The sequence below is a fragment of the Carlito syrichta genome, unplaced genomic scaffold, assembly GCF_000164805.1.
Source record: "Carlito syrichta isolate Samal-C Ts95f unplaced genomic scaffold, Tarsius_syrichta-2.0.1 Scaffold82277, whole genome shotgun sequence".
In the NCBI taxonomy this organism is placed as follows: Eukaryota; Metazoa; Chordata; class Mammalia; order Primates; family Tarsiidae; genus Carlito; species Carlito syrichta.
The window spans coordinates 604,982-677,070 of NW_007026373.1; the positions used below are offsets into that span (position 1 = coordinate 604,982).

A 72,089-nucleotide genomic window follows, 5' to 3' on the forward strand; every position below is an offset into this window, starting at 1 on the left:
AGTGCAGTGGCCCACTCACAGCACCCCAGCGTTGACCTGCTGGGCTCTGGCAATCCCTCCACCTCAGCCTTCCAAGTAGCCAGAACTACAGGCACACGCTACCATGCCTGGCTAATATTTTATTTATTGTAGAAACGAGGCCTTGCCAAGTTGCCTGGGCTGATCTTGAGCCCACGGGCTCATGCAATCCACTCACCTTGGCTTTCCAAAGGGCTGAGATTATAGGCTGAGCCACTGAGCCCAGCCCTTTTTGATATTTCAACGCACAAAGGTTACAGCAGGTGTCAGAGCTACAGCCTCGCACTACTTCTCTTACCCCCTTCTCTCGAGGAGAGACCCAGGATACAACAGCTATCTGTGGACCTAAACTGTCCATGGTCTCCATGGAATGGAGTTTATCTTGTAATAGAGAGAGGCTGGGGCTCAGCAGGCCACTGTCCTCACTGTATACCAGAAGCCCACAAAGCAGGTACAGGAGCATCAGACACAGCGTGAGCAGCCTGGGTTGTAACGTAACTCAACATACCACCCTCTCTGGGCCTCTGTGCAGCTGTTTCCTTTAGTAATCTGTACAATGAGGACTGTCTTAGAGTAGTGGTCTACCAACCTTTGAAGAAAGCAAAGCCCTGTGAGTGACTATGATTGGAATCAAACCACACAATGAAACTCAACTGGCCTGCTTCACAGGAGGCCAATTATCGCAATCTACCACAGTCCACATGTCCAGCCCTGTAGCCCATCACTCCTGAGCCTGTTTCTCATCTGTCTGCATGTGGTGAGTTGGGCCAAAAGGGTTTAGAGTCTCACAGACACAGGTTCAAATTCTACGTCTACTCTTACTAGCTATGTGGCTATGGGCAAGTCACTTAATTTCTCTAAAAGCCCCTCCAAAACAGGAGCTAAAAACAGGACCTACATAACTGGACTGCAAAGGATGAAATAAGGCAAGGTATCGAAAGCACTTATCCAGTACACTAATTGGCACTGTATGCACTCACTAAATATTAGCTACTCTTTATTAATATCCCATACATATCGTTATGCCCTTCCCCAATCCCCCCTTCTCTATACCTCTGCATGTTCTTACCCAACTTGGAAGTTCTCCAAACACTTATTGATCAATTGAAAGCCTCTCTATCCCTCAAGGCCCAACTCAGGCATTGACCTTTTCCAAAGAAACTTTCCTGACCACTCGAGCGCATAGGAATCTCTCCCTTCCCTTCAGTTTCTTTACCTGGCCCTTGTCATAGAAGTTCTCTTCACCTTCCAGACTGAAGAATCATGAGGACTTGGCCTCACTGCCCCACTTGTCAAATGGGGGTTATAACTCTCTACCTCCTTTCTGCTGAATAAAGTAACTGAAAGTTCCCATGAGAGAACATGTTTAGTAAATCATTGTGTGTATGTTCACGTGTTGCTTCAAATGTTTAAGCAAACTTGGGTAACTTTATCCACTGCCTGAGGATAATGAATTATGGTGACTTACGTGTTTTTGTGAGCAAACGTAGAGAATTCTAAGAATAAGACGTGTTTTAACATTTTAGTATAAAAGTTGAGACTGGCCAGGTGTGGTAGCTCATGCCTGTAATTCCAGCATTTTGGGAGGCTGAGGTAGGCAGACTGCTTGAGCCCAGGAGTTTGAGACCAGTCTGGGCAACATAGTGAAACCTCGTCTCTACAAAGAATTAGCTGCGCATGATAACGAGTGCCTGTAGTCCCAGCTACTTGGTATATTAAGGTGGAAGGATCACCTGAGTCCAAGAGGATAAGGCTGTGAGAGTCAGGATTGTCGTGATCATGCCACTGCACTCCAGCTGGGGCCACAGAGTGGGACTCTGACTCAAAAAAAAAAAAAAAAAAAAAAGCCGAGACCAATACAGCACTTCATGTGTGTACTCCACGTATTAATTCTAATACACACAACAATCCATTAGTATGATCTCCATTTTATAGATAGGGTAACTGAGGCACAGGAAGTATTACTATTTTCTATGCATTTATGGTATAACTAGCAAGATAGGAGGTCAAATCCTAGAGTCCCCTCTCTCAACCCTGAAGCTGTCCCTCACCAGTTAAACTAATTTCTCAGCAGTGCTGGTACTATCAAAAGTGCCTTATTCCCTCACCTCTGCTGAGGTGGTATCAGGGGCCTTCTCTATACTAGTTTGGGACCCAGGTAAACTGTATATTCACTGAATCCTAGTTCCCTGAGAAGTGAAAGAAATGGGCTTTATCATCCAGATAAGTGGTTTGTGTCACTGGGTCCCAAAGGAGAGCAACCTGAGTGCTTTTTAAGAATACCATACTTGATCTCCACCCTAGAAGAATTAAGTCAAAATCTGTGAGTGGGACCTAAATTGGTAGTTTGAAAATTGTGTCCAAGTAATTCTAATATGTAGCAGCCAGTGTTGAGAACCACAGGTTTAGACCAGCACTTCTCAAGCTTTAATGTGCACAGAAATTACCCAGGGATCTTGTTAAAATGTAGTTTGACTTGGTAAGTCTGGAGTGAGCATGCAATTCTACACTTCTTGCAAGCTCCCAGGTAATGCCAATTCCAAAAACCCCACTTTGACTGATAAGAGTTTAGACTAGTGGTTGTTAAAGTGAGGTCCACTGGTCCCTGGGATCTTCAGGACTCTCGGGGGGTCCACAAAGTCAAAACTATTTTCATAACAATACTAATTTGTAATTTATCTTTTTACTAATGTTGGCATTGGCACCAATGGTAAAAGACAACAATGGGTAAAGCTGTTTACACCTTAATATGAGTTGAGACACCAGAGGACAGTGACACTAACCTGTACTCACTGTCATTACATTCTTCACTGCCACACACTTGCATTTTTAAAAGTCTGTGTCACTTCCTTGAGTGATATCTTTTCAATATTCTCTGTGACAAAATACTTCAAGGAAACACACATAAAGCACTTCTACTACATACCTAAGTTCAATGTCTAGTGTCTTTGTCTGAGTCCAAACTAAACTGGCTGGTGGAAACATCATCTTTACTTTACAAATTATGGTTACTTTAGGCTTGAGCATTAGGTAGACATTTTTTCAAATATGAATAACCAAGCCCATTGCTCAAATGAAGAAATTTAGATCATTTATTGCCAATAATACAATTCATGTGTTAAAATAAAAATTAGAAATTTGGAAGACTTGAGTTTATTACCATAAGCTTAAAAGTGTTCCAATACTTAAAGATGCTTCAGAGGAGATCCAGTTATCTTATTAAGCCAGTATTTGCTAAAATGTAAAGTGATTTCATTCTTCTAATTTCTTCTTTGTTTTTAGAAAGTATGGTTACTTTTTGGCTGGGCATGTGGCTCACACCTGTAATCCTAGCGCTTTGGGAGGCCAAGGTAGGAAGACTGCTTGAACTCAGGAGTTTGAGACCAGCCTGGGCAACATAGCAAGACCTCAACTCTATAAAAAAAAAAAAAAAAAAAAATCAGCCAGGTGTGGTGGCAGGTGCCTATAGTCCCAGCTACTCAGGAGACAGGTGGAAGGATTGCCTGAGCTCAGAAGGTCAAGACTGTAGTGAGCTGTGACTCCATACCAGTCTGGGTGACAGAGCGAGACCCTATCTCAAAAAAATAAAAATAAAATATACTAACCGTATCAGAAGAGAGAAAAAAATAAAGAAAGAAAGGAAAAAGAAAAAATATATGGTTACTTTCCTTAAAAATTGATTATTTAGGCCAGGCATGGTGGCTCAGGCCTATAATCCCACCACTCTGGGAGGCGGAGACGAGAAGACTACCTGAGCCCAGGGGTTTGAAACCACCAGTCTAGGGAACTTGACGAGACCTTGTTTCTACAATTAATCAAAAAGATTAGCTAGGCATGGTGGTATGCACCTGTGGTTCCAGCTACGTGGAAAGCTGAGGCAGAAGGAATGCCTGAGCCCAGCAGGTTGAGGCTGAAGTGGTTGTGAATGTGCCACTGCACTCCAGCCTGGGCAACAAAGTGAGACTTTGACTCAAAAAAAGTATTATTTATGTTGATATATAAAAGTTTTATTATTATTAAATGAATTAAAAATATTTTTATATTCCTTAGTTTTAGCTTCTAAAACAGTACACTTTCATATAACCCACAAAGCTCTTTTGGGTCTCAATCATTTTTTAAAATGCAAAGGGGTTCTGGGGCCAAAATTTTGAGAGCCACTGGTTTAAATGATCTCATTCTAGCCCCTTATTTTACAGACAGAGAATCTGAGGCTCAGAGAGAGACAGGAACTTATGCAGAGTCACACGGGAGGCTGCTATTGGGGCACCAGGTCTGCTGCTTTTCAGGCTCATTCCCTTAGTCCCTAATACATGCCTGGCTGATCCTGTAGTAAAGCAGTGGGAAGACATTATCTGATGTAGCCGGACAGCATGAGGACCCTGGAAGTCTTTGTCTTCATTAACTGTAAAAGAAGAAGAAAAACACTGTATTCGCCCCTGAGCCCCAGCTCTGCTGCTGCACATTCACCTGGCCATTTAGGAGACAGCTTTCCTCCAGGTCACCAGTACACAAATGAACCTAGGGCACCTTATGTGGGGCATGCACCGCAATCAGTTGATCATTGCCAATTTTTTTTTTTAATCAATATTTTTTATTTTGATATTGTGGGGTACAGTTAAGGGTTAGGTATACAAATATGCTTCGTTCAGGCACCCTTGTTGATAAGACATTGCCAATTTTTAATAGGCACTTGGGAAAGAGGCCTTGGTTTCAGCCATTCCCCATCAAGACCTCCTGTGCCTACATCCTCACTCATCAACAGGATCTTAGTGGCTTCTTCCTCTCAAAAGTACCTGGAAAAGAGAACAAAACAAACCAAATTATGAAGGTCCCAAGAGGAGCTCAGTGAAATGTCAAACCCAGCCTACCCAGGCGACTTACCAACAAGGAGACTTTAAAATCTTCCCAGCCGGGCGCAGTGGCTCATGCCTGTCATCCCAGGACTTTGGGAGGCAGAGGCAAGAGGATTGCCTGAACCCAGGGGATTGAGGCTGGCCTGAGCAACTTGGTGAGACCTCGTCTCTACAATAAATAAAAAAATTAGCCAGGTGTGGTAATACATGCCTGTGAGTCCAGCTACTTGGAAGGCTGAGGCAGAAGGATCACCTGAGCCAAGCAGGTCAAGGCTGCGGTGACTGTGAGTATGCCATTGAACTCTAGCGTGGGCAACACAGCGAAAATCTGACTCAAAAATAAAATAAAAAATAAAAATAAAAGAAATCTTTCCAAGCCCATATCAAGACGTCTAGAGTTGACTGAGGTCCCACAAGTCATCTAGTCCAGCCATTCTAATGCATGCATTTAGCATATGCCTGAACATTCCTGGAGGTGGGAGGCTCACCATCTCTAGACGTCCACTTAATGCAAAGGTTTTCACAAGATGTTTTTTCTTATGGAGTGCTAATATCTGTCAGCTAGTTATCTTCCACAAGTGGCCACATGAAGAACCACCCCAGGATAGCCCTGCAGAAACTCCTATACCTTCTCTCCTCCAGTCTAGGCATCTTGAGTTCTTTTTCTTTTTTTGAGCCAGGGTCTCACTATGTTGCCCAGGTTGGAGTGCAGTGGCACAATCCTGGCTTACCACAGTGTTGACCTCTTGGGCTCAAGTGATCCTCCTGCATCAGCCTCACAAGTACTGAACTACAAACATACCACCACGCCCAGCTAATTTTTAAATTTTTTGAGGAAACAAGGTCTTGCTATGTTGCCCAGGTTGGTCTTGAACACCCGGGCTCATCGATCCTCCTGCCTTTGTCTCTCAAAGTGCTGAGATTAGAGGCATGAGCCACCACACCTGACCCATCTTGAGCTCTATCAATGCTCATCCTACATTCGTGGCTTCCAGTACCCTCCCCGTCCTTTGGACTGTGTCATTTTGATCACTGATTCTCAAAGATGAGTGCCCATCAATGGATAACCAAAAACACAGAAGGCTGCAGAGAAGTGAGCCTTATAGCTATGGCAACTTTTAGATGTTGAAAACAGTTAGTGACAATGTTCAGAAGAGAGTATGAGAACACCAGCAAAGGACAGATATTTACCCTGAAAAGATCTACATGGACCCAAGACAAATGTAAGACAAACTAGGGCCAATTCTGTGTCATGGCACTGTGGCAAAAGAATAAATTATGAGGAAGGATGAACACATGAAGAAAATGCTAGGCCAAAATTATATTCCAGTTCCCAAACACTAGTCCCCAGGCTGGATGAATGTAACTCACTTGTACAACTTTTTTTCTTATTTGAGTTGGAGTCTCATTCTGTTGCCCAGGCTGGAGTGCAGTGGCACACTCACGGCCACCCCAGCATCAACCTGCTGGGTTCCAGCAATCCTTCTACCTCAGCCTTCCAAGTAGCAGAAACTAAAGACATGCACTACCATTCCCGGCTAATTTTTTATTTATTGTGGAAACGAGGTCTCGCCAAGTTGCCCAGGCTGGTCTCAAACCCTCAGGCAATCCACTTGTCTCGGCCTCCCAAAGTGCTGGGTTACATACAGGTTGAGCCACCGAGCCCAGCCACAACTTTTTAAAAAATTCAGCAATCGGCCAGGTGTGATAGCTTATGCCTATAATCTCAGCACTTTGGGAGGCAGAGGTGAGAGGACTGCCTGAGCCCATGGGTTCAAGACCAGCCTGGGCAACATGGCGAGACCTCATCTCCACAATAAATAAAAAAATTAGCTGGGTGTGGTGGTGCGCGCCTATAGTTCCAGCTACTTGGAAGGCTGAGGCAGAAGGATTACCTGAACCCAGCTGGTTAAGGCTGCAGTGGCTGTGAGAGTGCCACTGTACTCCAGCCTGGGCAACAGGGTAAGATGCCGACTCAAAAAAAAAAAAAATTCAGAAATCTGGGGCCCACCCTTGGGAAGACTAACTGAGTAGATCTAGGCTGGAGCTCAGGGATAGAAAACAGTCAAATTTGAGAGCCATTGCTATAAACGATGTGAGCCACTGAGGAAATGACATCACTGGAAGAAAAAAGATAGCTTTCATTACAAAGTTAAATGTATATGACCTTTAGAATATATATTATTTCTCTCTCTTCTTTTGAGGGGGCAGTGGAGGAATGGAAGGAGATGAGAAACAGGATGATCAGAAAAAGTAAGACATAAGACAAATCCTGCATAGCTAGTGCTGGGATTCTAAAATATTCTGATGAGGGAAATGGTACAGAACAGGCTTCTGAAGTGAAGGTGTTAATGAAAGGCAGACGATACTCAGAAGCAGCCTGTCATGCTAAACTTTCAAGGTTTTCCAGAGAATCTAAAAGCAATGAAAATTGTTTTCTCTGATATCCCTAGTTGGCTTACTCAACAATGGAATGCCCAGTCTGACTTCTTTGCTAATAGTAAGTCAACTGATTTAACCAAAGAATGTGCAAACAAGATTTACTATTCCTAAACTGTCTTTTTTTTCCTCTCTTCTCTATAAGCAGTCTATTTTTGCTTTTCTTGAATGACATAAAACCACTGACTGATGTCCTCTGAATAAAAATCAATGCTGAACTAAACTACTAATTAAACGCCTTTGAGTTATTCTTTGATAATTCCTCATTAGTTCAGCGCTCTTTACACCAGCCAGTACCTGACCCTAGCACCACCCCCCACCTTCCCTCCACCCAGGATGTCCATATTAGCAGCCAGTTTCCTATTCAGTATGATCCTAAAGCAAAAGACAGGGTGACAAGTCACTGGGGCAAGTCTCAGAGTCTCAAGAGGGGACAGGGACAGGCTCCTGGGAATTAACGAGAGAACCTGCCTCTAACTAGATAACCATTTAGGGTGTCCCTTCACCTTCCCCGCTCAAGCCAGTACATTTTATAACCACCATGAACAGAACCTTTGAAGTCAGAGCTGTTTATAAGTCCTTCTTTGGGAGAGGCGAGAAATGGGGAGGCAGCTGTGGGAAGGCAGTTTTAAGAACAGGTCCAGTTTGCTTAGAGAATGGGAATTAGCTAACACTGGACCAAATCCAAAAAGACCTGGGTTCCATTACCAGTCCTGCAGTAGGATGCCTATGTAACCTTAGGCAAGTTCTTTCTTTCATTCAGTATTAAGTATTTGAGCACTTACTCACCTTGCCACTGTCCCCTCTCTCAACCTGAATCTTCTACTATACAATAAGAGGATTGGCTTAGTTGGTAGTTTCCAACCATTTTCACCATCAAGAACTCCTTTTATTATGCCACCTTCTGTTTTTAACTTTTTTTTTTCTTTTTGAGTTGGAGTCTCACTCTGTCACCCAGACTGGAGTGCAGTGGCATGCTCACAGCCACTGCAGCCTCAACCTGCTGGGCTCAGGCAATCCTTCCACCTCAGTCTTCCAAGTAGCTGGAACTACAGGTGTGCAATACCACACCTGGCTTATTTTTTTATTTATTGTAGAGACAAGGTCTCACCAAATTGTCCAGGTTGGTCTCAAACCCCTGAGCTCAGGTTTTAACTTTCAGAGATGCATCTGGTTGACATTCAGTGCTTTGATCTGTAGATAACCATATGACTACATAAGGTGATACAATTCTAAGCAAAAAGTAAGACAATAATCACATTCTGGGTTCATTTTGTTATTTTATAGCACAATCATCTCTTCTACACACCTCTAAGATTTTTTTTTCTTAAAGATCCCAGACTGAAAGCCCTTGTGAGATCATCTTTAACGTCAAACCAGCTTTCTATCCCACAGCCTGATTCCTGTGCAGAACATTGGGGAACACAATAAAATGGATCTCACTTAGGAAAGGTGTCATAGAAACAGGTATATTGGCCCAGGCTCGGTGGCTCAGTCTGTAATCCCAGCACTTTGGGAGGCCGAGGCGAGTGGATTGCCTGGGCCCATGGGTTCGAGACCAGCCCGAGCAACTTGGTGAGACTTTGTCTCTACGATAAAATAAAAAATAGCCGGGCGTGGTAATACACCCCTGTAGTTCCGGCTACTCGGAAGGCTGAGGCTGAAGGATCGCCGGAGCCCAGCAGGTCGACGCTGGGGTGGCCATAAGCGTGCATGCCACTGCACTCCAGCCTGGGCGAAGGAGTGAGACTCCAACAAAAAAAAAAAAACAACAACAACAACAAAAAAACAGGTATATCACCAAATTGTCAACGCAAGGAAGACATGTTCCCAACCATCCAAACTTCAAGCCCTCAGAATCTGACAGGCCCTGACAAATCTTTCTTAGATCTCTGACAGAAGGCCTCCATTCTCTGAAGTGCTTGGACGCTACCAAACAAACCTTGTCTGAGACCTGCTCCTTTATGCCTCCTCTCAGCAGTTGCCAAAAGAAGTGACCCACTTTCCCTTCCCTCAGGCTGAACAGTGTTCTATTTAAAAGCTCCTTATTAATGTGACATTACCACCATCTCCCTTCCCTTGGAGTTCCAAGAGCTAAATAAATCCCTGACTATAAGGAGGGACATGTGGCACAAATTTGTTTAAGCAACTGCTGCAAGTCTTGCTCACCAATCAATCACCCATTGAGAAATTACATTTTACTGGTTCTGAAGGTGGCATGTAAATACAGGGAGTGACTTACACTTCTAGAAAAAAATCCCATTATCTCAGAGGCCTTTTTCAATCTCTTTGGGAATGTGAATTCCTTGGGGACTGATCAGAGCAACCTGATCCTTGGTGAGCGATTACAGTAGTTTTGAGGATTGTATTATTCAAAAAGGCCCTCAAAAAAGAGAGTGTGTTGACAGAATGCAATTTTATTTATTTATAAATTAATTTAACTTTTTGAGAGACAGGGTCTCACTCTGGCATCCAGGCTAGAGCACAGGGGTGCGATTATAACTTATTACAGCCTTTATCTCCTGGGTTCAAGTGATCCTCCCACCTCAGCCTCCTGTGTAGCTGAGACTACAGCTGCGGTTCACCAGTACTGGTTAGTTTTTTAATTTGTAGTGAGACATGGGGCCTCACTACACTGCCCAAGCTGGATGACTACAATTTTAAAACACACACACACACACACACACACACACACACACACACACACACACACACACACATTCAAGACCAGCAGTGAGTCATCCATGGGGAGCTCAGGCTCTAGGAAAGCAGAAGATAGAAGTGCCGAGATATTAAAGTCTCTAGAAACTAGACCTATGGATTGGCTCTAATGACATTTTAAAAAATCTTGATTTTGTTACCATTTAACATCAGAACATGTCACTATCAGAAAATATAGATCGGCTAGGCTCGGTGGCTCAGCCTGTAATCCCGTACCTTTGGGAGGCCGAGGTGAGTGAATTGCCTGAGCCTGCGGGTTTGAGACCCGCCTGGACAACTTGGCGAAACCCCATCTCTACAATAAATAAAAAAAACAAACAGCCGGGCGTTGTAGCGCGTGCCTGTAATTCCGGCTACTCGGAAGGCTGAGGCGGAAGGATCACTGGAGCCCAACAGGTCGAGGCTGCAGTAGCCAGGAGTGGCCACTGCACTCCAGTCTGGGCAACAGAGTGAGACTTCGACTCAAAAAAAAAAAAGAAAATATAGATCATCTAACTTTTCGGGGGGGGGAAAAAGAGTCCCACAACATTGGGTCTGCAATCCTGCAGGGTCACATCTAGCTAGCTAAAGCTGAACAGCAACTACGCCTTCTACACATGAAATATGCTTCTCATATCAACACAGTTTCCGTTACTCTTTCTTCCCAACCTCTAGGAAGCACAAGAGTTGCTATCTACCATCATCCTTCATTGTTACACCCTAGCCCACTTTATTCATGTTATCTGCCTATAGGCATTTGTGTCTGTGACCCTGACCTAATCCTATTTCCTGTTTACACATAGACTGGAGAACAGAGAACAAAGACTTGTCTAAGGTCATATATGGAGTCAACAACAGAGGACAGCAAAACCCACATCTCCTGACTCAACATTCAGGATTTTGACCCCAGCCCCTACAGGAAATTTTTCTAGTTAAGAATATATCCGTCAGAATTTAAAAATTAGTCAGGCGTGACAGTGCGCCCAAGAGTTCAAGGTTACAGTGAATTATTATTTATTTTTTCTTAAATATGTGGGGTACAATTCAGGGTTAGGTATACAAATGTTCACTGTGCAGGTACTCTTGTTACAGTGAATTATGACTGCGCCACTGCACTGATTGTGACAGAAAGAGACCCTGTTTCTAAAAGAAGAAAACAAAAAACCTATTTATCAATAGAGAGATCTAAGAACATTGTGAGGACCCAGAATTGAACTGAACAAGAACTGAGAGGCAGCAGACTAAGCTATAAGGAAGACTAAAAAAGAAAGAACACTACACTGAAGCTGAAAGACCTGATCCTAGTGTTGGTTCTGCTGCTAAAGCTGCAGCTCCTGCCAGCTAACTTTTGTGGGGCTTCCTCATCTTATATGCATTTACTCTCCTTCCACAAATCCTAGAAACTAAAGCTGTTTTCTCTCTTCTACACAAATCATTAATAATAATAATAATAAAATACTAAACAGAACAGCCATATCACTGAAGACTCCACTTCAGACTTTTCAGTTCAACATGGTAGACTGAACACATGTTGCAGCCTCCCCTTTAATACCATGCCAGAACACAGTAAGAACATTCTGTAGCAACAACTATGAGGAAGGCCCAAAGAGTAAAAAGCAGCCCTGATACATTTGTGAAATATGCAGAGGCAGGGCCACCAAAGATGAGGGCAATATTCCATATCAGGAGGTAATGGAAATCATAGCAGGAAGGAACATGGAGGCAATCATGAAGGTAGAGAGTTGGGAGTACCACAGCAGGAACAGGTGGAACCCCCAAATCTCCCATGGGCCAGGTAGCAGTAATGGTATGTCTGTCTCTAGGCAGAAGCAGTGACTGTCCTAGGAAGATTCATGCCCAGAAAACCAGTAGCTGAGGTACCCCAATCAGTAGTATTGTCCCATTCCACACTCACATGGAAAACAGTGCTGCACGATGCAAATTCCCTGCACATGCTCCTGCACTTCCTCACCAGCATAACTAAAAAGATGAAGGTTATGATGAAGAACCAAAGTATTTGAGAAAAGATAAATAAGACTCAGCAAAGAATTTGCTTAAGAGGAAGAGCAGTTAAAAAAAATTCAAAACCAAGATTTTAAAATAAGCATTAATATCCACAGAAAGATTAGGCAAGATTACTACATCCAAAATAAGAGCAGACAATTATGAAATAAGAGCAGTGGGTTATTTTAAAACAATTAGAAATCTTAAAAATTAAAACTATAATTTTAAAAACTCAAATAAAACTCAATAGGTTGGGCGTGGTGGCTCATTGTAAACCCTGGTACTTTTGGAGGCTGAGGGAGGAGGACTGCTTGAGCCCAGGAGTCCCTTGGCAACATAGTGAGACCTCGCTTGTCTCTATCAAAAAACAACAAAAAAAAATTAGCCAAGCCTGGGGGCACAGCCCTATGGTCCCAGCTACTCAGGAGGCTGAAGTGGAAAGAATGTCTAAGCCCTGGAGCTATGGTGAGCTGGGATCATGCCACTATACTCCAGCCTGGGTGACACAGTGAGATCCTGACTCAAAAATAAAAATAAAAAACTCCTTAAAAAAGGTTCAATAGCAAAATAGACACAACTGCACAACTAATGAGAGGTAGAAGATAGGACTCAAAAGTTCTCCCAGAATGCAAAATAAAGGAACACAGCGAGAAAAATAAAAAGTTTGGCTGGGCTCGGTGGCTCAGCCTGTAATCCCAGCATTTTGGGTGGCTGAGGTGAGTGGATTACCTGAGCCCGCAGGTTCAAGAGCAGCCTAGGCAACTTGGCGAGACCTTGTCTCTACAATAAATCAAAAAAATTAGCCGGTGTGGTAGCACCGGTTACTGTAGTTCCGGTTACTTGGAAGGTTGAGGCGGAAGGATCGCTAGAGCCCAGCAGGTCAATGCTGGGGTGGCCATGAGTGTGCCACTGCACTCCAGCCTGGGCAACAGAGTGAGATTCCAACTCAAAAAAAAAAAAAAAAAATTCAGTCATGGAAGACAAATTTAGAAGTTCCAACAGAGAGGAAATATTTAACAAACTAATAGCTGACCATTAAGATAAAGAGAAAACCTAAAAATTACCAGAAAGAAAAAGCATTTCTTACCAAGCAATGAGACCTCTAATTAGGATTCACCATAGACGATCCCTTCCCCTTCTAGCAATGCAACACAGCCTAGCTACTCCTCTTCACAGGGTTGGGGAGTAAAGGTGTCCTGAAACCTAGAAAACCACCCCACAATCTGTAGGACATCGAGTGGTGGCTTCAAAGACCTTACCGGTCACCTCCTACCTGGCTGTCTCCAGCTCAAATCCCCAGAACTGAAAAGAAATATGAGCTGGGCTCAGTGGCTCAGCCTGTAATCCCGCACCTTTGGGAGGCTGAGGTGAGTGGATTGCCTGAGCCCGCGGGTTCAAGACCCGCTTGGGCAGTGAGACCTCATCTCTACAACAAATAAAAAAATCAGCCGGCCGTGGTAGCGCATGAATGTAATTCCGGCTACTTGGAAGGCTGGGGCGGAAGGATCGCCGGAGCCCAGCAGGTCCATTTGTGTTTGAAGAACTCGTATCTACGAAAAAATATTAAAGAAAAGACTCTGTGGTCTTAAGAAAACCTTCACATTTTAAGTCCACTAAAATCATGACCGTGATCTTTTATACCTATTACAATAACAAGAATGGACACTGTTAATGATCATTTACCTCAGATCCTGAGATGACTTTTCTGAGATGACAGCCCCAAATTTAACTCAGGACCCTGCACAGTTTAAGCTCAATGTTTGTTGAATGATTAAATAATACAGAGGTGTGAAGGATGATGGTAGTGTTGAAGGTAATGTTGGGGCAACACGGGAAGGCTGGCAAGAGATGAACTGTTATTTGGAAAAGGCAACCTCTGGAAACTTTTTGTCCTTCACCCAGGTACCTCTCTCTCCATAATCAATTCCAAGGTTATATTACAAAAGTTCAATTATGCATTCATGGCTTTGGCAGATTCTTCAGAGGATACTGAGTCTGAGTGCCACTGCTAGAGGATCCAGCCTCCTCTTCTGTAGGCTTCTTATCCACTACTCTCTTCTGGTCCTTATAGGATTTGGATTCAGACTTTCCCTCAGACTCAGGTTCTGTATCCATCTCTTTCATCATACTACTTCCTCTCCATCCTTTGTCATCTTCTTCTTTCTTCAACTTCTTTGGTTTCTTTTACATCTTTTTATATGTATACAACAATTTATTGAAATCTTTTTTAAAAGCCAAGTTTCAATCACGGTAATCCATATTAACTGCAGCCTCAGTAAGGTCTGAGGATTGGCTTAAGATAGCACTTAATTTCCTTAGATTTACCTCTATTGCTTATTGGGGGGACTCATCTTCTTCCTCAGCTATACATATACACTTTCTCAGTATTGCCAAAGATAGAAACTTGAGTAGCTCATTAATTTCACTTTTCTTCATATTGATGAATTTAAAACCATCTAGGCCGGAACCGTGGCTCTCGACTGTAATCCCAGCACTTTGGGAGGCCAATCCAAGAGAACTGACTGAGCCCAAGGGTTCGAGATTAGCCTGGGCAACACAGTGAGACCTCGTCTTTACAATATATCAAAAAATTAGCTAGGCATGGTGGTACACACCTATACTTCCAACTACATGGAAGACAGGTGGAAGGATCGCCTGAGCCCAGTAGGTCGAGGCTGCAATGGCAATGTGGGTGCCACTGCACTCCAGCCTGGGTGACAGAGTGAGACTCCGACTCAAATAAAAAAATCTTTTTTGCAGACGCTATAATTTTTTCAACTTCATCAGCTCTAGGGAAACATGCATACTCATTCACAATATCCTCCCAAAGTTTCCACCAAGCTTTATTAAGAACAGCTGGTTTCATATCATCCATCACCTCTTTTATCACTACCAAAGCATCAACAATGTTGTAATATTGCTGTCTTTCAAAGGCAAGAGTTTTTTTTTGTTTTTCAATACAATGAGCAAAATGGTTAAACATATACCTGGTGTAATACCTCCTGAAAGCTTCCATTATACCCTGATCCAAGGGCTGAAGAAAACTAGTGCCTTCCTGAGGGAGAAACATAGTATCAACATAAGAACCAGTAAAAAAAAAAATGATTATGGGTGATTGGGGCCTCTGTCCAGTTAGCAACACTCTGAATTCCAGATTTTATTGTTAAATAACTTTGGACTTGACGGATAAAACAATCATGAGCGAGCATCAACTACTGATATTTTGGGGGTGTGACTACCAGAAAACAGGAAGGCGTTTGCAAAAGACTAGCGGGTCTTTGTAAAGCTGCAGTGGTTTTATCATTTTGTCACCTGAGGCACTGGCACAAAAAAATGAGGTCCTTAGCTTCCTCTAAGCTTTTTGAATTTTTGTCTTTTTCCTTCAAAGTACAAAGGCATGCCCTTCCAAAATGGGCTCATCTCCTTGGCGTTGAAGACCTGTTGAGGCATACAGCCTCTAGCTCCGATCAGTCTCTCTCCAGGTGCCTGGACTACTTGGGTGCCCTCTCAGCACGTAACGGTCCTCCCTCCCTCATCAATCTCTTATTTCGCAGACAGCAGCGATTTGTAAAGTTCTCAAGCCACTCCTTGCTCGCATGAAGCTTATCTGGGCGCCCTCCCCAGAGGTGTCCAGCTGTTCCTCAGATGCGTTTGGCTTGAGTGCAGATGGCCTTCCGGTCAGACGCCGTCCCCTGGAGGCTGGTCCTCCCCCCAAAGTCTCCATCTTCTCCATGTTTACATCGCGGGAACGCATAGCAGCCTGAAGCACATGGGCCACACACCCCACGCCGCTTGAGCGGCCTTGTTTTCCTTCACTACATGCACGCTGACAGGCCAACTCCTCCCTGTGCACACGGCTTCGTCCAGCTTCCCGAGTACACTCATCTTGCCTTCCAGAGGCATGACCCTCCGCCTCCTACCGATGTGTATCTGGTCCGGGGCCAAGACTCCTCGCGAGGCCTCGCCGCCGCCCAACGTGGCTCAGCCGCTGCGCCGGCCGGGACGCCTCCGCGACTGCCGCCTCGAGCCTGGTTTTGGCGCCGGAAATCCGACTTAACTTCCGGCAGGTTCTCATCCTCACGGCTCCGCTCGCGGGTCAACACATAAGCCGACGGGAAAACTGGTCCGTGGCCCACGTGACGCCAGACCGAGAGACCCGCAACCACTGGCTGCTGTAGACACGGTCCCGACGGACGCTTCTCGCGAGCCTTGCTGCCTCGTACCTCTCTCAGGGATAGGGAGGCTGTGATCCGCAGATCTCGCGAGGCTCGGAGAAGAGCCTCGGAAACCGGGCTGGTGGGCCGGCCCCTGCGTGAGTATGGGGGGGGGGCAAGATGGCGGCCCAAGCCTTGTCGCTGCTGAGAGAGGTGGCGAGGCTGGAGGCGCCGCTGGAGGAGTTGCGCGCGCTTCATTCCGTGCTGCAGGCCGTGCCGCTCAGCGAGCTTCGTGAGCAAGCGACGGAGTTGCGCCTTGGCCCGCTTTTCTCTCTGCTCAACGAGAACCATCGGTGAGAGCACCTTGGGGCTTGAGCGGGAGAGAGGGGCACCCCTACGTATGGACACGAAGGTGATTAGGAGCGAGAACAGTGCTTTTCCCAGTCACGGGAAGGTGGAAAGTAGCCGAAATTGCAGAGAGAGAAGGCTCCTGGGCTGAGATGCAGGAGACGGGGTTCAGGTCCAGCCTGAGGGTGTCTTCGGTCATGTTTTCCTCTCACCTGGCCTCACTGCCTTTGCCCTAAAACTGGAGTTGGAGAAGAAAAGCAAGGTGTCCACCTGCGAGGAGGACCCCACATCCTTGTGTACAGGTTGTTGACGTTTTCCCTCGTCTTCTAAAGGGATCCTCTCTTGACAGCGTGGCCAGACCCATCAACGTTTTAAATTCACACCCCCTTTGATCCAATTATTCTTGTTAGAGGAATTTAATGCAGGTATACTCGCACAAAATGTACACTTGATGCGTCCTTTAGAACCCGCCACTGGAATTGCCCCCAAAGCAGCAGCAGGGCAATTCTCACAAGGGAGTGCCGCAAACCGTCCCAAGATGTGGCTTGTTGGGATTCCACAGAAGCAAGCACCAAAAGCCAGGGTGATCAGTCCAAGGCACTTAGGGGAACTTACAGAGAGGCTTCAGCAATCCCACGAGAGAAAAGGGATGTTCTACCTGGGTATGTCCCCAGCGAGTGGGGCAGGCTATGGAGTTTATATAAGGGTTTAAAGGAATTCGGCCAAGGCCTGAGGCCAGTTTCTTTCAGTTTTTTGGGCAACAACCTAGATATCTTTATCAGTGCCTGAGAATGTTCAAGGCCGCGATTTAGGTTCAAGCCTGCTTGGGGAAAACTTTGCAGCTGGCTTGGTCAGAGAGCCATCAAGGAACTCTGATTTTCTATGAGGACACAAAAAGAAGGGGTGCTGGGAGGAATGGGAGATCCTACAACAAACAGTATATACAGGTCTATTCATAACAGATGGTATGTGACACCAAACACTAGAAGCAATAAAAAAATCCATTAATGAAGAATTCTGATTAAAGTATGAAATATTACTATGTAACACTATGCAATTATTTAAGATATTGAGGTAGATCTATATATTTAAACATGGAAAGATCTCTAATATGTGATATTGAATGAAAAAAGAAATTTGCTGAAGTTTGTGAATCTGTTATTTTATGCTGCACTTTTTTGCTTTATTTTAAAAATTATTATTATTATTATTATTATTATTGTTTTTGAGTTGGAGTCTCACTCTGTCACCCAGACTGGAGTGCAGAGGCTGCTCCCGGCCACCGCAGCCTCAACCTGCTGGGCTCCTGCGATCCTTCCGCCTCAGCCTTACGAGTAGCCGGAATTACAGGCATGCACTACTACACCTGGCTGATTTTGTGATTTATTGTAGAGATGAGGTCTCACTGCCCAGGCAGGTCTCGAACCCGTGGGCTCAGGCAGTCCACTCACTTCAGCCTCCCAAAGGCGCGGGATTACAGGCTGAGCCACTGAACCTGGCTTTTAAAATTATTTTATTTTTAAAATGTGGGGTACTAATGTGGGGTACGTGGTCACCATACAGGTAAAGTGTGGGTACCCTTATTGATGTTATGTGCCCCCCCCCGCCCTCCCCTGGCAGTGTCCCGCTACTGCCAATCCCTTCCCTTTTTTTGAGTTAGAGTCTCTATCACCCAGGCTGGAGTGTCGTGGCACACTCACGGCCATTCCAGTGTCGACCTGCTGGGCTCCTGTGATCCTTCCGCCTCAGCCTTCCAAGTAGCAGGAACTACAGGTGTGTGCTACCATGCTGGCTAATTTTTTTTTATTGTAGAGACAAGGTCTTGCCGAGTAGCCCGGGCTGGTCTTGAACCTGTGGGCTCAGGCAGTCCACCCTCCTCGGCCTCCCAAAGTGCTGAGATTACAGGCTGAGCTACCAAGCCCAGCCTCTGCCAATCCCTTTCTTATGGTATTATGATAAACATTCAAGGTTCTCTTATGAGTGAGTACATGTGGTACTCAGATCTTTGTTTCTGTGATAAATCACTGAGTATTATAGACTCTAATTCCATTCAGTTTGCTCCAAAGTTCATAATTTTGTTTTACTTTATGACTGCATAATATTCCATCATGTAAATGTATCATGTTTTCTTTATCCAGTACATTTCCAATGGGCAGCATGGTTGGATCCATGTTTTTGCTATTGTGAATAATGCTGCAATAAACGTGTGTTTATTGTAGAGTGATTTGAGTTCCTCTGGGTATATTCCTAGAGAGAGATTGCTGGGTCGTATGGAAGGTCGATTTTCAGATAAATTGCCACACTGTTTTCCACAAAGATTGTACTAGTTTACATTCCCACCAACAGTGTATAAGTGTTTCCTTTTCCCCACATCCTCTCCAGCATCTGTTGTTTTTTGAGTTATTGATGGTGGCCATCCTGAGTGGAGTTAAGTGGTATCTCAGTGTGGTTTTAATTTGCATTTCTTTGATGATTAGTGAAACTGAGCATTTTTTCATGTATCTGTTGGCTGCTTGTATATCTTTTCTGAAAAGTGTCTATTTCTTTTGTTCATTTTTTAATAGGGTTGCTTGTCTTTTTCTTTTTGGCATGCTTGAGTTCCTTGTAGATCCTGGATGTCAGGCCTTTGTCAGATATACAGTCGGCAAATATTTTTTCCCATTCCGTGGGCTGTCATCCCACTTTCTTGATGGCTTCTTTTGCTTTGCAGAAGCTTTTCAGTTTGATGAGGTCCCATTTGTCTATTTTATCTTTTATGGCATTTGCTTTTGGAGAATTGATCAGGACTTGGTTGCCTATTCCAATTTTTGTAAGGATATTTCCTACATTTTCTTCTAGGATTCTTTTTTTTTTTTTTTGAGTTGGAGTCTTACTCAGTCGCCCAGACTGGAGTGCAGTGACCGCTCCCGGCCACTGCAGCCTCGACCTGCTGGGCTCCAGCGATCCTTCTGCCTCAGCCTTTCAAGTAGCCAGAACTACAGGTGCACGCTACCACGCCCGGCTAGTTTTTGTTTTATTGCAGAGATGAGGTCTCACCAAGTTGCCCAGGGGGTCTTGAATCCGCAGGCTCAGGCAATCCACTCATCTTGGCCTCCCAAAGCACTGGGATTACAGGCTGAGCCATCAAGCCTGGCCTAGGATTCTTATAGTTTGCAATTTTACATTTAGGTCTTTGATCCATTTAGTGTTTTTGTTTTGAGATGGGTTCTTGCCCTGGTTGCCAGGCTGGGCTCAAAACTCATGATTTCAAGCAATCCTCCCTCTTCAAGACCTCTTGAGTAGCTTGGGACTACAAGCAGGCACCATTACCTCTGGTCTAATTTTTTTTAAAGGATTACAAATCTGACCCCCCCCCCCCACAGGCTTGTATAACGGGAATATCTGCAAAGGTACACCAGAAGCTATTAATATGAAAGTGGGTTTTTAAATGATAGGACAGCAACTTTTACTTTTGATTTTTTTACACAACTGCAGTGTTTGATCAGAAACACTTAGTATTGGATCATTTAATTATTTAAAAGAGTTTTGAAATGTTTGTGATTCTGAAATTTACACATGATCATACGATTTGAAAAGATTATGAACCATTGAGTCAACACTGGATGATTTTAGAGGGTGTTCTTGGCTCTGACCTTTAAGGTTCCTCCCTTTTTCATAAGTGTTCTCCATTCAATAAATTCATTCGCTAACATTGTTGATCTGCCTGTATCTCTTATTTGTTCCCTCTCTAATTCAGGCCCTCATTTATTTTTCCCCTCTTGGTAGGCCTATAGTATTAGCCTGACTTATTACCTCTGAGATTCCTTTTCTATAAAGTTCTTCCCACCCTTCAACCACAGTGAACTTCTCAGGTCACTTGACCCAAATCTTTTACATGCTAATCATTGTAGTGTAAAGTCATGACTTTCTAGTCTGGCATTTGGGCCCTTTCCAGTATATTTCCATTCTACTTTTCCAACCTCATCTTTTTCTTCTACTCCACCTTTTTTTTTTACTCTGTCATCCAGGCTGGAGTGCAATGGCATGCTTATGGCCACTGCAGCCTCGACCTGCTGGGTTCAGGTGATCCTTCTGCCTCTCTTCCAAGTAGCTGGAACTACAGGCTTGCACCACTATGCCCAGCTAGTTTTTTGTTTTATTGTAGAGACGAGATCTCACCATGTTGCTCAGGCTGGTCTCAAACTCCTGAGCTCAGGCAATCCGGATTATAGGCATGAGCCACTGCACCTGGCCTTACTCCACTTTTTCTCATCAGTTCCAGCTACCATGTGCCATTATTACTTTCCCTTCAACATCTTTCATTTTTCTAACTTTACTCATACCAGCCCTTCTAACCAAAATGCTCTCCTCTCTGTCCATATTTTATTCATCCTTTTAGGCCCAACTGAAGTGCCATCCCCTCCAAAAAGTTTTTCTCAGTTACAGCTGGTGTTACAGCTGAAAATGACTGCTCCTTAGATCTCCTGAAGAATGTTATCATTTCTGTTAATGATACTTGGCACTATTACCTTATGTTGTAGTTCTCTGTGTGTTTATTTCTAGTTTGTAAATTCTTTGAAAGCAAGGACTGTGTTTTGTTCATCTCTGCATTCCTTCTAGGGTCCAGCAGATAATACACTGTATGCCTGATAAAAGATGAGACACAGAGTTTAGAGAGACCATCTAGTCCAACCACTTCATAATTGAAATGAAGAGACTTTCAAAGGACATACTGCAAGTTGATGATAGAGATGCAATCGGAACTGAAACTAGGGGAAGTTTGAGTAATAAGGTCCATGGGGAAGATGATTTGCTGAATGAAGGAGCAGTGCTTTAGGAAACACTCTTAATGGAAATTTAAAGACAGGATAATTCAGAATTTGGTACATAGTAGATGGAAATTGGAATTTGTGGGAATATTCTCTAGATAGTATACTGGCAATATCCAGATAGATTGCTATTATCCTGGCTAAACCACACAGGTTGCTATATATTGGTTCGGAATCCAATTGTATAGATATAAATTAGAACCTTGGCAGGAATTTTTGTGAGGGAAATTAAGTTCTGAAATGAGTGCTTTCAGGGAAGTCAAACAAGTATTAACTCTTTGGCTTATTGGTACCAAAGGGCCGCATATTACCTAAAGTTTGTACACTGTATGGTTTAATGTACCACTGCTTTTTTATTTTTTAAGTTTTTTCACTAATGTAATTTATATACAATAAAACTGCACATAATTAACAAGTTTTGACATATGTATATACCCGCGAAACCATCACCATAATCAAGGTAGTGAACATATCTTTCACTCCCAGAGGTTCCCTCACACCCCTTGACAATTCCACCCTGCCTCAGCCAGGCAACCACTGATCTGCTTTCTATTATTATTATTATTATTATTATTTTGAGTTGGAGTCTCACTCTGTCACCCAGCCACTGCAGCCACTGCAGCCTTGACCTGCTGGGCTCCGGCGATCCTTCCGCCTCAGCCTTCCAAGTAGCCAGAATTACAGGCATGCGCTACCATGCCCGGCTAATTTTTGATTTATTGTAGAGATGAGGTCTCGCTGCCCAGGCGGGTCTCGAACCCGCGGGCTCAGGCAATCCACTCACCTCAGCCTCCCAAAGGCGCGGGATTACAGGCTAAACCACCAAGCCCGGCTGCTTTCTATTATTATAGATGAGTTTGCCCATTTTTTGGCCAGACATGGATGAGAGGGTATCATAAAAGGAGTTATACAGTATGTACTCTTTTCTTTGGTTTCTTTTTTTATTTATAATTTTTTATTTTCAAGATGTGGGGTACAATTTAGGGTTAGGTATACAGATGTTCATTATGCAGGTACCCTTGTTGCTCCCCCCCCCGGCAATTTCCCTCAACTGCCAATCCCTTTCTTATAGTATTATGATAATTGTTCGAGGTCCACTTATGAGTGAGAACACGTGGTATTCAGTTCTTTGTTTCTGTGATAGATCACTCAGTTATAGAATCCAAGTCCTTCCAAGTTGCTGCGAAGTTCATAGTTTTGTCCTTCTTTATGGCTGTGTAATATTCCATCGTATATATGTGCCACATTTTTTAAAATCCAGTCCTCTTTTGATGGGCAGCATGGTTGGTTCCATGTTTTTGCTGTTGTGAATAATGCTGCAATAAACATGTGTGTGCAGTTATCTTTTTCATAGTGATTTGAGTGCCTCCAGGTATATTTCCAGCAGGGGTATTGCAAGGCTGTATGGAAGGTCAATTTTTAGAATCACCACACTGTTTTCCACAGAGGTTGTACCAGTTTATACTCCCACCAACAGTATAGAAGTGTTCCCTTTTCCCGGTATCCTCTCCAGCATCTGTTGTTTTTTGACCGGAGTTAGGTGGTATCTCAGTGTGGTTTTAATTTGCATTTCTTTGATGACTAGTGAGGCTGAGCATTTTTTCATGTATCTGTTGACTGCTCGTATGTCTTCTTCTTCTTTTTTTATTTTTGAGTTGGAGTCTCTCTTCGTCACCCAGGCTAGAGTGCAGTGGCACCCTCACAGTCACCACAGCGTCGACCTGCTAGGCTCAGGTGATCCTTCTGCCTCAGCCTTCCAAGTAGCAGGAACTACAGGCACGCGCTACCACACCCAGCTAATTTTTCTGATTTATTGTAAAGATGGGGTTTCACCATTTTTCCCAGACTGATCTCAGGCAATCCTCTTGCCTCAGCTTCCCAAAGTGCTGGGATTACAGGCTTGAGCCACCGTACCAGCTCGTATGTCTTCTTTTGAGAAGTGTCTATTCATATATCTGCCCACTTTGTAATGGGGCTGTTTGTTTTTTCTCTTCAGCATGCTTGAGTTCCTTGTAGATCCTAGATGTTAGACCTTTGTCAGATATATGGTTGACAAATATTTTTTCCTAATCTGTGGGCTGTCTTCCCACTCTCTTAATGGTTTCTTTGGTTTTGCAGAAGCTTTTCAGTTTGATGAGGTCCCACTTGTCTATCTTATTTCTTATGGCATGGGCACTTGGGGTTTTGATCAGGAATTTGTTGCCAGCTCCAATTTCCATAAGGGTGTCTCCTACATTTTCTAAGGTTCTTATAGTTTGAGGTTTAATGTCTTTGATCCATTTAGCGTTGACTTTTGTGTATGGTGATAGGTAGGGGTCTTGTTTTAATCTGCATGTGGTCAGCCAGTTTTCCTAGCACTATTAACTGAATAGTTTCTCTCTCCCCTGTGGTTGATGGTGGAGGCTTTGAGTTGGCTGAGAAATTGAGGTTTTCTTTTGGAATCTCTATCCTGTTCCATTGGTCTACATGCCTGTTCTTGTACCAATACCAGGCTGTTTTGGCTATCGTAACTTGATAATAAAGTTTAAAGTCTGGGAGTACGATAATTCCCGCTTTGTTTTGTTTTCGTTTTTTGTTTTTGTTTGTTTGTTTTTTGCTGAGGATTGTTTTGGCTATTTATGGTTGTTTATGTTTCCATATGAATTCCTGTATTGTCGTTTCCAGGTCTGAGAGGAATGCTGCTGGTAATTTAATGGGTATTGCATTAAATCTGTAGATTGCCTTGGCTAAGATGGGCATCTTAACACTGTTGATTTTTCCAGTCCATGAGCATGGAATATTTTTCCATTTGTTTGTGTCATCTTTGATCTCTTTGAGCAGTGTTTGTAGTTTTCTTTGTAGAGGTCTTTGACTTCTCTGGTTAGGAAGATGCCACGGTATTCTTATTTTTTTTTGGTAGCTATTGTGAATGGGATTGTGCTTTTTATTTGGGTTTCTGTTTGTTTATTGTTGGTGTATAGGAATGCGACTGTCTTTTGCACATTTATTTTATACCCTGATACTTTGCCAAAGTCCTTTATCAGTGCAAGGAGGTTTTTGACAGATTCTCTTGGGTTTTCAAGGTATAGAATCATGTCGTCTGCAAAGAGGGATAACTTAACCTCCTCTTTTCCTATTTGGATACCTTTGATGTCCTTCTCTTGTCAGATTGCTCTAGCTAGGACTTCCAGTACTATATTGAAAAGGAGGAATGAGAGTGGTATCCTTGTCTTGTTCTGGTTTTCAGGGGAAATGGTTCCAATTTCTGTCTGTTTAGCAGTATGTAGGCTGTGGGTTTCTCATAGATGGCTTTTACTATTTTGAGATATATTCTATCTATGCCTAGATGTTCGAGGGTTTTCATCAGGAAGGGGTGCTAGATTTTATCAAAAGCTTTTTCTGCATCTAATGATATAATCATGTGGTTTTTACTTTTACATCTGTTGACGTATTTAATTACATTTATGGTCTTGTGGATGTTGAACCAGCCTTGTATCCCAGGGATAAAGCTTACTTGGTCATGGTGGATGATTTTTTAGATGTGTTGTTGGATCCAGTTTGCTAGAATCTTGTTGAGAATTTTAGCATCTATGATCATCAAGGATATTGGCTGGTAGTTTGGGTTAGTTCTTTGTTGAATCTTTACCTGGTTTGGGTATCAATGTGATGTTTGTGTCATAAAATGATCTGGGAAGAGTTCCATCTTTCTCAATTGCCTTGGAATACTTTCAGTAGGATTGGTATCAGCTCCTCCTTATGTGTTTTGTAGAATTCTGCTGGAAAACCAAATGGTCCAGGGCCTTTTTTTTTGTAGGTAGTTTTCTTATGACACAGTCAGTTTCCCTGGTTGTTATTTATCTATTTAGGGTCTTGATTTCTTCTTATTTCAACCTGGGGAGGTTGTGTGATGTCAGAAAGTTCTCCATTTCATTTAGGTTTTCAAGTTTGTTTCCATACAAGCATACATAGTAATCACTGATAATCTTTTGTATTTCTTTGGGGTCAGTTGTGACTTGATCTTTTGCATTTCTGATTGTGTTTATTTGGACTTTTTCTCTCTTCTTCATGATCAGTCTAGCTAGGGGTCCATTAATCTTGTTTATTGTTTTAAAGAACCAACTTTTCATTTCTTTGATTTTTTTTTTTTTTTTTTGTATTATATTTTTGTCTTCTATGTCCTGAATTTAGGCTTTTATTTTAGTGATTTGGATTCTTATGATGAAGTTAGGGTTTTGTTGGTCTTGCTTTTCCAACTTCCTTAGGTGATTTGTTAGGCTGTTATCTTGTGATCTTTCCATTTTTTTCATGTGTGTTTGTAGAGATATGAATCAGATAAGAGAACGAAAAGATGGCCAGTCATGGTGGCTCATGCCTGTAATCCCAGTGCTTTGGGAGGCTGAGGCAGGAGGATCAGTTGAGGCCAGGAATTTGAGAGCAACCTGGGTAACATAGGGAGACACGGTATCTACAAAAACTTTAAAAAATTAACCAGGTATAGCTTTGCACACCTTTGGTCCTCCTTAGCTACTCGGAAGGCTTAGGTGGGAGGATCACTTGAACCCAGGATTTCAGGGCTACAGTGAGCTATGATGGAGCCACTGCACTCCAGCTTAGACAACAGAGTGAGACCCTATCTTTAATTTTAAAGAGAGAGAAAATGAAAAGACAAGTCACAAAAGGAGAAAAATCTTTTCGAATAATATGTCTGATAAAGCACTTGTATTCAGAACATGAACTCTCAAAACTCACTAGCAAGAAAGAAAATAATCCAGTTGAAAAATAGGCCAAAGACTAAAGATATGGAAATGGCAGATCCACCCATAAAAAGGCATTCAACATTATTGATAATTAGGGAAATACACATTTAAATCACAGTAAGATTCTTCTACACATCTATTATTTTGACTAAAATTTAGTGTTTTTATTTTTATTTTTTTCTTCTGTCCTCCTGTCCCCAAGTTTTATAATGGCTAAAATTTTGAAAGACACCGAAGCATCCTAAGTGTCACTTGAGGGATGAATGGATAAACAACATGTGGTATATACATACAGTGGGATATTGTAGGTACGTCCTCTTTTATGTATTCATTTATCTTTGAGTTAGCATCACACCCCGTCACCCAGGCTGGAGTGCAGTGGCACACTGGTGGCAACCCCAGCGTTGACCTGCCATGCTCAGGCGATTCTTCCGCCTCAATCTTCTAAGTAGCCGGAATTACAGGTGTGCCCTACCACGCCCGGCTAATTTTTTGATTTATTGTAGAGATGAGTTCTCATCAAGTTGCCCAGGCTGTTCTCGAACCGGTGGGCTCAGGCCTCCTAAAGTGCTGGGATTACAGGCTTGAGCCACTGCGCCCGGCCTATATAACCCTTAAAAGGAAGGCAATTCTGACAGATTTACTTTGAAGACATTATAGAAAGTGAAATAAACCAGATACAAACAGACAAATGTTGTATGACTCTACTTATCTCTGATAGCTAGAATAGTCGAATTTAGAGAGACTGAAAGTAGAGTGGTGGTGACTGTAGAATTTCTGGTTGGGAAAATTAAGAAGTTCAGCAGATGAATAATGGTAATGATTGAACAATAAAGTGAGTATACTTATTGCCGGTACATTGAAGAGTAGTTAAAAGGGTAGATACTATGTACAGTCATAATTTTTTTATAAAACGAAAAGAAACCCACACCCATAAGCAGTTACTCCCCATTCCCCTTTTCTCCCCTTTCCCAGCCCCTAGCAACCGGGAATCTACTTCTGTCTCTATAGATTTGTCTATTCTGGACATTTCATATAAATAGAATAATCAAAAGGAAGCCCTTTGTGTTTGGTTTCTTTCACGTAGTGTAATATTTTCAAGGTTTATTCATGTTGTAGTATAATCAGTACTTCATTCCTTTTTATGGCTGCATAGTATTCCATTGTATGGATATACCACATTCTATTTATCCATTCATCAGTTGGTGGACATTTGGGTTGTTTCCACTGCTGTGAACATTCGTTTACAAGCTTTTGTGTAAATGTATGTTTTCCATTATTGGGTATGTAAACATTCTTAATTCTCCTTTAGGCTCAATTATGCAAAGTAGAATCCCCAAATTAAAAGAGTATGTTCATTTTTTAGGCTTTTGATTTGTATTGCTTAATCACCTTCCAGAAAGGTTACACCAATTTAATTGTATACTCCTGTTTGCACTATATTAGCCCATTTGTTTGTAGTGTCTTTTAAGACACTGGAAATTGTTCTTAAAGCACCTTCTGCATCTACAACTGGTGGTCATCAAGTTCTCTTTCATAGCTTTTGAATCTTTTCCCTCTTCTCTCCATCGTCACTACTGCTCTCCCAGTTCACTCCTTCATTACCTCTCACCATTAACTGCCTTGTAATTGAAAGTTCTTTCTCCAACACTGATGCAATTTGATTTCTATAATTCAGTTCCTCTCATTTTACTTCTCTGTTTAAAACCACTTAATGGCTTACCATTGATTTTTCTGGAAAAGGTCTAAATTTCAAGCATGGCATAAAAGACCTGTCAGAATCTGGCTTCTGTGCATCTTCTCAGTTCTATTTCTTCCTATTCATCTTACCCTTTTACCTTCCTCTCACTGCTCCCCCTTACTAACCCCAGTCAGGTCAAGCTACTGTAGTTCCTTGAAAGCATAACACTGTTTGTCTTTCCTCTGTGCCTTTTCATGTGCTACTCCTCCCCCTACCTGCAACACCTTTCTTCTAGATAACTTCTACTTTTTCTTAAAATTTAGTTTAGATATTACCCCTCTGGAAAGACTTCCCGTACCCTGGGTTCTTTTTAAGCTTCTGTATCTTCTAGCCTTGACCTCTAGCATGTATCTACCTGGATTAAAGTTGCCTTTTTGATTATTCTGTATCTTTCATTAAGCCAGAGAATATATGTTATTTTTTGTAGCCCCAGCACAGGCATGGCACATAATAGGTATTTAGCAAATGTTTCATAAGTGAGTAAAAGCTGCTGTTTCAAAAAGAAGTCTGTGTAGAGGAGATCCTCATTAAGCCAAGCTTCAGATATTATTAGGCTGTTACTTCCTGTCTGGCAGGACATGAACTAATGAGATCTATGGTGTCTCTTTTAGGGAAAAGACGACATTGTGTGTATCCATTCTGGAGAGGTTGCTCCAGGCTATGGAGCCAGTTCACGTGGCTCGGAACCTCAGGGTTGACCTGCAGAGAGGACTAACTCACCCTGATGATTCTGTAAAAATCCTCACTCTTTCCCAGGTATGAAATTTTGCTAGCACATATAAGAAAGAACCAACATTAACTACCTGTTCCAAGCCAAGTTCTGTGCTGGCTGCCAAAAACAGATAAAGAAAATACCATCTCTTTCTGTTTCTGTGTCTGTCCCTAGGGAGTGTCTGGTCTGTTCCAGTGTATATAGCTAACTATAACCTGGAAGTTAAAAGCTGAGTAAGAAGTTCCATCTGGATCATTCAAATGACTTAGTTCCTTTTATATGCTAGGCACGGTGCCATATACTGTTGGAGTTACCAAGATGAATAAAACCTGTTTGTTTCCTTCAGGCAGCTCTAGGCTGGACAAGAAGACTTGTATGTGTTCAAGCAGCTGCTCTGCCATGTTAGGTCCTGTTGTAGTGATATTAACCAAGTGCTATTGTAAAAATCACTAAACCAACAATTGAGATAGTAACTCTTATTATCCTGGTAATCAAAACATCCTACTATTTGAGTGAAGAGCTGATGCTAAGGATTGCCCTGTTAAAATGTCAGAAGCTAGATAGTTACCCAGTAGATACTGAACTATTGCTTTTCCTTTTCTCCTCGGAAATACTTATTACATAAAAAAGGATATGGTATCAATTTATTCGTTAACCATTTATGTGCCAGACATTGTAGTGTGTGCTTTACCTATTCAGTGTCATTAATCTTCATAACTATGCTGGAATTAAGTGTTGTATTTCTACTTTACAGATAAGAAATTAGGCTCAAAGAAGTTGTTTAGTTTGCCAAAGGTTAGTGCAGCTAAAAATAGACAGAACTAGGGTTTATTGTTTTCACTCTCTGAACTACATCACCTCTTTACCTTTTCTCTTTCCTTTCAAAGATGTGTCTATGCCACATGTGTATTTGGCTTTATGAATTTTTATAACTTGTCATATAACTGTAATCAGTAACTCCTAAAATAGCTGCATATTAAAGAAATTTGACTATCATGCATTCACCTGTTGTCCTACCCTGGAAAAGTGTTTCAGTTGTTTTTTTCTTGCAGGTTGGAAGAATTGTTGAAAATTCTGATGCTGTTACTGAGATTCTAAATAATGCTGAATTACTAAAACAAATCGTTTATTGTCTTGGTGGAGAGAATCTATCTGTAGCTAAAACGGTGAGTCTGCTAGAACCATCAGCTTAAACAGGAAGAGACATTAGTGTCCTAAAAGACAAAGAAAGGCCCTCTGAATTGAGAGGTGAAGGTTTTGAATGGATGATTTCTTGTAATTGGATTTGCAATCTCATGTGCATGGTATCAGATAAATAAGTGGTTGGCAAATAAATACTAGTAAACTATTTCCTAGGAAACATATATTTACAGTAGCCATCATAGAACTCACATTGGGTTGCTTGATAGGAAACAAAACTTACCTAATCTGTATCCTATTGGGAATATCATGCATCTGTATTATAAATAATAGCTATTATGTTATATATAAATATAATATATTTTTATATTATATTATTATAAATAATAATTAAGCATAATGAATACTTATTGGGTAAGGTGCATTCCATGCACTAATTTTCATATCTTATGAAGTAAATATTAATATTCTGTATTTTTGTGACTGAAGAAATATGCTTTTCTTTATAAGGCCATTAAATCCCTGTCAAGAATATCACTAACTCAAGCTGGACTGGAGGCTTTATTTGAAAGCAATCTGCTGGATGATTTGAAAACTGTAATGAAAACCAATGACATTGTTCGATACAGGGTATATGAGGTAAGACTAAAAGCATACTTTTTGATGCTTACAAAGCAGAATGCAGGAAGACTTACATTGGAAGGCAAAGTGACCCATTTAACATGCAATTATTGAGTGTATAATCTATGTAAGGCCTATACTAGGTGCTGAGGATAGGGATGCATTCCCAGCCTAGTGTGTAAGACAGTCATATAAACAATATTTGTAGTGCAGTGTTAGAGGAGACACCATTGAAACCAGCCTTTGAAAAAATTAGCAGCAATAGTAAGAAGAAATGGCTCTTATTTGCGTTACTTTTGTACTAAGCACAAAAGTACTAAGCACAAAAGATACTACAATCTTCACAAATGTTAATTTTCACAGTAAACTTTGTATGTTATTGTCATTAACTTCACTATTGATGGAGCAGTTGACTGGAGGCCACACACTTAATAGGTTGCCTACTCAAACTGGGATCCCCTACAGTATAATTCTCTTTTCAGAACACTTTCCTATTTTCATGTTTTTATTACCACACTATCCTGGTGTTTCTTTGGCTTTTCTGTTTCTTCTTAGTCTCCTGGCTCATTATCCTTTATTGAGCCTCATTTGTTGGAGCTCATGAAAATGAAGTTCCAAGCCATACTTTCACTGTACTCTATTCATGTTCCTAAGCAATTTTATTTATTTATCTCATGATTTCAGTTCCCAACTGTGATAATGTCTCTCAAATGTAAACTTTCTATTAAGACCTCTCTTCTGAGTTCACATCTTCATATCTAACTGCTTACTCACTCTCGCCCTCTTGGACATTTCTAGCCCCCCCGCCATGCTGAAGCAGAATTCCTGATCTTTACTCCATGCCCCGGGTCTCACAGTTCACATAGTTGGGTATTAGACCTTGGCTCATTCTTTCTGAGACTTGTTTTCCCTGCCACATTCATTTGGTCATCACATTGTGTCAGTTTTACTTAAACCTGTGTATTTCTCCATTGGTATTAGATACCACCATCCTAGACTAACCTACCAGTGTCACTCACCTGGGCTACTACATTTGCATTCAAACTAGTTTCCCCTCATCATTTTTTTGTATTTCTAGTCTATCTTCACATGCAGTCAGAATGAGCTTTTAAAAATCCAAATCTGGCCAGGTGTGGTGGCTCATACTTGTAATCCAGCACTTTGGGAGGCCAAGGTGGGAGGATTGCTTGAAGCCAGGAGTTCAAGATCAGCCTGGGCAACATAGCAAGACCCTGTCTCTAAAAATTTGTTTAAAAATTAACTAGGCATGGTGGTATATGCTTGTAGTCCTAGCTACTCGGGAGGGTGAGGCAAGATCGCTTGAGCCCAGGAGTTCAAGTCTGCAATAAGTATGATTATGCTACTGCAATCAAGCATGTTAAACAGAGCAAGACCCTATCTCTTAAAAAAAAAAAAAAAATTTAACCAGGCTCAGACTCAGTGGCTCATACCTGTAATCCCAGCACTTTGGAGGCCAAGGCAGGAGGATCACTTGAGCCCAGGAGTATGAGAACATAGTGAGACTTCTGTACAAAATTTAAAAATTAAATATATAATCTGTTTGTTGGTGTTGATTTAGGCTTTTGATGATTCCTTGGGGAAAAAAAGTACTGATATACCCAAACATAATGGAATATTTCTGTGTCAGTAATTTCTTATGTATTCAATGAAGTTTTCTTACTGGAAGAGAAATAGATTTTCAAAAATTCATTTATACAGAGTACCTAGTCCTGCATTTAATTTAAGATGAGATTTATCAGATTTAGGGCTGTTTTGACCGTTTTCTTTTTCTGTTATTTTCTTTCAGCTAATTGTAGAGATTTCTTCTGTGTCACCAGAATCTTTAAACTACTGTACCACAAGTGGACTGGTAACCCAGCTCCTGAGAGAGCTGACTGGTGAGGATGTGTTGGTCAGGTGTGTTGACTGAGAGAGTTCTTAAAATGAAATGTCCTCTTTTGGAGGACCTGGAAATAACCTTGGGACTGCTGTGATTTTCCCTATCTGAGCTTTTGACCAGGTTGCAGTCTTATGACTGATATGTGTCCTGAAGGAAGGACCTTTAGAAAATCGCTTAGGTTACATTGTGACAGCATATCAGAACTTGGAAAAGCCCTTCATGACAATTCAGCTACTTTTGAGTGACTGTACTTAAGAGCACACATACCTGTCCTTAGACGTGTGTGCTCTTGAAAAGTTGCAATCACATGGTAACTGCCATTTTGTGTTACTTAACATTTTATTATATGCATATCATATTTTTGGCATTGTTAAATAGCAGCACTATGGCGTGATAGAAAAAATATGGGCCATGATAATGAGGAAGATTTGGGCTTGCATGCCTCTCTACTGCTTACTAGCTGTCTGACCTTGACAAATTATTGTAACCTATCTATGCCTCTGTTTTCTTTTCTCTCAGCTAGAACAATAACAACTGTAAAAAAAAAAAAAAAAAAAAAAAGATACTATGGTGATTAAATGACTTGATCGTAGAAATCAATACAATGGCTGATAGGTTAACAAATAAATATTAATTCCAGTCTCTTTCAGGCCCTATTCCCCCACACCCTAAATCCCCTTTAATATCTGCCAAGTGTTTCCTTGTTGATATTTCAGTTTACTAATACATTGTCTCTGTTGAACCCTTGATTTGCTTCAAGCATTTTGCTGTTATAATAGCATTATAGTTATCTTTGTGTATATAAGTTTTTATTTTTCTTCAATGATTTTTCTGATGGTCCTATGTTCTTTAAGTGTGACTGAATTTGTTAAACCCATGTGCATAAATCACTCATGAGTTACGTTTTTTCAAAGCATTTGAGTATCTGAATCTATTGAGGAAATTAATTTTGTTATTTTTTTAGCCATGCATCAAATTTTGTGACATAGGAAAAAAACCTTCAAATGGTTAGTTAAAATACTTTATGATCAACTGTAAACATATTTATTTTCATTATTTTGTTTGCTCATGGTTGGATATTAGATGATACCAAAGAATTATTGTTTGTTTTTAAATATGTGATAATGGCATTATAATTGTGTCAGGAAATCTTGTGTTTTTTAGAGGTACTTACTGAAATATGCAGGGGTAAATGGCAAGATGAGTAGGATTTACTGTAAAATAGTTCAGCAGAACAATGGGGAGAATGGTTGAAATAAGTAGAGCACAATCTTTTTTTTTTTTTTTTTGAGTCAGGGTCTCACTTTGTCACACAGACTAGAGTACAGTGGCACAATAATGGCTCACTGCAGCCTTGACCTCCTGGGCTAAGGCAGTCCTTTAGCTGACATTACAGGTGTATGCCACCATGTCTAGCTAATTTTTTTTTTTGTAGAGATGAGGTCTTGCTGTGTTGCCTAGACTTGTCTTGAACTCCTGGGCTCAAGCAGTCCTCTTGCCTCGGCCTCCTAAAGTGCTGGGACTGCAAGTGAAAACCAGTGTGCCTGGCCTAGCAAATATCCTGATAACTGTAAAATCAGGGTTATGCATACATGGGGGTTTATGGAACTGTTTTTACTTTTGTGTATGTTTGATATTTCAAAATTATGCAAACTTTTTTTTTTAATCTCTTAGCAGCTAGGTTATGGTGGAAACAGTAGTGAGCTTCAAGTCAGACAATCAAGATTTAAGTCTAAACTCTTCTTTGTAATAACAGATTCTGGATAAGTCACTGCAACTTTCTAGGCCTTGTGTCCCCATCTGAAAAGTAGAGCCAAGATTATTGACCTTTCAGATTTGGTGGGAAGAGCGAAATAAGATAACTTATATGAAAGCAATTTATAAACTGTGTTAATCATACGCACAATTTCTTGGTTTTTGTCCTTCTGACATTTTAGAGCCACCTGTATAGAAATGGTGACATCATTGGCATATACTCATCATGGACGACAGTACCTTGCTCAAGAAGGAGTAATTGACCAAATTTCTAATATAATTGTTGGAGCAGATTCAGATCCTTTCTCTAGTTTCTATTTGCCAGGTAAGAAGCATTGATGCCTTTGAAGATGATGATGGTATTGATATTTTATTTCTGAGTTGTCTCTGATAGGAAGAGGCCAGGAATTTTTTTCTTTAGAGCTGATTTCTTTTAGAAGATATCCATGGTCACCAAATTCAAAAGGACATTAAAAGGTTTATCCACCTGATCAGGTGGGGTTTATCACAGGGATGCAAGAATGGTTCAACATATACAAATCAATACATCTGATACATCTTATTAACTGAATGAAGGACAAAAGCCACATAATCATTTCAGCATTTGACAAAATCAAACAACCTCTTATGAAAAAACTCAACAAATTAGGTAAGGAAATAATGTATCTCAACACAGTAAAGGCTGTATATGACAAACTCACAGCACTCTATGAAAAGTTGAAAGCTTTTTCTCTAAGAACTGTAACAAGACAAGGATTCCCACAATTGCTACTTCTATTCAACAAAGTACAGGAAGTTATAGCTAGAGCAATTAGGCAAGAGAAAGAAATAAAAAGTACCCAAATCAGAAGGAAAGAAGTGAAATGGACCCTGTTTTCAGGTGATATTATCTTGTATATAGAAAACTCTAAAGACTGTATCAAAAAACTGTTATGACTAGTAAATGAATTCAGTAAAGTTGCAGGATACAAAATTAGCATTCAAAAATCAGTAGTGTTTCTACATACTAATAGTGAACTATATGAAAAAGAAATCAAGGAAACAATCCCATTTATAATGGCATCCAAAAAAAAAAAAAAAAGCTTTGGGACAAATTTATGGAGGTGAAAGATCTGCAAGCTGAAAGCTTATTATAAAATACTGATGAAAGAAATTGAAGGACAGGCTCAGTGGCTCAGCCTGTAATCCCAGCACTTTGGGAGGCTGAGGCACGTGGACTGCCTGAGCCTGCGGGTTTGAGACCAGCCTGGGCAACTTGGTGAGACCTCATCTCTACAATAAATAAAAAATTAACTGAGTGTGGTAGCACATGCCTATAGTTATAGCTCCTTGGAAGGCTGGGTAGAAGGATTACCGGAACCCAGCAGGTCAATGCTGGAATGTCCGTGAGCATGCCACTGCACTCCAACCTGGATGACAGATTGAGACTCCAGCTCAAAAAAAAAAAGAAAAGAAAGAAATCAAGACAATTATATGAAAGATATCCCATGTTCATGGATTGAAGAATTAATACTGTTAAAATGTGACACCATGCAAAGCCTTATATGAATTCAGTGCAATCCTTAGAAGAGTTTCAGTGACATTTTTCATAAAAGTAGAAAAAAAGTCTAAAAATTCATATGTAGCCCCAAAAACCCGAAATAGCCAAGTCATTCTCAAGTAAGAACAAAGCCAGAAGCATCACATTTCTTTAAAATATACTACAAAGCCGTAGTAATCAAAACAGCATGGTACTGCCTTAAAAACAGACACATAGACCAATGGAAAGGAATAGAGAGTACAGAAGTAAATCCACGCATTTATGATCAGTTGGTTTGCAACAAAGATGTCAAGAATACAATGAGGAAAGGACAGTCTCCTCAATAAATGATTGTAAGACAATTGGATGTTACATATAGAAGCAACAACTTGCACAAAAATCAACTCAATTACTTAAATGTAATGCCTGAAACTGTAAAATTGCTAGAAGAAAACATAGAGTTTTGTAATTATACAGGCAGTAGAAAAAAAAGGAAAGAAAACGGAAAAACTGCATGACGTTGGTCTGACCAAAGAGCTTTTAGATATCACTCTCAAAACCACAGGCAACAAAAGCAAAAATAGACATGTGGGATCACACTAAACTAAAAAGCCGCATGGCCAAGGAAATAAATACCCAAGTGAAGAGGTAACCCCATGGAATGGGAGAAAATGCTTGCAACCCATACATCTGTTATGGGGTTATTACTCAAAATATACAAGTAATTCAAACAACTCAATAGCAAGAAAACAACTCAATTTAAAAAATAAGGAAAAGATCTGAATAGACATTTCTCAAAACACGTAAATAGCCAGCAGGTCTATGAAAAAATGTTCAACATCACTAATCATCAGGGAAATGCAAATTAAAGCCTCAATGAGAGTAAGTCCCTACATACAAACCTTCAGATTGCGAACTTTCAAATATGCCAACATGCGTTCACATGTTCAATCATGTAAGTTAGATCAGCTGTCCTGCATACACTGTCATGGGCTCTACTGTAAGATTAAAAATGTTTTCTTAGCCAGATGAGATGGCTCATGCCTGTAGTCCCAGCACTTTAGGAGGTAGAGGTGAGAGGATTGCCTGAACCCAGGGGTTCAAAACCAGCCTGGGCAACTTGGCGAGACCTCATCTCTACAATAAATAAAAAAAATTGGCTGGACATGGTGGCACGCGCCTGTAGTTCCAGCTACTTGGAAGGTTGAGGCAGAGGGATCAGTTGAGCCCAACAGGTCGAGGCTGTAATGGCCATAAGCGTGCTACTGCACTCCAGCCTGGGCGATAGAGTGAGATTTCTACTCAAAAAATTTAAAAACAATAAGTTTTATTGGCCAGGCTTGGTGGCTCAGCCTGTAATCCCAGCACTTTGGGAGGTTTGAGCCCAGCCTGGGCAACTTGGCGAGACCTCGCCTCTACAATAAATAAAGTAGTTCTGGCTACTTGGAAGGCTGAGGTGGAAGGATCGCCGGAGCCCAGCAGGTCAATACTGGGGTGGCTGTGAGCATGCTACTGCACTCCAGTCTGGGCAACGGAGTGAGACTCCAACACAAAAAGAAAAAGAAGTTTTCTTTATTTTTTGTTTGTTTGTTTTATGTGTTATTTGTGTGAAAAATATATAAACCTATTACAGTACAGTACTATATAGTTGATTGTGTTAGTTGGGTACCTAGGCTAACTTTGTTGGACTTACAAATTGTACTTATGAAGATGCTCTTAGAATGGAACTTGTTTATATGTAGGGGACTTACTGTATCACCTCACCCCTATTAGAATGGCTAATATTAAAAAGACAAAAGATAACAAGTATGGGTAAAGATGCAGAGAAAACGGAACCTTTGCACACTGTTGGTGGAAATATAAATCATTACAGCCATTATGATAAACTATGAAGGTTACTCAGATTTAAAATGAGAGATTCGCTGGGCTTGGTGGCTCAGCCTGTAATCCCGCACCTTTGGGAGGCTGAGGTGAGTAGATTGCCTGAGGCCACGGGTTCGAGACCCGCCTGGGCAGCGAGACCTCATCTCTACAATAAATCAAAAAATCAGCCGGGCGTGGTAGCGCATGCCTGTAATTCCGGCTACTCGGAAGGCTGAGGCGGAAGGATCGCCAGAGCCCAGCAGGCGAGGCTGCGGTGGCCGGGAGTGGCCACTGCACTCCAGTCTGGGCGACAGAGTGAGACTCCAACTCAAACAAACAAACAAACAAACAAACAAAAACTAGAGATTCATGTAACCCAGCAATCTCATTATTGAGTATATATCCAAAAAATATGAAATCAGTATGTCAAAGAGATAATCTGCACTTCTATATCCATTAAATTATTTACAATAACACATATATAGAATCAGCCTGTATTCATCAATGAATGAATGGATAAAAGAAATGTGGTATAATTCACAGTGGACTACTATTCAGACTTAAAAATGAAGGGAATTCTGTCATTCATGCAGCAGCAGGGGTGAACCTGGAAGATATTATGTTACTTGAAATAAACCAGATGCAAAAAGACAAACACTACATGATCTCACTTATACGTAGAATATAAAAAGACAGAATTTATGGAAGGAGAGACGGGAGTGGTGGTTTCAGGGACTGGGTGGGCAGGATTGGGTAGATGTAAGTCAAAAGATACAAAGTTTCAATTAAAAGGGATAAATGCAGAATATTCATTGTACAATGTGGTGACTATAGTTAATAACAATATATCCTAATTTTGAGAATTGCTAAGAGTAAATTTTAAGTGTTCTCTACACAAAACATGAGAGGTAATATATGTTAATTAGCTTAAATTAGCCATTCCACAATGTACATATTTTAAACCACATTGTTTGCAATATATACAATTTTTAAATTTGTCAATTAAAAATATTTTTTAAAATGGGAGCCAAACTAAGGATCTGCAAGGCATATAAAATGGTATAACGGACATTCGAAAGGGTAGAATAGGAGTGGAGGGATGAAAAATCACCTATTGGGTATAATGTGCACGGTGGGGGTGCTAGGTACACTTAAAGCCCAGACTTCTTCGCCATTATATAATGTAGTCATGTAACCAAAAACTATTTGTACCTCCTAGAGCTATTAAAATAAATTTTTAAGAAGAGAGCTTTCTACACACCCATGTTTGTTGCAGCATTACTCAGAGTAGCCAAAATATAGAAACAACCCAAATATCCATCAATAGATAGATGAAGAAAATGTGGTATATTCAGAAAACAAAATATTCAGCCGTAAAAAAAAAATCCTGCCATTTGTGACGACAATATGGATAAAACTAGAGGACATAAGGCAGTCACAGAAGAACAAATGTTGCTCAATTCTACTTACATGAGAGGTCCAAAATAGTCAAAATCAGAGAAGTAGAAAGAGGAAAGTGGATTCCAGGACCTGAGAAGAGAGGGAGATGAGGAATTGTTTAGTGGGTATAATATTTCAGTTTTGCAAGATGAGTAAGTTCCAGAGATCAGCTGTACAAAGTAGTGACTATAGTTAACTTACTGTATCGTACACTTGAAATTATGTAATGAGGCTAAACTTTATATTAAGTATTATCACAAGAAAAGGCCCAAGGAAACATTTAGAGGTGACAGACATGTCTGTTATCTTCATTATAGTGATGGCTTTATGGATATTTTTACTTACATATAAACTCATCAAAATTTATATAAAAATGTGAAATTTTTGTATTAGTTATACCTCAATAAAGCTGTGAAAAATCGAAATGAAAAATACACATACACACATACTCATAGCCCTTTAATTAGGTAATCAGTTCCCCTGGGAACCCTGTACTGTTGATAATAGTTTTCTAGAAACATCAATACTTTTTAGAGCATTAGAATACTTTTCTTTTGAAGATCAATTAAAAGAAACATAAATTAAAATACTAGAAATGCCATTTACAGTATGTTTCACAGATTCATCAGATCTCTTGAGTTGGAATTCCATGTAGGATCTACTGTAGCCTTTCTATTCAAGGACATGGTTGATAAGTCTTTGTTATTTCCAGAATTTAGAGATTTGTTCTTTCCTTAAATAGCCTAGCTTATTTTATTGATAAATATATCTGTTAAAAGTTCCTTCCTAATAATGACTCTAAACTTGCCTTCCTATAATTTGTATCCACTTGTGTTTGTTCTTTGTTCTCCCTCTTGCATATGATGGTACTTCAATATTTGGACCCAGCTCCATTGGCACCCTGTGGTTTCTATTCTCTCAGGACTACACATTACAAGTCCTTTTGTATCTCCTATTGTCTGATTTCTAGGTACATACTACTTTTTTCTTTCTCTTCTTTCTGGCCTGCACTTTATTTCTGTTCCTATGAAAACATGGGGCCCACAATTTATACTGTTTTGTTTCTGAATTAAAATATATTTTTATAAATATTTTTAGGGTTTGTGAAGTTTTTTGGAAACCTGGCTGTCATGGATAGTCCTCAACAGATCTGTGAGCGTTACCCTGTTTTTGTGGAAAAAGTCTTTGAAATGACAGAAAGTCAGGACCCCACCATGATTGGTGTAGCTGTAGACACAGTTGGAATCCTAGGATCCAATGTTGAAGGAAAACAGGTTTTACAGAAAACAGGTTGGTATGACTTCTCCTGACTTTGTTTAGAGATATTTTAATATTTGACAAGGATTCAGTATATAAGTTCATTTGCTGGGGTTAACTATATTTTAGAAACTATGTTACAGGTGGCAGTCTTCTTAATCATGATCTTGGACTCATCTCTAAAGTCTAATAATTGCTACTGAAAACTTTTTCTTTTTACTTTTCGCTGTTTTAGATTCTACAAACACTGCTTTCCTTCTCTGTCATTATTGAATAATATTTATGGCACAAAGACCACTAAGTAGGGTCAGAAAGACCTGGATTCATGACACAGATCTAACACTTACTTAGCTTTTTTTTTTAAATAGGAGTTTTACTCTCGCCCAGGCTGGAGTGCAGTGGCACAATCACAGCCACTGCAGCCTCAACCTCCTGGGTGCAGGCAATCCTTCCACCTCAGCCTTCCAAGTAGCTGGAACTACTGGCATGCACCACCATACCTGGGTAGTTTTTGGATTTATTGTAGAGATGAGGTCTCACCAAGTTGGACAGGCTGGTCTCGAGCCTGTAGGCTTAGGCTCAGGCAGTCCTCTGACATTGGCCTCCCAAAGTGCTGGAATTATAGGCATGAGCTACTGTGCCCGATTTACCTTTCTTTTTTTTTTTTTTTTTTTGAGATGAGGTCTTACAATGTTGCCCAAGCTAGTCCCAAACTCCTGAGCTCAGCTCAAGTAATCTTCCCACCTTAGCCACCCGAGTAGCTGGGACTACAAGGCTTTCACTACTGTACCAGCACCTGACTTAACTTTTTTGTTGTTGTTGTAATAAAGATGTGTGGTACAAGTGAGGGTTAGCTACGTTAGTAGACTGCATGCCCGTGAGGCCCTCACTTCCCCCAGTAGTGGATTGGGGGGAGTTTTTTATTTGGTTCTCTGCCCGCCTTTGTGTTTACATGTTCTCTCCACACTGCTCCCTCCCCTAGCAGTGCTTAGCAACTGTCGATTCTTTCCTCATGCTCATGTGACTATTGTTCAGGACCCACTTATTAGTGAGAACACGCAGTATTCAGTTCTTTGTTGCTGTAATAAATTACTTAGTATGATGGTCTCCAACTCCCTCTAGTTTGCTGCAAAGTCCATGATTTTGTTCTTTATGGCTGTGTAATACTCCATTGTGTATATGTACCACATTTTCTTTATCCAGTTCACTTTTGATGGGCAGTAGGGCTGATTCCATGTTTTTGGTATTCTGAATAGTGTGGTAGTGAACATGTGTGTGCAGGTGTCGTTTTTGTAGAATGATTTATGTTCTTCCGGGTATATTCCCAGGAGAGGTATTGCTGGATCATATGGGAGGTCAATTTTTAGTTCTTTTAGAAAGCACCACACTGCTTTCTATAAAGGTTGCACTACCTTGCACTCCTACCATCTGTTGTTTTTTGACTTAGTAATGATGGTCATCCTTACCGGAGTTAGGTGGTATCTCATTATAGTTTTGATTTGTATTGTCTGATGATTAGTGAGACTGAGCATTTTTTCATATGTCTGCTGGCTCCTTGTATGTCATCTTTGGAGAAGTGTCTGTTCGTGTCCTTTGCCCACTTTTTAATGGAGTTGTTTTTTTCCTTTTACTTCATTTGCATTCCTTGTAGATCCTGGATGTTAGGACTTTGTCCAATGCATAATTTGCAAATATTTTTTCCCACTCTGTGGGTTATCTCTTTACTTTCATGATGTTTTCTTTTGTGGTGCAAAAGTTTTTAAGTTCAATGAGGTCTCACTTGTCTGTCTTAGCTTTTATAGCAGTCGCTTTTGGGGACTTGTTCAAGAATTTGTTGCCTACTCTGATGTACATAAAGGTGTTTCCTGCTCTTCTAGAATTCGTCTAGTTTGAGGTATTACTTTTAGGTCTTTGAACCATTTAGAGTTGATTTTTGTATACGGTGATAGGTAAGGATCCATTTTCATTCTTCTGCATATAGTCAGCCAGTTTTGCCAGCACCATTTGCTAAATATGGTCTCCTCTCCCCAGTGATTGTTATTGGTGACTTTGTCAAAGATGAGTTTATTGAAAGACCGTGTTTTTGCTTCTGGAATCTGTCCTTTTCCATTGGTGTATGTGTCTATTCTTGTAGCATTACAATGCTATTTTAGTTACTGTAGCTTTGTAAGAGAGTTTAAAATCTGGGAAGTATAATACCTCCCGCTTTGTTCCTTTTGTTGAGAATTGTTTTGGCTATTCATGCTGTTTTTTGTTTCTATATGAATTTCTTTTTTTCTTTTTTTGAGTTGGAGTCTCACTCTGTCACCCGGGCTGGAGTGCAGTGGCATACTCATGGCCACCCCAGCATCAACCTGCTGGGCTCAGGCAATTCTTCTGCCTCAGCCTTTCAAGTAGCCAGTACTACAGGTGTGCACTACCATGCCTGGCTAATTTTTTTTTTTACTTATTGTAGAGATGAGATCTCGCCAAGTTGCCCATGCTGTCCTCGCAATCCCCTCAGGCAATCTCCTCACCTTGGCCTCCAAATTTCTGTATTGTTGTTTCCAGGTCTGAGAAAAAGGATGTTGGTAATTTGATGGGTATTCCATCGAATCTGTAGATTGCCTTAGGCAGAATGGACATCTTAATAAGATGGATTCTTCCAATCCATGAGCATGGAATGTTTTTCCATTTGTTTGTGTCATCCTTGATTTATTTGAGCAGTGTTTTGTACTTTTATTGTAAAGGTCTTTCACATCTCTGGTAAGGTGGATGCCAAGATACTTTTTTTTTTGGCTGTTGTAGATGGGATTGCATTTTTGTTTGGTTCTCTGCTTGCTTTTTGCTGGTGTGTAGAAATGCCTCTGTTTTTTGCACATTGATTTTATACCCCGAGACTTTACCAAAGTATTGGTGCAAGGAGGTTTTTGACAGACTCTCTTGGGTTTTCAAGGTTTAGGATCATATTGTCCTCAGGAGGGATAGCTTAACTACTTTTTTTCCTTTTTTAATACCCCCTGATTTCTTTCTCTTGCCTGATTACTCTGTCTAGAACTTCCAGCATTATGTTGAACAGGAGGAGGTGAGAGTGGGCCTCCTTGTTTTGTTCCTGTTCTTCGGGGGAGTGCTTCCTACTTCTGCCCATTGAGAAAATATTGGCTATGGGCTTATCATAGATGACCCTTACTGTTGAGAGGAATGTTTTCTTCTGTGTCTAGTTGCTCAAGGGTTTTTATCAAGAAGGGATGCTGGATTTTGTCAAATGCTTTTTCTCCTTCTAATGATATAATCATGTGGTTATTAGTTTTACATCTGTTAATGTACTGAATTGCATTTATGGTCTTGTGAATGTTAAACTAGCTCACCTGGTCATGGTGGATGATCCTTGAGATGTATTGTTGGATCCAATTTGCTAGACTCTTGTTGAGAATTTTTATATCTGTGTTCATCAGGGAGATTGGCTTGTAGATCTCTTTCCTTGTTGGACCTTTGCCAGGTTTGGGTATAAGTAAGATGTTACCTTCATAGAATGATTTGTGGAGAATTTCATCATTCTCGATTGCCTAGAATACTTTCTTTCTTTTTTCTTTTTTTTTTTTTTTTGAGTTGGAGTCTCACTCTGTTGCCCAGGAGGGCAGTGGCATGCATGCTCATGGCTACCACAGCCTCTACCCACTGGGCTCAGGCGACCCTTACACCTTAGACTTCCAAGTAGCTGGAACTATCAGCGTGTGCCACCATGCCCAGTTAATTTTTTTTTATTTATCATAGAGACAAGGATTCACCAATTTGCCCAGGTGAACTCAGGTGATCCTCTCGCCTCCACCTCCCAAAGTGCTGGGATTGAGTTTCAATTTCTTCGTGTTTCAACCTTGGGAGATTGTGTGGTGTCACTAAGCCCTCCATTTCCTTGAGGTTATCAAGTCAGTTTGCATATAGTGTTCATAATAGTCTCTGATAATCTTCCGAACTTCTTCTGGGTCATTTGTGACTTTGCCTTTTGCATTTCATTTCTAATTGTGTTTATATGAACTTTCTCTCTCTCTCTCTCTCTCTCTCTCTCTTTTAGTCAATCTATCAATATTATTTAAACTTTCAAAGAACCATGTTTTTGTCTTGTTTGAACCATGTTTGATCCTTTCTATGATATTTTTGTCTTCTATATTCTGCAGTTGTGATTTTATCTTTTATCTTTAGGTGTGACATTAGGCTGTTTACTTGTGATCTTTCTGTTTTCTTGATGTGTGCGTGCAAGTGTTATGAATTTTCCTCTTAACACTGCTTACATGGCATCCCAGAGATTGATAAGATGTGTCTTTGTTTTCATTTGTTTCCAGGAATCTTTTTATTTCTGTTTTGATTTCCTTATTGACCCAGAAGATGTTAAACAGCATGTTGTTTAGTGTCCATGTCTTTGTGTGTTTTGAGGGGGAATCTTGTTGGTAGCGATATTTATTTTTATTCCACTGTGATCTGAGAAGATGCATGGTATTATTTTGATCTTTTGAAATTTGCTCATGCCTGATTTATATCCAAGAATGTGATTGATATTGGAGTATGTTCCATGTACTGATAAGTAGAATGCATACTCTGTAGTTGTTGGGTGAAGTGTTCTGTAGATGTCTACTAAGTCCATTTGATCAATCATTGAGTTGAAGTTCCGGATCTCCTTGTTGGTTTTTTGCCCTGATGATCTATCTAAAGCTGTTAGTGGGGTCTTTAGGTCTTCAACTATGATTATGTGAGAGTCAGTTGTTCTCTTTTAGTTTACTTAGTGGTTGTCTTATAAACCCTGGGTGCATATATGTTTAGGATGGCTATTTCTTGCTGATAGATAGAGCCTTTTATCATTACACAGTTTCCTTCTGTATCCTTTTTAACTTTTGATTGCTTGAAGACTGCTTTGTCTGCTATTAGAATAGCTACGCTTGCTTTCTTCTGTTTTCTGTTCATCTGAAAGGTCATTTTCCATCTTCCAAACTTTAATCTGTTGGTGTCTTTTGCAGTGAGATGAATTTCCTGGAGGCAGCAGAATGTTGGATCATGTTTTTTAAATCCAGTTTGCCACTCTGTATCTCTTCAGTGGTGTATTTAGTCCATTCAGCTTCAAGCTGATTATTGATATGTGAGAGTTTATCCCTGTCACAGGGCTTAAGGAATTACTTTGTTTCGTTTTAACTTTTGCATTTGTATACGTGTATTTTCATTTTTGTGGGTGCTCTGTATGCTCTGTTAACTCTGTGTTTTCCTGTAGTTATGTGATGTGCATGGTCATTCTTTTTCTGTGCTTAACACCTTCTTAAGCATCTCCTGAAGGCCTGGTCTGGAGGCAGCATATTCTCTTAGGGATTCGATATCTGGGAAGGATCTTAATTCTCTGTAGCTGATGGAGCTTAACTTGACTGGTAGGAAATTCTTGGTTGGAATTGCTTCAAGAACATTAAAAGTTGGACTCCAATCTCTTGTGGCTTATAGTGTTTCTGCAGATAAATCTGGAGTGATACAGATGGGTTTTCCCCAGTAGGTAGTCTGACCTTTTTCCTCTTGCTGCCTTTAAAATTTTTTCTTTCATGCTTACTTTTTGGAGGCAGATTTCCATGTGTCTTGGGATGGTCTTCTCATGTAATACCTTGCAGGGGTTCTTTGAATCTCTTGCACTCAGGTGGTTGTTTCTCTAGCAAGATGAGGGAAGTTCTCTTGAATGACCTCATGAAGTATTTGTTCTATGATGTTCTCATTTTCCCTTTCTGCTTTGGGGATACCAATCAGTAGATCTGGCTTTTTTACCTAGTCCCACTGCTCTCAGAGGCCTTGTTCCTTCTTTTTCAGGTATTTTTTCTATGTTTTTAACAGACTGTGATAATTCCATGTTTTGGTCTTCAAACTCTGACAGTCTTTCCTCTGCTTGGTTGAGTCTTTTCCCAATACTTGTTCATGTGTTATTGATTTCAAGGATGGAACTCTATTTCCATGATTTCAGAATAGGCTTTTTTGAAACTGGCCAACTCCACATACTTCCTGTATGATTTCTTTGGGTTTTGCTTTATGTTTCTTCTGTTTCCTGTTCATTTGTACCATCTGTTTTCTGATTTCTGTGGCTGTCATCCAGAGCAGGTCATTCTGGAGACTTTTCATTGTTTGTAATCTGATGGCTGCTTTTTTGTGTGCTATCTCATTAAAACTCTGAAGGTTGCTTGTGTTTCCTCTTGATTCTTCCTCATTTATGTCAGACCTCTCTTTTCTTCGTGAGAGAGGGAGGAGCTCCACCCTGGGGGAGTTCTTGTTGCTACAAATTTTCTCCTCTGCTGCTAAATTTGTTGAGCCATTTTTCAGCCCCTGCTGCATGTGGCTGATGTATTGTACTGACTGGGAGGGGGTGAATGGACCCAGCACATACCAGAATCACTTGCCCCTCTTTGTCATCCAGCATGATCCCAGCTCCTGTATAGGCCTAGCTCGTGGCAGGAGATGGAGTGCCTGGATTCCCACGCCTGCCTTTTTGGTCTCTTTGTGTTCAAGGAGATCCCTGTTTGGTGTGAGGAGTTTTACCCTTCCATACATGTTCAGGTTGCCTCCTTTATTCGGTGCTGGATCCCTACTCTCTGCTCTGCCCTGCAAGAGAGCCACCAGTCTGTTGCTCCACCAGGTGCCAGTGGCATGTGTGTCAGTCAGATTCACCCCGCAGGCAGGCCTTCCCCACCAAGTTCTGCTCCCAGTTCCACCTGTGCTGTGGTACCCACTGCTGTGTCCCAACCAGGCTTCCTCCTGTATGAAACTGACATTTCACACTCTGTTGGAAGGGGATGAAGTGATTCAAGTATTTTATAATCACTCACCCCTCTCCTTCTCCAAACAGATCTTCCACTTCTGTCTGACTTCACTTTTTGAACTTCATTTAGTCACTTCCCTTTTTTTACACCTCATTTTTCTTTTATTAAAAAGGGAATAATAACTGCTTCTCAGGGATGTTGTGAATATTTAATGAAATTTTGTATTTGTAATATCAAGAAAGGAAAGGAAGCAAAAGTTTGTTTCAAGATTTTATGCTAAGAAAGATACTGTTATGGCATATTCATGGGTATCCTTGCACAATGAAATCCACACAAAAAATAACGTGCAGCACTGTTATTAAAACCATTGTGAAATATATGTTGAAAATTAATATGCTGTTGTGTAGCATAACTGATATCCTTGTTATGTGTACTTTTCTGAGTGCTTTTACCTATAACATATAATCTTTTTATAATCCTGCAAAGATTATACTAATGTTGTTCTCATTTTATGGATAAGGTAAACTCAGGGAAATTAAGACAATTTTCTAAGATCATACCAACTGGGACAGCTGCTTTTCAATCCATTGATTACAGTTTTGTACTCTTTATATATGCCATATCACATAAAACTTGAATTCTAGGCCTGTCACTTTTTCTCTGACTATATGTTTATTTTTGTGTTGGCTTAGGTTGGTAGAGACATAGTGTGTGAAATCTCATTTTTCACTCTGGTGAAAATCCACTAGGGTGACTATGATTTAAAAAATAAAAGCATAAAATAACAAGTATTAGAATGTGGAGAAATTGTGATCCTTGTGCTTTCTGTTGGAAATATAAAATGGTACAATCACTTTAGAAAACAGTATAGGTAGTTCCTCAAAAAATCAAGCACAGGCCAGGTACGGTGGCTCATGCCTGTAATCCTAATACTTTGGGAGGCAAAGGTGAGAAGATTGCCTGAGCCCAGGGGTTTGAAACCAGCCTGAGCAACTTGGCAAGACCTGGTCTCTACAATAAGTCAAAAAAATTAACTAGGTGTGGTGGCACACACCTGTAGTTCCAGGTATTTCAAAGACTGAGGTGGAAGGATTGCCTGAGCCCAACAGGTCAAGGCTTTGGTAGCTGTGAGCATGCCACTGCACTCCAGCCTGGGCGAGAGTGAGACAGTAACTCAAAAATAAATAAATAAATAAAGCACAGAATTATCATATGACACAGCAATTACACTTCTAGGTGTATCAAAAAAAATTGAAAGCAGAGACTCAGACACTTGTTTGTACATGTTCATAGCAACATTATTCATAATAGACAGAAAAAGTAGAAGTAACCCAGTGGACCTTGGTGAATGAATGTGGAATATACATATAATGGTATGTCATTCAGCCTTGAAAACAAATGGGATTCTGATGCATGCTACAGCATGAAGGAACCTCAGTGACATTATGCTAAGTGAAATAAGCCAGTCACATAACAACAAATGCTGTATGATTCCACTGAGATGAGGTACCTACAGTAGTCAAATTCATAGACAAGAAGTAGTGGTTACCAGATGAGGATAGGGAAGAAAGGAGTTATTGTTCAGTGGGTACAAAGTTCTGTTTGGGTTGAAAAAGTTCTGGAGATGGATCATGGTTAAAATGGCAAGTTTTGTGTGATGTATAATTTACCACTAAAATAACTCATTATCTTTCAAAGGAACTCGTTTTGAACGCTTGCTTATGAGAATAGGCCATCAAGCAAAGAATGCCTCGACAGAGCTAAAAATTAGATGTTTGGATGCAGTTTCATCTCTTCTGTACTTACCAGTAAGTAGATTGGGAAATTAATGAAGGACACCAGGATGTGTTTGGGAAAATAAATCTGAATGAGTCAACATAATACTACTTAGTATAAATATTGACCAAGGCCAGGCACAGTGGCTCATGGCTATAATCCCAACATTATGGGAGGCCAAGGTAGGAGGATTGCTTGAGGCTAGGAGTTTGAGACCAGCCTGGGCAACATGGCAAGACTTCATCTCTACAAAAAAAATCAAAAATTAGCCGGTGTGGTGGTGCATGCCTGTAGTCTCAGCTATTCAGGAGGCTGAGGCTAGAGGTTCAGTTATGATGATCCTTGATTATGCCATTGTACTCCAGCCTGGGCAAAAGAGTGAGACTCTGACTCAAAAAAATAAAATATTGACCAAGGAAATGCTATCTTTCTTACTTTTAATAAAAGATAGCCCTCATTATATGACTAGTGACATTATTAAGTTAAAATGGAATCATAGGGTGTTAGAACTGAAGAGGCTCTAGAGATTGCTTAATCAGCCACATCCAAGGAAAACTGGGAAAGGTCTGGGCTGAGTTTGAGGAAGAATGCTCCATACTTAGCCAAGATCACACAATAAACTAATGACAGAGTACCATCACAACCCATGTTTCTTAGTAGCTTCCAAATGAGTTCTTACCTCTGGACAAGTTAACCTTGTCATGAGATTTTGCTTTTTGGTCCTATAGCCTGAGCAGCAGACTGATGATCTCCTGCGGATGACAGAATCCTGGTTTTCCTCTTTATCTCGGGACTCACTGGAGCTCTTCCGTGGCATCAGTAGTCAACCCTTCCCTGAACTACACTGTGCTGCCTTAAAAGTATTAACAGTAAGTATTCTCTGTTCTTCCATAGGTCCTTCTGCAATTCTGTTTGTTCAACATGTGAATACTTAGGGTAAGTCAGTCCCTGTGCTATGCCCCCTCTGCTACCTTGGAGACTAATTAATTAGGGAGACGAATACAGATTGTTTTCAGTAAAGATTCTAGGTGCTGTTTGAAGTCTGTACAAGGTGCTGTGGGATCACAGAAGTAATTCTACCCCAGCCCAGTTTTCTTCCTGAGCCTTATTTCCTGCCATTCCCCTTCTGGCATTTAGTGCTCTAGTGGTACCAAACTGTTTCATATCTCTGAATCTTTGTTGGGTTCTCTGCACCTAACACTCTTCTTTAACTTTGCTTGTTAACTTCTTAGTCATTTCTTGAGGCCTAGCTTAGGTATCTCTTCAGTGTACTTTGCCCAAACTGACAAGGGTGAGTTAAATAATGTTAGCTCTCATATGTTGCATTCATTCCTTCATTCATTCAGCAAATATTTGTTGTGTCCTTTTTTGCTTAGTGCAGGGAATACAGCAGTGAACAAAATAAATAACAATTTTTTTCTTGTAAATTCCTGTCTGTTGAGGGAGCTAAGCAGGAAATATAATTGTATACTTACATAGATAATTATAGTTGTGATAAGGATTATACTGCTGTGTTTCATCAAATTATGCTGAAAATGTTTATCTGTTGACCTGTCTCACCCAAGCAGAGTTAGTTGAGAGTAGAAACCATATATGACGTATTTTTATAACCCTGGTAGTTAATCATGGTGCCTGGGGTCAGAGAAATATAGTGATCACTTTAGTAATCGTATCAATAATGAGATTTCAGGCCGCATACTTGGCATAGGCTGGGAGGTAACAAGGAGAGTGGCAGGGACAAGAGAGGCAAGGCTTCCTGAGAATGTGGTACATGATCTGGATATTGAAGAATATAAATAGTCCTATCATCTTCAAGAACTTTTTTTTAAAGTCTGCTTTCCCCTTTAAATAGTCCTTGTATAAAATGGCCATGTTGGCTCCTGCTTGGTATTTTCATTATTAATTTATTTGGGTTTTGCTCTTCTACTTTATTCTCTACTTAGTTGGTCCCAGATGTAAAGATAATTTATTTACTGATTGGGACAGCTATTTTTAATTTTAGCCCATGCTTCATCTTTGGCTATTAGGTGGACCATTGTTTCTCAAACATTAGTCTTAAGGATCTTATTAAAATGCATACACTAATTCAATACTTCTGAGAAAGAGCCTGAGATACTGAATTTCTTTTTTTTTTTTTTTGAGTTGGCTCCGACAGGAGTGCAGTGACACAGTCCCGGCCACTGCAGCCTCGACCTGCTGGGCTCCAGCGATCCTTCCGCCTCAGCCTTCCAAATAGCCGGAACTACAGGCGCGCGCTACCACACACGGCTAATTTTTGATTTATTGTAGAGATGAGGTCTCGCCAAGTTGCCCAGGCAGGTCTCGAACCCGCGGGCTCCCAAAGTGCTGGAATTACAGGCTGAGCCACCAAGCCCAGCCGAGATCCTGAATTTCTAACCAGCTCCCAGATGATGCTGATACTACTGGTGTGTGTAACACATTTTGAGAGGAAGACACTAGGCCAAATAACTTGATTGTTACTCATCAAAAGGTAATAGTAGGCTGGGTGTGGTGGCTCAAGCCTGTAATCCCAGCACTTTGGGAGGCCAAGGTGAGGGGATTGCCTGAGCCCATGGGTTCAAGAACAGCCTGGGCAACTTGATGAGACCTCATCTCTACAATAAATCAAAAAATTAGCTGGGTGTGGTAGCACACGCCTGTAGTTCCGGCTACTTGGAAGACTGAGGCAGAAGGATTGCCTGAGCACAGCAGGTCAATGCTGGGGTGGCCATGAGCATGCTACTATGCTCCAGCCTGGATGATGGAGTGAGACTCCAACTCAAAAAATAAAAAAAAGGTAATAGTGCAGTTTTTAAAAAATTATAAAGTTGCTTATTCGCTATTTTAAAATTTGGAAAATACTGAAAAATTGAAATTTTAAAAATCACATAAAGTTGTACCTGTTTGGTATATTTCCTTTTAGTTTTAGTATTAGTGTTTGATTGTTTTTCATGAAATACTTCAAACTTAGAGTTATATCTTGCTATCTCTGCCCCGTCCTATCCCCCTTTCTTCCTTCATGGATGTAATCACTGTCATGAATTCAGGTATACAGGCCCACATATGATTCATATTTCTACTACATATGTATGTATCCTTAAAATATAGTATTTTGCATTTTATTAAACTTTGTAAGTGATATCATGCTGTTCATACCATTCTGCAACTTGCTTTTTCTCTTCAACATTATGTTTTTAAAGTTTATTATATTGGCAGGCTTGGTGGCTCAGCCTGTAATCCCAGTACTTTGAGAGGCTGAGGCCAGAGGATTGCCAGAGCCCACAGGTTCAAGACCAGCCCAGGCAACTTGGTGAGAGCTTGTCTCTACAATTAAAAAAAAAAAAAATTAGCCAGGTGTGGTAGTGTGCACCTGTAGTTCCGGCTATTTGGAAGGCTGAAGCGGAAGGATCGCCAGAGCCCAGCAGGTCAACACTGGGGTGACTGTGAGTGTGCCTCTGCACTCTAGCCTGGGCGACAGAGTGAGACTCCAACTCAAAAAATAAAATAAAATAAAGTTTATGTTAAAGGAGGCAGTTAGAAAGTCAGTATTTCAGCCGGGCTCAGTGGCTCAGCCTGTAATCCCGTGCCTTTGGGAGGCTAAGGTGAGTGGATTGCCTGAGCCCGTGGGTTCGAGACCCACCTGGGCAGCGAGACCTCATCTCTACAATAAATTTAAAAAAGTCAGCCGGGCATGGTAACGCATGCCTGTAATTCCGGCTACTTGGAAGGCCGAGGTGGAAGGATCGTCAAGGCTGTGGTGGCCGGGAGCGGCCACTGCACTCCAGTCTGGGCGACAAAGTGAGACTCCAACTCAAAAAAAAAAAAAAAAAAAAAAAGAAAGAAAGTCAGTATTTCATTGGCTAGCTACAGTGCAGCCTGAAATCCCATTATTGATAAGATTACTAAAGTGATCACTACATTTCTATGAGCTGGGGCACCATGATTAAGTGCTAGCGTTACAATCATTCTTTCGTAAATTAAGATAATATCTTAGAAATTATACTACAGTGAACATTCTTGAAAATATTATCTTATGCATAAATATGAGAGTATCTTTTGGTTTTGTTTTTCCACTATTATAATCATGCCTTGTAAATAAACTGGATTTGCTTTTTTTCATGTAGCAGATTTACTCATGTCTACATATTCTTTATAAACATTATTCTTAATGTTTATTTTTCATTGCTATATACCATAATTTACTTAACCATTTCTCCATTACTAGGCATTTATCTTGTAACTTTCACACTGATGAATATTTTGTATACAAAGCTTTTAATATATAGAATTATTAAGTTAGATTCTCAGGAGAGAATTTATGCAGACAAAAGTTAACATTTTTAAGGTTCATGTTGCCACATTTCTAAGAACTGTGCCATCACACTAACAAACTTTTGACTTCTTAATGCTCAGAGGAATTATGTTCTTTCTGTCTTCCATTTCAGGCCATTGCAAACCAACCCTGGGCTCAGAAACTTATGTTTAACAGTCCAGGTTTTGTAGAATATGTGGTGGACCGGTCTGTGGAGCATGACAAAGCTTCGAAGGATGCCAAATATGAACTGGTGAAAGCACTTGCTAATTCTAAGACAATTGCAGAAATCTTTGGGAACCCAAGTTATTTGAGGCTCAGAACATACCTGAGTGAAGGTCCATACTATGTGAAACCTGTTTCTACAACAGCAGTCGAAGGAGCTGAATGATTTCTTCTAGAGTCTAATTAATGCGGAGGACCATTTTTGGCCAGAACCTCTCCAAAGGCATTTGATTCCATCTGTATTTCACAAAACAGAGATTTCCCTCCCCCAGAATTATCATGAAGTGTCTAATGTAACTTTATCACCAACATTGTTATGTTTCTACATTGAAATACAAAGTGGAACCAGGAGTTTGGAATATATTCAGAGCAGGCAAACTTGGTCACGGTAGAACCAGTATTTTTCAGATTCCTTTGACTGCCTTAATCTTTGCAGCAAGGTGGAAGCTTTGTTCTTTTCACAGAAAAATGTCATGAACATACTCATGCTCTTATTTAAGAATATATATTAAATAAAATGGAACCAAATAGTTTCTGAATTCTCTTCACCACCTTTTCCCCCCTCCTTTTAATTCTTTTTTCCTTTCTGATACTACTTTCAAAGTCTTGGGTATATTCTTTGAAAAATGAGTAGTCTGAAATCTTAAAATTATGTTACCTAAACTAAGAATACTTTTTATAAGGTCTCTTTTGGTTTTTTTTTTGTTACTATTATTCCTTTGAAAAGTCAACATAAAATAAATTTTTAAATGTTTGTAGTGTTTGTTTGATGCCATTTTTGCTATTTATCAGTGAATTTTGCCCAAGTGTGACTTTGGGGGAGGGAAAAACATAACATGCTAACCAGAAATGTTCCCAAACTGTCATTTATTGGTGGATCATCATTGTTGAAGGTTTTATCGTTAATTGTTCATGTCTTTATCTTGAGTTAATCAGAGAGAGGGAAACTTACTCCTAAAAACCAGTCAGAACAGAAGGGACAATATGTATAAACCAGATGTCATCTCACTAATTCACAAAGATAATCCTTTTTATTGACAAAAGCTATGTATGCCTGCTTGTTTTCCAGTATTCTCTCTAAACAACAAAGCACTCTACACATCAAAGGATGTTGTCAGAGTGACAGGTTTAGAATTGAGAGATATATTTCTTTTAGACCATGGTGAAGTTGATAAACCAACAATGCACTATAACAAAATTGTTGTCAAGTGACTGTAATTCTCTGTTCTGCAGATTGATCATCATTCCTCTGCTGTCTCTGGTAACTGAGTCTTTTTTTCATATTTCCATACTGATTATTTCCCTGCTGTTAATACCCCTAAATCCCTAATTTGGCTATAGTCAGGTCTTTCCTGGCCTAATAAATATTCTCTTAAAATGACTTTTGCTTTAATCTCATCCATAATGTTGATTTTTTTCCCCCAATGTTTTTCATTGTGGTAAAATATACGTAACAAAACATGCCATCTTTACCATTTTTAAGTGTACAGTTCAGTGATCTAATATTCTTAATGTGCACCCACCACCACCATCCATATTCAGAATCCTTTCTCTTACCTGGTAGCTACTATGGACCAAACCCAATGATAAACACTTGACATATCTCTTGTAGACCATCAACTATACAAAGGTTGGTTTTGTATATAAACTGAGACCCAATATGGCTTAGTAACATATCCAAAATTTTAATAAGTGTGATGGCAAAGATTTTCAAGATGTGTTACTTTAGGGACACCTAAAATCTCAGGAGCCCCCAGGATGGGAACTACTGGTCTAATCATTGTACAAGAAAAATCAGAAAGTGTATTGTAGGTTGAATTGTGTCCCCCAAAAAGATGTGTTCAAGTCCTAACCCCAGTACCTGTGGATGTGAGCGCATTCTAAATAGGAGGGGTCTTTGCTGATGTAGTCCGGTTAAGATGATAACATTAGGGTGGGCCTTTATCCATTGACTGGGGTCTTTATAAGAGGGACATGGGAGTTGTGGAGTCAGACACACAGGAGACCATGTGAAAATGAAGGCAGACTTATGAACAGGTTCTAGGATCGAATGCTTAAAGGTGAATTGAATCATCAGAGATGTCCCATCAGCCATGTGTGATGTGGGCATCTGGACCTACAGTCTAAGTGCATAAACTTATTCTCCAGCCCTGGGGGAGAGTAGGAGGAGAAACCATGAAGAGAACATCTTAAAAACCTGGGAGGGGACATCATGAAGATGGCAGAGTAGGAGATGCCAACATTCATCCCAACACATACACACCACAAATACAGACAGGGATTCACAAACCAAAATAGCCCAGGGAAGTCTAGAGTGCTCATTAAAAAATCTGCAACAATACAGTTTAGCAAAAAATACAGAGAACATCACATAGAAAGGATTGCTGGTGAGATTGGCATACCTGAGATGTCAGGAGAGGACTCGAAATGAAGAAAGCTGGAGGCCATCAGAATCAGTCACACAGTGGAACCCACCATGGTCCCCAGCACCCTGCTCGGCAGTGGATACCAGCATCTCTTGCCACTGAACTAACCACAGCCAGTCCTGCCCGAAAATCCCTGAGAGATTGAATATGAGTTTGCACTCCCCTCATAACCAAACCCTCCCACCCCTTACCAGGAGCAACTGCTGCAAAGTCACTTGGGCTTACTTGTGGGCTCTGGCCCCAGAGCTATGACCCTTCAAAGAGTGCCCACACTCCAGTCTTGGGCTCTGCAACTGCATTCATCCCACCCACACCTCAGATATCACAGTTTCCAACAGAGTGAACTAGTTCACATTCCAGGCTCACTGAGACAATCTCTTGCAATATGTGCCTGCAATCTGGGCACCACTTTGGCCACCATAGAGAGCTAGACCTAAAGAGCTACTCTAGCTGGGCTCGGTGGCTAAGCCTGTAATCCCGCGCCTTTGCGAGGCTGAGGTGAGTGGATTGCCTGAGCCCGCGGGTTCGAGACCCGCCTGGGCAGCGAGACCTCATCTCTACAATAAAAAAATTAAAAAATCAACCGGGCGTGGTAGCGCATGCCTGTAATTCCGGCTACTTGGAAGGCTGAGACGGAAGGATCGCTGGAGCCCAGCAGTTCGAGGCTGCGGTGACCAGGAGCGGCTACTGCACTCCAGTCTGGGTGACAGAGTGAGACTCCAACTCAAAAAAAAAAAAAAAAGAACTGCCCTAACTTTGTGCACACCTGTGCTTTCATTATTGGCTTCCTGGCTACTTTCACAAGCATCCATAATCAACTGGGCATGATAGTTCATGCCTGTAATCCTGGTGCTTTGGGAGGTCAAGGCCAGAGGATTACTTGGGGCCAGGAGTTTGAGACTAGCATGGGCAACATGGTGACACCCTGTCTCTACAAAAAATTAATTAATTAAAAATGAACTGAGCATGGTGGTGTGCACTTGTGGTTCTAGCTACTCAGGAGACTGAGGCAGAAAGATCACTTAAGGCTAGGAGTTAGAGGTTGTAGTAAGATATGATCACACCATGCATGCTGGCCTGGGAGACAGAATGAGACCCTACAAGAAAAGAGAGGAGAGTGGAGGGGAGGAGAAGAGGGGAAGAAAAGCAACAGCAGCATCCGTGCCTCACATTCTATTACCAATGTAACAGTGGGGCAGGGGGTGGGGCTTGGAAGAATCCCTGTGCACCGGACACCAGTTCTGGTACCATCCTGTATCCCAGAGCCATAGTTCCTCCATGCATTCCTATGCTTCAGGCCTCAGTTCTGTGCACTCCATGAGTGTCACTGATCAGACACCAGTGCCACTGCTGCTGCAAGGAAGCTCACAAGCTAGTCAAAGCCAACAGATTCCCTCCGCCACAACCTCCAGATGAAAGCAAAAAAGATTGGGGGGGGAACCATAGCAGCCATTGCTACCAAAAATCCCAATAACCCTTGTCACTGTGAATATCCACAACATTGGATGCTTGAGGATTCTTATGATCTTTTTCAACACCAACCCCTGCTGACAGACCTGCACAGACACTACACAGCTACAGCCTCACTGGTACCAACATCACAGAGCCCCACTCAGCAAGTGTTCTCACCACCATAGGGGAAGGTCTTTCCACTGTGAAACTAGCATGTAAATTCTGAAAGAAGTGACTGCTCCACCTAATGTGCAGGCATCCACATAAGCAACAATAAACATGATAAAATAAGAAGACATATCATAATCAAAGAACACAATTATCTGCCGGTAGCTGACTCTAAAGAAATGGAGATAATGAACTACCTGACAAAGAATTAGAAATATTTATTTTATGGAAGCTCAGCAAACTTCAAGAAAATATAGAAAAATAATGCAATGAAATTGGGGAGATTGAAATTATTAAAAAATAATAATAATAAATTCTGGAACTGCAGTTAGCATCAGGGAATAAAATTCTGGAACTGCAGTAAGCAAAATAAAACCACAATGAGATATCATCTCACCCCAATTATTGGGGCAATTATTTTCTTTAAAAATAACAAATGCTGGTGAGGATGCAAAGAAAAATGAACTCTAATACATTGTTGGTGGGAATGTAAATTAGTATAGTCATTATGGAAAACAGCATAGAAATTTTCCCGAAAATTAAAAATAGAACTATCATATAATCACTACTGGGTATTTTTCCAAAGAAAGGAAATCAGTATGTCAAAGAGATATCTGCCTTTTGTGTTCATTATGGCACTATTTACAATGGCTAAGATAGGGAATCAAACTAAATGTCCATTAACAGTTGAATGAATAAAGAAAATGTCATGTACTGTATATCTACACAATAGAATGCTATTCAGTCATTAAAATAATAATAATAATAAAACCCTGACATTATGAACATGGATAAGCCTGGAGGACATTATGTTAAGTTAAACAACTCAGGCATAGAAAGGTAAATACCACATGTTTTCACTCCCATATGGGGGCTAAAAAAAATTGAACTTCTGAAAGTAGAGTAGAATTATAGTTACTAGAGGTTGGGAAGTGTAGAGGGAAGGGGAGGATAGGAAAAGGTTGGGCAACAGACACAAAATTACAGCTAGATAAGAGGAGCAATAAGTTCTAGTGTTCTACAGCACTATAAGGTGAATATGGTTGACAATAATGTACTGTTTATGTTCAAAATCTAGAAGAGAATTTTTAATGCTCTCAACTCAAAGAAATGACAGATTTTTTCAGGTGATGGATATGCTAACTACCTTGATTTGGTCATCACACATTTTATATATGTATTACAATATTGCTCTTTATCCCATAAATATGTACAAGTATTACCTGTTAAAAAGGAAAAAAATTCCTTCTGTGTATAAGTATCAGCATGAAAATAATAGCAAATATATATATAATACTATAGGTTCTAACACGGAACATATTTTAATGCATTGAAGTCTCTTATGATCCCTATAAGCTAGATACATTTTTACCTCATTTTATAGTTCCAGCAGTGGCTGCACAGAGAGGCTAAGAAAATTGCCAAAGGTTATGTAGCTGGACAGAGCTGGGGTTTGAATCTAGGCAGTCTGACTCCAAGTCTATGTTCTTAACAATATCTCTGTGTTGTCTCAATTTATTTGTAAAAAGTATATTTAGTTTGAAAAAATTCTGAAACTGAAAAGTATAATGAATGAAATGAAAAATGCAATAAAGAGCACCAGCATCAGAATTGATCAAGCAGGAGAAAAATCTGTGAACTCAAAGACAGGTTATTTGAAAATATATAATCGAAGAAAATAAAATAAAATAAATAAAAAGGAAAGAAAGCTTACAGAATTTATAGAACACTTTTATGATAGCAAATATTCAAATTATAGGTTTTCCCAAAGGAAAGAGAGAGAAAAGTATACAGAAAACTTATTTAAAGGAATAATATGGAAGACTGAGGCAGAAGGATCGCCAGAGCCCAGCAGATCGATGATGGGGTGGCTGTGAGTGTGCCACTGCACTTCAGCCTGGGCAACAGAGTGAGACTTCAACTCAAAAAAAAGAAAAAAGAAAAGTGACATGGACAACATGGTAGAAAAGGAGGCTCTTCTGATTCTCCTTCCATCCACAGATGCACCAAATGAACATCTATTCACCAACCAGTTTTCTTTGAGAGGAAGTCAAAAACCAGTTGAAAGATTCTTACTCACCAAGCAACTGAGAAGACATCCATGTTGAACAGACAGGAAGAGATTAGGCACATTCAGGCATGGACCCTCTTCCAGACACTTCACCGTGCAATCTTGAACTGTTACCCTCTTTCTATGGAGAGGGTAGTTTGGAGCTCACATATGGCACTATAACTCTAAGGTGGCCCATGATTTGGATTTTTTTGGGAGGAGGGGGGTTGGAGTCTCACTCCATCGACCAGGCTGGAGTGCAGTGGCATGATCATGGCCACCTCAGCGTCTACCTGCTGGACTCAGGTGATCCTTCCACCTCAGCCTTTCAGGTAGCCAGAGCTACAGACGCGCACTACCATACCCAGCTAATTTTTTATTTATTGTAGAGATGAAGTCTCGCCAAGTTGTCCAGGCTGTTCTCGAACCCATGGACTCAGGCAATCCCCTCACCTCGGCCCCCAAAAGTGCTGGTTTTACAGGCTTGAACCACTGTGCCTGGCCAGTTTGACTTTTAATTCAGGAAAAAAGTAAGGGCTTTATATGGGTGTGCAAGCACTTGCAGGGGCATTATTTCCCTGGAATAATGCCAAGACTGGGGGACAAAACAGCTCTGTTTCTTCCAGTGGCTACTTGATATTTGGGATTCCAACTAATTTGCATCAAAGAGTTAAAGGGGCAGAAAAATATTAACCTGCTGCTAGTCTGAGAAGCAGAATGGCACTTCTCAAGCCTTGTCCCTTGACTCATTGCAGCAAAAAAACCCCAGGTCTATTGAGCCTTCTTGGAAGGGATTTGTCCACACATTAAAAATAACTTTTATAGCTTCCACCCAAGGGACTGCATTTTAAACCTTCTAGTTCTAGAATCACAGGAGGACTGGGAATGTGTGAGTCCTTCTAGGTCATAGACTAAGGTGGTTTTAAATGATGTGCATGCACTTTCAGGGGCTACACTCCTTGGGACATTGCATAGACGTGTCTAAAAAAGTGAAAATTCCTGTTTCTCATTGGAAGGGGTTTATGGCACACTCTTCCAGTGGCTACTTGACAGCTTGGCTTTTAACTAACTTATATTGGACAGTTAAAGAGGTAGTAAAAATCTAGCCATCTGACAGCCTGAGCAGCAGCTTAGCACTTCCTGAGCTTCTTCCCCTAGCTCACCCAGCAATAACACCACGTCTACCAATTCCTTCTGGGAGGTGATTGTCTACACATCGAACACCCCAAATTTGACAGCGTCCACCCAAGAGATTGTACCTCAAACCTCCTAGTTCTGAGAGCAGAAGATACTAAGCATATTTGGGTTCCTCCTAGATCACAGAACAAAGAGGTAGTTTTAGACAGGTATGCAAGCACTTCCAGGGGCTACAACCACTGGGAGCAGTGCAGAAAGGGGGCTGGATTGCGCAATTTCCTTCTCCAGAAGGAGTTTGCTGCACACTCTTCCAGTGCATATTTGACAGTCTGGCCTCTAATTTTTACCAGGGAGCTAACGGGGTGGAAAAACAGTAATACTCAGGCAGCCTGAACAGGAAGGAGTTTGTCCATGCACTGAGTGCCACAACCTATAGTACCCATCCAAGGGGCTATATCCTTAGTGACCTCCCTAGATCACAGAAAACAAAGAATTGGACATAAAACAGACCCACTTCCGGCAGTGTCCTCTTCAGGATCAAGACTAAAGGTGAGTGCAGGCATTTGCCACAGAGCCTCGCCTCAGTTTATTGCAGAGACAGTAGGAGGATAACCCCTGCACTCAGCTTCAATGTGAAGATAGAAGAAACTGGAATATACATCTGACATTCCAATCTTCCTAGCTACTTCTAAAGGCCCTGGATTCTACTTTACGATCATGAGGTACTGACAGGACATGACACATCTTAATCCCCATGGGGCCACAATAAAACAGAGACAGCAGTCTGGACAAACACAAAGGTTTGAGAGGCACCTTAATACCTCTGGCCAGTTTTCATGAGCCCATCACACTGGAGATCAGTTCTCCACTGATGAGACAAGGTACAGGTGGGTCTACCATAGCCTCTGTCTTACTGTGATCTGCATGGGCCATGAGGGCCATAGGGAGGGTGGCCGGCACTCCTCAGAAACTGGGTAATTAGCGTAGCGGCCTTTGAGGTTGGGGCTGTGAACTTCACCCTGGAAAAGGGGGCTTTGCTGGATCCTTCCCAGAAGAATCTCTACAGAGATGTAATATAAGAAATCTTCAGGAACCTGGCCTCTATAGAATATAATGAGAAAACCAGACATTGAAGATCATACAACAATCCGGAGAAATCTAAGAACTTATGTGGTAGAAAGACTTTGTGAAAGTAAAGCATCGATGTGGAAGAATCTTTAGCCAGATTCCAGATCATAATCTGAACAAGAAAAGTTCTCCTAGAGTAAAATTAAATGAAAGCAGTGTGTATGGAGAAGTCTTCATTCGTCATTTATTAATAGGCACATCAGAACTGACACTGGACATAAACCAATGAATATCAGGAATTTGGAGCGAAATCATATCGATATAAGCAATGTGGGAAAACCTTCAGTTATCACCACTCTTTTTTCATACAAAAAAGGTCTCACATTGGGAAGAAATTCCATGAATGCAAGGAATGTGAGAAGCCATTCACTTGTCTCAAAAGTATATAAAAGCATAATAATACACAGTGGAGATTGACCTTATGAAGGTAAGATATGTAAGGACAGCCTTTGATTATTCCAGTTTATTTCATATGCATGAAAGAACTCACACTAGAGAGAAACCCTATGAATGTAAGGAAGGTGGGAAAGTCTTTAGCAGTTACTTTCGAATAAATAAGTCATACTAGACAGAAACAAAATGAATGTAAACAATGTGGTCAAGCCTTTAGATATCCAAGTTCTATTCAAAAATCATGAAAGACACTGCAGAAAAACCCTATGAATGCAAGGATTGTTAGAAAACATCCACTTGTCTCATGAGCATTCAAAGACACATAATAATGCTCAGTGGAGTTGGACCTTTGAAACGTGAAACATGTGGGAAGGTCTTTAATTCTCCCAGTTAATTTTGTATACATAAAAGCATTCACATTAGAGAGAAAACTGAAAAATAAAAGCAATGTGGTAAAGTCTTCAATTATTCCAGTTACTTTTGGGTTTTTGTTTTTGAGTCAGCGTCTCATTCTGTCACCCATGTTGAAGTGTAGTGGCATGATCACAGCTCACCATAGCCTTGACCTCTCAAGTAGCTGGGACTACAGGTGTGTACCACCACACCTGGCTTTGTGTGTGTGTGTGTGTGTGTGTGTGTGTGTGTGTGGTTATGAGGTCTCACTATATTGCCTAAGCTAGTTCCAAACTCCTGGGTTCAAGCAATTCTCCTGCCTTGGCCTCCCAAAGTGCTGGGATTACAGGTATGTGCCACCACACCCAGCCTTCCAGTTCCTTTTTTTTTTTTTTTTTGAGTAGGGAGTCTCACTCTATCACCCAGGTTGGACTGCAGTGGCATTATCACAGCTCATCAAAGCCTTGACCTCCTGGGCGCAGACTATCTTTCTACCTTAGCCTCCTGAATAACTGGTGCTACAGGTGTGCACCACCACACCCGGTTAATTTTTGGATTTTTGTGGAGACAGGTTTGCCTAGACTGGTCTCAACTCCTAAACTCAAGTAATTATCTTGCCTTGACCTCCCAAAGAGCTGGGTTTACATGCATCAGACACCATTCCTAGCCTAATTACTTTTGAATACATGAAAGAAGTCATACTAGAGAGCAACCCTGTGAATGTAAGGAATGTAGGACAGCATTCCAGGTTTCCAGTTCATTTCAAACATGTGAATAGATTTAGGATGAAGAAAAACCCTGTGAGTGTAAAAAATATGGTAAAACCTTCAGTCTTTCCAGTGACTGTTGAGTTACCTCCCTGTTACCTTTTACTTACTACTCAAATTGGGTAGAGAACCTATGGTTACAAGGCATGTGAAAGCATTCAAATGTGTCAGTTATCTTCAATGACATGAGAGGACTCACACTGGAGGAAAAGCCTATGAATGTAAAAAATATAAGATGTTTGTTCCAGGTACTTTCAAATACATGGAAGGACTCATACTTCTACTATACAAATATAAGGAGTGTGGAAAAGCCTTAATTTGTTCTACTTCCCTTCAAAAGCATGAAATAACTCATACTGGAGAGAGAAACTGTAAGAATGTGGGAAAGCTTTCACTATCACACAAACTTTCTACCAAAACATGGGAATGCATAGTGGAGAGAACTCCTAAAAATGTAGAGAATAAAATGTGGGAAAGCCTTTAGTTGTTCAATACTTTCAATTCCTTTTTTGGGGGAGGAATCAGAGTCTCAGTCTGTCACCCAGATTGGAGAGCAGTGACACGATCATGGCTACCATAGCCTAGACCTGCTGGGCTCAGGCTATCCTTCCTCTCAACCTTCCAAGTAGCTGGGGCTACTGGCACATGCTACCATGCCCAGCTAATTTTTTTTATTGTAGAGTCAAGTTCTTGCCATGTTACCCAGATTAGTCTTGAACTCCTGGGCTCAGGCAGTCCTGTGATTACGGGCATGCCATCAAGCCCGGCTAATTTTTCTTGATTTATTGTAGAGATGATTTCTCGCCAAGTTACCCAGGCTGGGCTCAGGAAATCCTCTTACCTTGGCCTCCCAAAGTGCTGGAATTAGAGGTGTGAGCCACCATGCCCAGCAGTAAATTTTTGTTTTTTTTAGTTGAAGTCTCACTCTGTCGCCCAGGCTGGAGTTCAGTGGCACACTCACAGTCACCCCAGCGTCGACCTGCTGGACTCTGGCGATCCTTCCACCTCAGTCTTCCAAGTAGCTGGAACTACAGGTGTGCGATACCATGCCCAGCTAATTTTTGATTTGTTGTAGAGATGAGGTCTTGCCAAGTTGCCCAGGCTGGTCTCAAACCCATGGGTTCAGTCAATCCACTCGCCTCGGCCTCCCAAAGTGCTAGGATTACAGGTTGAGCCACCGAGCCCTGCTGCAAAACTATTAAAAACAACTAAAGGCTGGGCTCAGTGGCTCAGCCTGTAATCCCAGCACTTTGAGAGACCGAGGCGAGTGGATTGACTGAGCCCGTGGGTTTGAGATAAGCTTGGGCAACTTGGCGAGATCTCATCTCTACAATAAATAAAATAAATTAGCTGGGCATGGTGGTGCATCTGTATTTCCAGTTACTTGGAAGGCTGAGGTGGAAGGTGGAAGGATTGCTGGAGTCCAACAGGTCAATGCTGGGGTGGCCATGAGTGTGCCACTGAACTCCAACCTGGGCAACAGAGTGAGACTCCAACTAAAAAAAACACAAAAAACAGTTTTGCATTTGAATCTTTATGTTATAAATATCACTGATTGAATCACTGCCATTCCATCATGAGACAGTTTGGATTTTAAAATGTACTTACTTTTTCCAATGAGTTTTATACTTTCATATGTTTCCATGTTACTAATTAATGTCTCCTTCATTCAGTGTGAAGAACTCCCTTTAGCATTTCTTATAAGGTAGGTCTAATGGTGATAAGTTCTCTCAGAATGTATGTTCTTCTCAAGTACACGCATTTTATTCTCCAGGATAGATCATGTTAGGCCACAAAACATGTCTTAAATATAAGAAGATTGAAATCATATTAAGTATCTTTGGTAACCATATTGGTATGAATAGAAAATCAACAGAAGGAATCAAGGAAAATTATTGATCAAGAAAACTGACTAATAGGTGAAAATTAAACAGTATGCTCCTGAACAACTATTGGCTCAAAGAAGAAATTAAAAGAGAAATTAAAAATATCTTGGGATTAATGAAAATGGCAACATATATATCAAAACTTACAAGATGCAGCAAAAGCATTCTACGAGGGAAGTCAGAGCACTAACTACATCAAAATAGAAGAAATATCTCAAACAACTTAATATTATACTACAAGAAAATAGTAAAAGAAGAGTAAACTAAGCCCAAAGTTAGCAGAAGAAAGGAAATAACAAAGATTAGAGCAGAAATAAATGAAATAGACATTAGAAAAATGATACAAAATGTCAATGAGGCTAAGCTTTGTTTTTTTTTAAAGATTAACAAAGTTGACAAACTTTAGGTAGACTGAATAAGAAAAAAAAGATTATACTTGAATAAGCAACATCTGAAATTAAAGAGAGACATTACAACTGATAATACAAAAATAAAAATAATCTTAAGAAACTACTATAAACAATTATATGCACACAAATGGAATAACCTAGAGAAAATGGACAGATCCTTGAAATGTATAGCCTACTAAGATTGAACCAAGAAGAAATAAAAAATCTGAACAGACCAATAATAAGTAAGGAGACTGAGTCAGTAACTAAAGTTTCTTGTCAAGGAAAAGTTCAGAATTAAATGGCTTTATGTTGAAGCAATCAAACATTTAAAAATCGAGTACCAATTCTTGTCAAACTCTTCCAAAAAATGGAAGAGGAGGAAATACTTCCAAACTCATTTAACAAGGTCAGCATTATCCTGCTACCAAAGCCAGACAAAGACATTACCAGAAAAGAAAACTACAGGCCACTGATGAACATAGATATAAAAATCCTCAAGAATATACTGGTAAACAGTGTTCAACAGTACATTAAAAGGATCATTCACAATGATCAAGTGGGATTTATTCCAGAGATGCAAGGATGGTTCAACATATAAAAATCAATAAATAAGGTTGATTATACTAACAGAATTAAGGACCAAAAAATATGATCCTCTCAATAGATGCAGAAAAAACTTTAGAAAAAATTCGGCATCCCCTCATGATAAAATTCTCAGCAAATTAGGTGTAAAAGGAGTGTAACTCAGTACAATGAAGGCCATATATGACAAATACATAGCTAACGTAATTCTCAGCAAGAAAAAGTTAAAATCTTCTTGGCTAGGCACAGTGACTCACTCCTGTAAGTCCAGCATTTTGGGAGGCCGAGGCTGTAGGATTGCTTGAGGCTAGGGGTTCAAGACCAGCCTGGGCAACATAGTGAGATCCTATCTTTACAAAAAAAAAATTATCTGGGTGTGGTGGCACACGCATATAGCCCTAGCTACTTGGGAGGCTGAGGTAGGAGGATGGCTTGAGCTCAGGAGATCAAGGCAGCAGTGAGCCATAATTGCACCACTGCACTCTATTCTAGGCAACAGAACAAGACCCTGTCTCAAGAAAGGAAAAAAAAAAGTTTCTTTTGTAAGATCAGCAACAGGATAAGAATGCCCACTCTCATCACTTCTGTTCAACATAGTACTGAAAGTCCTATAGAGCAAATATACAAGAAAAAGAAATTAAAAGTATCCAGATATGAAAGGAAGAAGTGAAACTGTGCCTGTTTACATGGAAGGTTATATTAAAGACTCCACAAAAAAACTGTTAGAACTGATAAGTTGCAGGGGAAAAAATCAATTTATGAAAATCAATAGCATTTCTATACACTAACAATGTACTATCTGAAAGAGAAGTGAAGAAAACTATTCTTTTTATAATAGGTCAGAAACTAAAATACTTACAAATAAGTCTAACCAAGGAGGTGAAAAATCTGTATGATAAAAATTATATAACATTAATTAAATAAATTCAAGATGATACAAATGAAAATATATGCTGTGTTCATGAATTAGAAGAATTAATAGTGTTAAAATGTCCATACTAACCAGAGCAATATACAGATTTAATGAAATCCCTAGCAAAATTCCAATGGTATTTTTCACAGAAACAGCAAAAAAATCCTAAAATTCATATAGAAATACAAAAGATCCTGACTAACCAAAATAGCATTGAGCAAAAATATCAAAGTTGAAGGTATTATATTACCTGATTTGAAAATATATTACAAAGCTATATTAATCAAAACATAATGGTACATCATAAAAGTAGATGCACATACCAATATAACAGAATAGAAAGTCTAGAAGTAAATTCGTGCATTTATGGTCAATGATTTTCAACAAAGATGCAAGAGCACACAATGGGGGAAAGACAGTCTCTTCAATAAACAATGCTGGGAAAACTGGGTATCTACATGCAGAAGAATGAAATTAAACCTCCACTTTACATCATATATAAAAGTCAACTCACAATAAAGACTTAAATGTAAGACATGATACTACTACTGGAAAAGAAACAGAGGAAAACACCATCACATTGGTTTAGGCAAAGATTTTTTTGGATATGACCCCCAAAGTATAGGCAACAAAAGCAAAAATAGATCAGTGAGAATTACCAAACTATAATGCATCTGTGTATCAAAGAAAACAATCAACAGAACAACCTATGGAATGGTAGAAAATATTTTCAAGCCATACATTTGTTAAGGGGTTATCCAAAATATATAAAGGACTGAAACAATGAAATAGAAAAAAACAATAAAATAGAAAGAAAATGAATAACCAAAGGACCTGAGTGGCCATTTCTCAAAAGATGACATACAGATAGCTAACAGTCTTCCTTGATCCTAATGCTGAAAAGAAAAAAAAAAAAAATTAATGGCCAACAGGTATATGAAAAAATGCTCAACATCAGTAATCATCAGGAAAATGCAAATCAAAACCTCAGTGAGATATCATATAACCTCTATTAGAATGGCTAATATCAAAAAGACGAAAGATAATAGGTATTGGCAAGGGTGTGGAGAAAAGGGAACCTTTGTATACTGTTGGTGGAAGTGCAAATTAGTATAGTCATTACAGAAAATAGTATGGAGGCGCCTCAAAAAACTAAAAATAGAACTACCATATCATCCAGAAATCCTAGTACTGAAAATATGTCCAAAGAATATGATATCAGTATGTTGAAGAGATATCTGTACTCCCATATTCATTGCAGCATTCACAAGGTTAGTGGAATAAACCTAAGTGTCCACAAATGTATGAATGTTTAAAGAAAATGTAGTATATATCGAAAATAGAATAGAATTCAGCCTTACAAAAGAAGGAAATCCTGTCATTTGTAATAAGATGGATGAGCCTGGAGGATTTTTTTTTTTTTTTTAGTTGGAGTCTCACCCTGTTGCCTAGACTGGAGTACAATGGCATGATCATGGCTTACCGCAGCTCTGACTTTCTGAGCTCAGGCAATCCTTCTGCCTTAGCCTCTAGAGTTTCTGGGACTATAGATGCATGCCACCATGCTTGGCTTTTTTTTTTTTTTTTTTTTTTTGTAGAGATGAGGCCTGGCTATATTGCCTACGCTGTTCTCGAACTCCTGGCCTCAGGCAATCCTCTTGCCTCAGCCTCCCAAATTGCTGGGATTATAGGCATAAGCTGCCACATCCAGCCCTGGAGGATATTATGTTAAGCAAAATAAGCCAGGCACAGAAGGATAAATATCACATGAGCTCACTTTTATGTGGAGTGTAAAAAAACCCTCAAATTAAAAAAAAAACAAAAAACAAAGAATAAAATGGTGATTACCAGAGGCTAGGGGCTGAAGGAATTGGGGAGATATTGGTCAAGGGATCCAAAATTTTAATCAAACATAGGCAGTAAGTTCAAGAAATCTATTGTACATCATAGTCACGACAGTTAACAGCAATAAATTGTATTTTTGAAAATTTCTGGAAAAGTAGATTGTATGTGTTCTCACTAAAAAAAAAAATGTATGTGAGGTAATGCATGTGTCAAGTTGCTTTATTTACCCATTGCAGAATGTATACATTATCACAAATTGTTGCACACCATAAATATATACAATTTTTGCTTGCCATTTTAAAAAGTTTTGATTATAATGAAATGTAACTCTTTTCTGAAGGAATTGTTTTATTTTGAAAAGAATCATGCTACATCAACTTAAATTTCTTAAAATGAGATCTCAATAAGATTGAGTACATTAGAGCATTAAGGACATTTTGTATCTTTGCTAAGTACGGTTAAAGATTCAGAGAAACTACATAAAACATGGGGGGAAAGGGATGCTTTATATAACACAGTAGATGGTAATTTTAAAATAATACACTCTTAAGGAAAATTAACAAAATACTAATCACCAAAATACATGACATTGTTTTTTATGAACCCCATGTGAAAATGTTTAAAGCTGTCAAGATATGTCAGAAGCTTGCAAGATATGAGCCCATAGTAAGTCTCAAACAGTGTACATTCTTTCCCATCATTAATTTCTTTCCATGCCAGGGGTATTTCAGCATCTGCAGTTTCTGAGGTTGTAAAAATGAACTTATAGCAACATCTGTTATATCTGATGTGTCTTTTCCCCGAAAATCTTGAACTGTGGATGGGTATAAGGCCAATGGACTTAGCACAAATTCCTACAAACACATCGGCAGGAACCACAATGGGTACTTCTTTGAAAACCACATACATCATTCGAGCCACATCTTGGGACATTATAAAGGCCTCACCACTGCAATAATCTGGGTAGTATTTTTCTGGGTACTCACTAAGAGGGACAAATTCTTGGCTATGAGGATCTCTGTTGGGTGTAACCTGATGAAGAACTCTTCCTACATAGATATCTTCAAGGTGTTCTTTCAGATTTAGAAGATAGTCTACCACACTTGGTATATTGACAAACATCTCTTCATCCACCTTGAGAATGAACAGGGCATTAGAGCAAAAAGTCACAGCCCATTGTGTCATTGTGATGATCTTCAGGGTTTGATTCTCAGAAGTGTCCAAGAAGATTCCTTCAATTATATCATTATTCTTATGGGACTCTTTGTCTATCTCTTCCTGGGTAGTTACCAAAATAGGTGTTCCCAAAGCAAACAGTGTGAGAATGGGGTGCCCTCGGACACTGGTCACATTACCCCAAGTTTTCCTAATAAGGTCCCGTCTTGTTCCATTTCCTGGGCTGCTGAATACAAGAGAAAGTAAAAAAATGCTCTTCCCTTCACATACCTCTGACTGGCTCAGGATATAATATTTGGAGAGATTACTTCTTAGGGGCTCCATGTTCAATTTTCTGGCCTTATCCTTAATTTCAAGAACTTTCACATCTATATAAGGCAAAGAATGCAGAAAGTATTCTTCCACAAAGTCAGCCCCAAAAAGCAAGGCATGAAATAGGATGACATTAAACAGAATGAAACACCACTGGTGAGTCCGAAGTCTGCAGAAAGTCACCTAAATAAGAAAAGGACATATGTTCACTCAAGCTTCATCTCCATCCCTTTTCTGGCCCCCGCTGAACCCTGTATGGACCTCTTTCATTACTTAGTAGTTCACTCTATTTTAAGTGTTTATTATTATTTATTATTATCTGTCTTTCCTACTAGACTGTGATTTCTTGGACAGCAGGCATTTTGTCTCTGTCTTCTCCAGTACTACTGATGACAGTGTTTGGCACAAAGTGAACACTGAATATAAGCTAGTTGCTTGTTTTCTTGCTTGTTTAGATGAAAGCCTACTGAATATATACAAGGCACTCTGTCAGACATTGGGGATACAAAAAAAATCAGATATAGACATACAGATATAACATAACTGGTATTACTATTATAAAAACTTATGGAAAAATAAATGATGCTCTTTCTTGAACTGAAGCACTTGGATCAGTTTCTTCTCTAATTACAAAGGTCAAGGACTATTTTTCCATGAAGTAGTTGCTTTTCTTGGCCACTATACACTGGCTACTATCAAACATTTACATTCTTCTAGTATGACTTTTCAACTTAATCTAATACTGAATCAGAGTCTGTTTGATAGTGTCTCCCAACTCATCTGATGTGTCTGTCAATATGGGCAGACTCCTGCTATCTGCATACCACCTCTTCAGAGTAGGATGGATCTATGCCAAGTGTACTCTACCTCACCAATGCAGATGGAAACTTTCTGTCTGGAAGGACATATGTAAAATTGTCATATAACAGAGTAGGGAACAGTAATTTGATTAAATCCCTTTTCATTGGAGCTTTGATCAACAAAGCCTCCCATAATAATAGTAGCCTCTTATTAAACACTTGCTGTGTGCCAGGCACTGTGCTAAACACTTTAACTTATCTAGCTCTGGTAATATCTCTTTCAGACAGATTCTCTTCAAAATCAAACTGAGCATCTGAGTGGTTTAGTAATTTGCTCAAGATCACAGAGTGGGTAAGCAGTTGTGGTAAGGCCATGATTTGAACTCAAACCTGTCAGATTCCAAAGCTCATTCATAGCCACTAGAGAATCCTAACTCCTAGCTTTACTTTTCCATGTCTATTGGATAGTAAAAAACAAAACAAAACTAAAAAGAACCTGCAGCAATTATAATCTGAACTAATTTCCATTTTCTCAGTGCTGATGATTTACACATAGCAGAAACTTCAACTTTCTCAAGCATATTTTAATAGCTATCAAATGCTTCAAAGATGTTAAGAAACTTACCTGCATGTTGTCTGTGCTCAATTTCAGGGCCTTGGAAGTTATTGAGTCCAGATGCCAAGTGATGCCCAAACGTAACTCAGGATCACTCCAGTCTAACAGCAATTGCAGTAAAGTACTTTGTGCCTCAAACTTTAAGGATAAGGTTTCTTGCCAATCAGCCTGAGCTTTTGTCCCAGAATACCTGCTGACTGTGTAGGAGAATAAGCCCTGATCATGTTACAGCTAGAGTGAATCCGGAACAAAGAATAGAGAAAGCAAAACTCTTCATCTGCTTCTAACCTTATGTACCTCATGAAACAGACCCAATGCCTCTATGCTTCCTGGTAAGGTACGTGTGGGAGTTCGAAGGACACCCACATCACCTCTCCACAGCATCATTACGCAAGAAGAAATATCATACAGTGGTTTCCAAAGTGCATCTCAAGAAACTAAACAGAGTAATGCCTGCTACCTGGCACATGTACATGCAAAAACTGTTCTACACATCCCTAGTGGGTGTATGTTTTTCACCTCAAAGAAATATTATATGGTGAGGTCTGGTGTATGAGGAGAGACCCAAAAAAACACCAGA

General features: G+C 40.3%; 1 protein-coding gene across 2 annotated transcripts; it reads left to right on the forward strand.

Moving 5' to 3' along the window:
• The first annotated feature begins 16,225 nt into the window (after window positions 1–16,225).
• PSMD5 (proteasome 26S subunit, non-ATPase 5) lies at window positions 16,226–54,454 on the forward strand. 2 transcript variants are annotated; one of them, XM_008055757.1, is made up of 10 exons: window positions 16,226–16,521; window positions 28,413–28,557; window positions 29,566–29,679; window positions 30,164–30,292; window positions 32,082–32,191; window positions 34,112–34,254; window positions 39,850–40,041; window positions 48,459–48,568; window positions 49,265–49,405; window positions 52,982–54,454. In XM_008055757.1, exons 1-10 carry the CDS (start codon window positions 16,349–16,351, stop codon window positions 53,237–53,239), a joined length of 1,515 nt encoding a protein of 504 aa, XP_008053948.1. In that variant the 5' UTR covers window positions 16,226–16,348; the 3' UTR covers window positions 53,240–54,454. The 2 variants fall into 2 exon arrangements, with proteins under 2 accessions (XP_008053948.1, XP_021566882.1); XM_021711207.1 differs by lacking the exon at window positions 30,164–30,292.
• Window positions 54,455–72,089: the final 17,635 nt, after the last annotated feature.

Excerpts from the sequence above, each read along its gene's own strand:
- PSMD5 (XM_008055757.1), top strand. The coding sequence starts at position 16,349 with ATGGCGGCCCAAGCCTTGTCGCTGCTGAGAGAGGTGGCGAGGCTGGAG. Across the intron at positions 29,680-30,163 it reads ATCTATCTGTAGCTAAAACG|GCCATTAAATCCCTGTCAAG; the intron begins GTGAGTCTGCTA and ends TTTCTTTATAAG. Across the intron at positions 48,569-49,264 it reads CATCTCTTCTGTACTTACCA|CCTGAGCAGCAGACTGATGA; the intron begins GTAAGTAGATTG and ends TTGGTCCTATAG.